We start from the raw sequence: 71,545 nt of genomic DNA, 5'->3' as shown, positions 1-71,545 counted from the left end.
AGAACTGACTCCAAGCAATGCTACAATCACTCCAGGCTAATCTCAGATTTTAATCCCTTTATTATTTTATATGATTTTTTTTTTTTTTTTTGGTTACTGTTCTGACTTTTTTAAAAAGTCCCAATTTTTCCTTTTAGCAACATGCAGAACTGGAGCACCACCTGCTATTTATCTAGCTCTGAGTATAAGCAAAACCTTCACTGTGTCTGAACTTCTCATTAAACATTTGCACCACAAATAACAATACAAAAAAACCCCAACATTGAGGCTCCCTTGTTTCATTTCTGAGCTGGAAGTTCTAAATTCTCTTTGAATCAGTCTTAAACTGGTATGAAAAGAAAAAAGAAAAAGAACATCACGAGATCACCAAGGCTGAGGAGCTGAAGAGTCAAGCAATGAAAAGTTCAAGTGCCAGAACTGAGCTGCCCAGCTGCAATTCCTCTGTCCCCCCTGTGCCTTTGCAGCGTGAGACAGATTTCAAATTACAGGATTACATGTGCTAGAGCAAGATTAACCTTCCTTCCCCATGAGGTTATTATGCACCACAGGAAAGGGAAAGGACAGTCCAAACCTTTCAGGAACTGGGAGCATCTTCTCACTCACGGAGAAGCTACGAGGCAGAAAATGGATGTTTATCCTTGGAAAGACATTTAACCTGTGCAGGATCTTCTGGATGTAATATTAATCTATATCCATTTATACCATGTCATAGGAAGGCTTGCCTCAATCCCTGTCTAGAAATGGTCTCCTCCTACTCCTCTGGAGTCTTTGCTTCCACAGAAGTTCTACAAACACACATTTACAGAACTGACCCACGTGCTTTTAACTCTTTTGTCACCAGTGGAAAACAACTGAAGCGCTACAAAAGAAACACGAAGAAATCTGAGTTCCCAGCAGTGCTGCCATCCAAGAACCAGCAGAGGAGTTGTGCCCCCTGGTCCTTGTGCCTTCTCCTTCAGCCACAGGTTCTCCTCCCCCTGCCCAGCTGAGAAAGTCTGGCCACGTCTGTGTTCTGTTCGGGACTTTCTGTATCACCTGATGCCTTCTTTTGTCCAGCAAATCCCGTGGAACTGGCTGAGCAAACACAATGAGCCCCCCTGCCAAGCCTCTGCTTTGTTCCAGCGGAAGGCTGGTGTTCCTGAGGATTTTCCTGTGAGCGGTTCCCCTGCCAGAACGCTCCAAGGCCGCACAGGATTTCTCCCAGGGGAAAACCAACAGCTTCCCAGCAGTGGTGCCACAGGCTGTGTCCTGGGGGCCTCCCAGCCTTCGTGGCCCAGGTAAGGAAAGCCTGGCCTTGCACAGACACCTGAGCCAAGCACACATCCCGCTGTTTGCAGCAGGGCTGGCAGGGCAGACATTTCCCTGGAATTGCTGCAGGCCCACAGCCAGAGGCTCCCTGCAGGGAAAGAGCAGATGGCTCTCCTGGCACTGAAACATCAGTGAAGGATCTTGCTCATGTCCAGCCCTAGGAATCGAGCTGATGCTTTACTTCATCCCTCACAAACCTTCCTTACAGTTTTTTCTCACAACAAGCTCTCAATACCTACTTTACTTCTTCTGATTTCATCTAATGTCTCCAGTACTTCCAACTTTGACTCTTTTCTCGTTTGCAGCTCTGGCACTTTACCCCTAAACCCCTGAGAGCTCCTGGCAGAGCTCCCTCATGCCCACCCAGAGCAGCAGGGTTTGGTCAGAGTTCCAGGAGCAGCACAGGAGGTAAGTGTGAGGAGCTGAAGAAACTTGCCCATCATTTTTAGCTGTTTCACACAAGTGTTTTCTGTTCAGAAGTCAGAGAGCTCCCTTGGACGTGTATTTTATTGTATTCTCTGTTATACAAGAGAAGCCAAAGAAGCAGAACCAGAAGGAACAAGTCTGTTTTATCAGTTTACACCCAGACCGGAGCTTGCCAAAGATCACCAAATAAACCAGGTTTATTCAGCAAGTTGCTTAATAACCCTTCTCTCAGAGAAGATGCACAGAGACCCTAAATGTTTTAATGACAGATATTCCCAGCACCAGGTTGTCTGTGGAGTTATGCCATTGTTTCCTCTGTAGGACATGCAGGGAAGAAATGCAGCTGACAAGAACCCACTTGCAGGCCCAACCTGGACGGCTGTGAATTGGCCTAATCTCAGCTGGCAACTGTGAGCACTCCAGAGCCCCTCACGGTTGGAGCTGGGATTGTGCTAAACACAGCACAGTCTTTGCTCTGAGGGAGGAGCAGGCCAGAACCAAGAGGCACAAAATCCAAACAGCACCACCCCCAAGATGGACTTGATGGCTCACTCAGCCTGAGCTCCAGGCCTTGCCCTGGCACCTCCTGCCTTTCCCGGCTTCCCTGCTGCAGCTGCACAACCAGCTCTTCCTTTCCTGCATTGACAATTCTTTGGACATCACATCTCATTTCCACCCCCCTGAAAATGTGACTTGTCAAATGTCCTCTGGAGCCACTGGTCTGGCACTAAGTACAGGGCTGACCGTGGTTTTCTGTGTTTAATCCTCTGCACCTGCTTTTTTTTTTTAAGATAAAGTTCTGGGCCCGGGTTTTTCACTTCCTCCCTGGCTTGTCACAAGTTCAAAGGCTGATGTTCCATCAGAACCACCATTTACACCGAATTTTCCATTACTCAAAACAATTGCAATCGTTTTTTTCCTCATTTATGACCTTGGTAATGTCCCAACTCAAAGCAGGATTCTTGTAACTTTTGTGAAGTTCCCATGCTGAAGAGGAACAACCCAAAGATGCAGAAATCAAGGCAAGATTAACATTAGGTGCCTTTAGTCATCCTACAAATAGGTAGTAGAAAAAAACATCATATATAGCCAGTACATAAAAAGTAGTTATATTTCTTACACCACAGTTTTGTGGCTGAAAGCTCCAGATGGCCAACCCTTGGAGATACATCCCTAAGTTTTATTCCAATGTGAGATTCCAGGGAGCATCTGTAGCCTGCCAGAAGGTATTCCTGTCCCACCAGGGACCAAAGGAAGCTCACAAGAGATGGCTCATTCTGATGGACAGAAGTTGGTGCTCGGCAAGACCAGGTATGACCTGAGTTCTTTGTAGTCCTGCAAAATTTTGGAAGGAAACTCTGAGATAAAAGTGCCCTGCCTGAGTTACCAGTTATAGATCATAATATGTATATAATATTATAATAATGTATTTGGAAGTATTAGAAAAAAATAAGAAAACATTTGCTGGCTAAACACAGGTTTTAGTCAAGTGTGTGAATCCTGTTCAGTCAGGCCTAACTTTCAGCCTGGAATCTCAGGAGACTGATTTTAATTTGAAAAGAAATTAAATGCACCTCAGAACTGATCTGTGGGGTGACTGAGCACGAGACCCACTCTCAGCTGCTGATGTGGTGTGTGCAGTTTGCTCTCAGTACCTCAAGATCTACAGCAAATGGGCAGCAGTGCTGCCTAGAGTCACTCTTAATATGAGTTATTCTTAGATAAAAGCTATAAATTTCCTTTTTTCCCCCTCCTAGTACAGTGACCTTGTTGAGCCCCAACATCTGAAGTTCCAAATTAAAACCCAGTGAGGTAAGCAAAGCCCTGCAGAGTTTTTGATGTCGCAGATACTGCATCAGGAACTGATTGGATAATACACAGTCACCATCAGTTCCTAATGCATTGCCTTCAGCATCTAAACAAGCATCCAGGACCTTCCAACAGGAATAGCTGCAACATTGGGAGGATGATGACACGTCATCCTACCAAAACCTTGATAGCTCCCTCACAAAAACAGAGGGAATTCCCTCGAGGGGGAAATCTGAAGGTACGAGGGCTGCGCTCCCTCCCAGGTTAGGGTGGTGCAATTAGAACAGGATTGGGAGGAAAAAATGGAAGGAAAAGAGGACTGTTCTTGCCTCAGGTGGTCACCTCAAGGTATTTCTGCTCATACAAGGCTTACAAGACATCCCTCAAATATAAAGACAGTGATAGTGGCAATAGTCACTTGTATTTTATCTTATTTCAAAGTATTAAAGTTACTCACAATCTGCTTTGCATTATTATATATAGGCACAAAAAATACCTATATGGATTTATGTGTATGCTTTTATGCGACCAAATGAAAAGCAGAGAGAGAGGAACCCTTTCTTTGCTGAAGGAGCAGGAGCCTTTCCATTCATCCTGTAATTTTCCAGCTCAGAGCAAAGCATCTGGACCCTCCAATACATGCAGGGATACACTGGAGGTCTCGTGTCTTCATTCTGAGCACCTCAGCCCAGGTGAATTTGTGATCCTGAAGCTGAAACAGCGAGAAGCACAGCAGGACATCAGCTCTGCCAGTGAACTCACTGCTATCAAATGCTCCAGAAGACAACCTGGCCGACCTCTGCACTCACAGACAGGGCATCCCCCAGTCCTCTGAGGGGGAAGGGGGGTCTAACAACTTCGTCATCATGGAACACAGTCAACTGATAGGGTTTGATTCCTTATTCTCATTCAGAGAATAAGTTCAGACAACTCCAAATGCAACCTCCTGGCTGTCTCCTCATGAGCTTCACCCATTTCTTCTACACAGAGATGAGTCTGGCCACAGACTTTGAATATGAAAGCTCATCTCCATCCCACAAATTGCCAGCATGTTTTTAGCCCAAGGCTAAAGCAAACACCTGTGTTCAGATGCTCAGTCCCCGCATTCAGGGATGAGAAGGGCTGGCCCAGCCCCACAGAACCCCCGTCCCCTGGCAGATACATTGGCACGGCCCCAAAAGCATCCAAAGGCACCGCTGAGCGTGCAGAGACACGGAGCACCTTCCCAAGGCTCCAAACAGGGCTTGTGGGCTTTCACATTTCTCTCTCCCCCCTCCATTGTCTATCTTTTTAAAAACAGTTGTATTAAAAGGGAAACACACCAAACATTGTTATTTATTACTTTACTTGCTCTGACCTCTTCTACTGCCAAAAATGTACCCAGCACCTCATGCCTGAGGGAATGGCTTAGTTCCACAGGCCAAGCACACACAAAATGTGAGGAATAACTGCTGCAGAGAGGAGGTAGAAACGAAAGGATGAAATAACTAATAGTCATGAAGGAGAGGGAGAGGGAATTGTAAAAAGTTATTACTCCTTTTATGTTTCATTTTAATTTACAAGACTTCAAGGTGACAGTTTCAGCTGACTGCAGCTCTGAAGTGCTCTGAACCCCAGTGGGTGTTGGGCTGTTGGACATACCCAGTTACCTGTGCAGTGCAAGGTGCCATTCTCTGGGCTCCAGACCTCTCCTCGCTGGGCAGGGGGACTGGCTGATGCTTTGGCCCAGGAAGGAACGACCCTGGTGTCCTGGGTATGGGCAGCTCCTGCTCAGCCTGAGCACAGATGCCGTGAGAAAGCCAATGGGTGGGAAGGCTGAAGGGAGCTGATGTCATTGGGCTCAGGCTGTAATCTAACTCTAGATTGTTTAGGCCTCCCATCTCTCATGCTCCTCTTCTCTTCCTGTTTCTAGGAAAGTCAGGGGCCTCCACCCTGCTAATGAGCCCCCCGGGGAGGCAGCACTTGCTGCTGCTGCTGAAGGCACAGCACACGAGGCCAAGAGCATCCCCAGCCCCAGGACATTCGCTCGGCAAAGTGGGTGAGGAAGGAGGCTCCTCCCGTGGGAATGCAGCTGATTCAGGCAGGGAGGGGAACGGCTTCGCAGGGAAAACAAACCCCGGCGCTTCTCAGAACCCCAATAAAGGCCGGGCGCTCTCCAGGGAGGATTTGCAGAGAGGCAGAACAAACACAAACACAAAGATGGGCGGTTGGAAGCCTCGCTTGGAAATGACATTTCCCAGTGAAATGTCAGGGCACAGGGCTCCACCAGTGATGGGCTTTTTCATGCCTCCTTTGCCCCCCTCCTCCCTGCTGAATGCTCAGGGAGCTCCCTCACCGAAGCCACTGCAAACAGGCTAAGGAGGCAAAAAGGGACCATTTACTCTTCCACTTTTTCCCCCCCATTTCACACTTCTCTCCCTGTTCAGCTACTGTCTAATCAGCCTGCAGTGACAGCCACAAAAACTGGCATTAACTGAGTTTCTCCTCACTTCCCTTTTTCTCACTGCCAACACAGTACCCAGTAATTCTTGCCCCCCAAACTCCCTCGTTATTCCAGAGGGAAAGCTACCTTTCCATTACTGCTCCCACTCCCTGATTAGCCTCTGCCAGGGGACAGTGTGCAGATGTGATGCTCCACTTCAACCACAGAGCACCACATTCACTTATGACAGGGAGTAAAACAAAGAGGGAAGCAGGAAGAAGCATTTGATAAGCCAATAATTACATATTAATGTGTCGAATCTCCCCCTCCGCTCTCACTTTTGAAGGCAATAAAATCCAGATTGGTATTTCCTTTAGGAGCCTTTATACATTCAAAAAAGTACCTGAGGCAGGCATTCCCTAAAAACAGAAATTATTTTAATGGTGTCAGACTAAAGATCCAACTAATTCACCTGGCAATATCTAAAAGCAGGTGCAAGTACAAGACAAACTCAGTGGTATTTTCCCAAATGCTCTCCAGCAATTTGTGGCTCATGAGCTCCCCAAGACATTGGTTCCCATGCACTCAGTGTCCCTAACAAAGTGATTTTTCATGAAACCTGTCCAGTGCCCCCTTGAATCTACATAGGCTGCAGCGTCCACATGTTTAACTACACATAGTAATGAAGATTCACTTCTTTTTGTACCTCTGCTCAGTAGAGGTTCCTTCAAGCTTTACCTCGTTTGGAAACCTGGCAGTTGAGGTGCACATGAAAAATAGCCATGCTTCCTAAAAAATCTGTGTAAATTCTACCACACTATTCCACAGTTCTTGCTGCAAATGGGAGAAATAACAAAAAAAACCCAAAACACAGCAGGGGGGGAAAAAAACCTTGGCAAAGAGGGAAGAAAAGAAGGTGACTGTGGTGAAACAGGTTACGGTATGAAAAAAGAGAGTCTGGAATTCCTGCTATAAGGACCCAGAGAAAAGTCCCAGAAAACTTTACACACGCTCTGAATTTCTGCCCAAGTTGTCCCAAGTGGCAGGATGTTTTCAGTGCCAGGCCCCTCTCTCCTGACTGCACACCTGGAAGGCTGGGCTGGCACGTTCCTTCCCTCAGGCTGCTCAGTGAGTTACACCCAGCGCTGCGCTCCCAGTGCCCGGCTCAGGCAGCAGGGCTGAGGAACGAGCACGGAGGTCCAGGGGCTCCCAGCTTGGCTTAATCCACCTCCCACTTGGCCCATCCCTCAGCACGGCCAGGGAAGAGCACAAAGCTGTCCACCCTTCTGGATGACTCCACAGTCCTGGTGGAGCAACAGCTCGGGGCACACGCTGCAGCAAAGCCACCCACCCACGTAGGTTAATGCACTTTTTGATGAGTCACAAACACAGATCTAACAGCAGAACTGAGCCTTTTGTTCAGGATTTTGGAACAAAACATCAACTAGCATTTTTTACAGATGACTGTCAAGGCTAAATCCTGGACTGAAGAGTCCCTGCTTATCTGAACCGGTTTCCAGCTACGCCCTTCGAGGCAGAGCCATGTCTATTAAAAGAAATGAAGACAATCCCAGAATCACAATCCTGGAACATTCAGCTGTGTCCTGTACTCTGTGCACTCCATTATGCCTACATTTTGCAGGGATCCTCTGTACAGCAAAGGCTATTCCTGTGGTCCATAATCCCTACTCACTGTGGACTAGTTAAGGATGGATTTGTATCGTCTTAACTGCAAATTCTCCTGGTTTTGGGTGTCCTTGCTGAGTCTTTAATAAGAAAGCTTTGAAGTTTAATTACTCTCTTAGCAGTTGCAACCATTATACTTGAGATATGAACAAGGCAAGTAATAAGATTGTAAAGTAGGAGTTAACTTGAATCAAAAAGGGAAAACTTTAATCAAAAAGGGTAAGTTCTATTCATCAATAGCTTTGACAAAATTGCCTTCAGTGTCATGCACACCAAGGCCAATTTACAAATCACCCCAATCTGCCCTCTTGCTCCTTCCAGCAAATTCTATTCAATCCCTAATTGGCAGTTGCCAATCAAGGGGGGGAAATCAAGAAGATTCCCAACTGCCAATTCACTTTATACATGTGAAAGAACATGTGCAGAGCAGCCACCCAGAAGACGACTGTCCACAGCATCCCAAAGGAAGAGCAACATCAGCAGAGAAGGTGCCACACTGGCACAGCTCATGAGACCATGGACACAGGAAAACTGCTCTGACAGAGATATATTGCCATGTTCCCTTTTTCAGAGAAAGGGCAATGATTAACAACCCATGTGCCAGCTAACAGAGGGCACATCAGCACAAGGGAAGCATTTCCAGAATATTTTATAGGATCGCTCAGTTTATTCGACCTCCCCAACACACTGAGACACCCTCGGAGCCAAACTGCTCGTGTCTGCAAAAAGAACATACAGGAAGGCACTGGAGATGCAGATCCAACTAGAAACCTCCTTTTCTACCTTTACAGTTGTTTGCCTGATGACACAGACACAGTTTTAGGTGATAAGGTACATAGATATAAATAATATCCCATTTGAATCAATTTTTCTTACTCTGTCTGCAAAGTTCCTTTTTTCTCCTGCCATTTCCCAGTCTATTCTGGCAGCCACGTTATTTCCATATACATCACATATTCTACTGGCTCACATCAATTTATATTACAGATTAACACCTATGTATTAAACTACACACATTAAAAACAAGGGAAGGGAAAAGGCAAGACTCTTTAGGAGCCTTTGATCCCAGATGTCAATGTAATACAATGCCTGATGTCCACAAGAAAAGCTCAGCATTTTTATATTTGTTTTACTGGTAGATTTTTCAAATGTCAGATATAATAAGGAAACTGGAGTGTTTCCTCAATCTCAAGTTGATAGGGCACTTCTAAATTCTGTGAGACAAGACATGAGGGTAAGACATGGTTTTACCCAATTTACCCTGACTTCATAAAATTAAAATCCCCTTCTTTGCCATCCAAATACAGCATGTCTGGTCTCTCAGCAGAGGAAGACACTGACAAAGTTAGAACTGTTGTCACCTAAATATTTCTATAGAAAAAAATCACAGCAATCATGTTCTCATTAATTGATAGCTTGACTTTTCTATTTCCAATCTTCCTTCACATCAAGACATTACAGAGAGGTTTCCAAACTTGCTGGTCTGAGAGGCAGAATTTATTATCTCCCTGAGTCATTAATTTTAGGTTCCAATAAAAGTAGGAGGTCATTTATGATGTGATAAATTACATCTCATCCCCGAAGTTGCTAAATCAACGGGAGGGACACTCTCAAAAACATCCTGCCCAGAGACCACCGGGTTTCCAGGCTGTGCTGAGGAACCATCAGCACTTGAAATGCTCCAAGAGCTGCTTGTGCACTGTGCTGGCTGAGGCTGCAACCACCAAACCCCAGTGTTTGTGCCAAAGCCCTTACGCAGATGCACGATTGGAACTTATAAATTACACGGAGAAACAGCTAAAGGCTCATGGAACTCCCAGCCATCTCTGCTTCCACCAGTGTGGTCAGCAGGGCTGTAATTTCTGTGAATCCAGCATCTGGGCTTCTTGGAATTTACCAGCCCTGCTGGCAAAGCAGTCACGTCTTGTAACTTCCATGCGGGCAGGAAGGAGGTTTCAGGAACTTACGAGCTCCCCGGGGCTGCGGGAGGAACTCGCAAATTGAGTCCGACAGATCCCCCGTGTGTGTGGAGCTGTGCCAAGGCCGCTCACGGAGCAACTCCCAGCCCTGCTCGGCCCAGCCCGGGGCCAGCTCCGCTCCCCGCTGGAGCCCGCACGGCCACGGCTGTGCTGGGAATGCAGCTCGTGCTCCCGGCTGTGTGCCCGGGGGGCAGCGGGAACGGCACAGATCCAACCGCCGCATCCTCTGCACGCGCCTCCGGGATGCTGGGAATGCCGCGCTCACCCAAAGGGGCTCTGCAGGTAGTCTGGGGGAGACACGATCTGCACCCAGTATCGCAGACACCAGAGCAGCCAGAAACCACTTCCCACCCCAGCCCCAGGGCAGCTCTGGAAGGCCTGATGGAAGGTGCAGACATCCCTAAGCACAGAGCAGTTGTTTGACAGAGCATTTGAGACACCCCAAACTACCTTCTCAACTAGAATCTGCGTTGAGGTGCAGCAACAGAGGGGCAACACTGAACCCTGGGGAGCCGGGGAAGGCTAAAGGGATGGGACAGATGGGAAAAGCAAGGAAAACATACTCATGGATATACTGCATGGTGTGATGTGAGACAAAATATCCCACATTAAGGAACAAAGGCAGCTAAACATTGAGGAGAACAACACCTACTCCTGGATACATTGTATTGTGTGATGAGGAACAAAATCTCCCACGGGAGAGGACAGATGTAACAAATAGTATCAAATTATTATTTCAGTGTTGTTTGATGTGTAGTAGCTTCACCTGCTTGAGTCTAGTCTTCTGAGCACAGCAGTCTGATGAGCTTTAAAGCCTTGGGCTGTCATTACAAGAATGTTACATGTACATCAGTGCAGGGGATGTGAATTAACATGATATTCTACTTCCTGACCCTAACTGGATCACTGGACTTGGTTATCCCTGGAAGTTTCCATCCAATCTCTGCCTCCAAGGGCCTACAAAATCACTAAGCACAGAGAAGCCCTGCAGGAGCCATGGAAACAGAGGCAGCAGGTGCTCCCAGAAAGGCCCTCACCCAGCTGCATGTGCTCTGTGTGTGTTCACATGTTTTTCAGAGCATGGACATGTGTCCATAGATCTGGCCATACTTCCAGGACTTCTGCACCCAGAGAAACTCATTCTTGCCTTCTAAGCAGCATTGCTTTCATGAAGAGGAGAACAGAGGCTGTAGGAAACACGAATAGGAGGGAGATGTACCCGATAAATGTGAATAAAGGGAAAGCTGAGTCACCAACACTCCTCAGACCGTGCCTATTGCACTGACTTACCTGAGCAGAAGTTCTTCCCTCTCGTTTGGGTCTTTGGAAAACTCTGCACAGCCAGTAAATGTAAAATGGTTGCATTTGGGATTCCCAGCCTTGCCAGGCTCAGATTTTTTTCCTGAATTCATCTTACCCAACTTAGACCAAAGAGAAACAGAAACCATACTTTGCACAGAAGATGAAGATGGAGGAGCAGCTTCAGAAAATTCCAGATCAGGACAGAAAAGCTTAACCCTCCCCAAGCAGTCCTGCTGCTCCTAAGGTCACACAGAAAGGCACCTTTGGAGGCATTTCAGAAACTCAGCTGCTTTCCCAAATACCATAGAGGGTTGGGTAACTGCTTTGACAAGGCAACAAATGCAGCCCCAGACAGGACACCACGTTTGTATGGAACAACTACCTCACTCAGATAACTTACACTTCTCTCCTTCATGCCATGTTAAAGAAGTGAACTGACTTTGAGGGAGTGGAGGGGAGTCATTACCACAGTTTAAACAAGAGGAAAATTAGTTTAATTGCATCTGTTAGTCTGTGCTGGCACTCTCCATAAAGCCATTATCTTCCCTTTTAAGGTGAGCCTGTTCAGAGGATTCACAGTTTTGGCTCATTTCATCCCTGAAGGTCCCTTTCCTCATGAACCAGAGCAGAGGACTGTGCAAACCAGAAGTGGATTACTGCAGCACATAGGAAAGAGCTCTTTCCTCTAGCTGAGAACGACCTTGGACAAAGCCACCAGCTTCAACAGGAGGGCAAGTTCAGCTGTGAAGCTCCACCCCAGTTTCACAGACGATCCCTTATCCCAAAATAAGCCGAAGCAAATGCCCAAATTCAAACTCCTCTAAAACACTGAGAATTTTTGGAAGAAGCTCTGGACATAAAGTCTGGGAGCTCTTCATTGTCTGGTGTGAGCACTGTGAAGGTCAGCCGCCCCGGAGGGCACTGTGGCTGTGTCCTGTGTCTGATATTCCTCCTGCTCCACTGCTGCCCTGCCCTGGGACCTGTCACCACCGGGTCCTTTGGGAAGCACCCGCACATTTTTGGTTTGCCTGCCCGCGAACGCCCCGCGAGCCCCGCACACAAACCCCTCGTGCCGCCACTTGGCCACCGGAGGGCAGCACTTCATCTCCAGAGCCTTTTCCTTATCTCCAACGGGAATTCACTTCATCGCATTCCTACGCTATGGATCCACAACACATCGCTTCATCCCAAGGCTCTCGTAAAAGCCTTCTCTGTGTTACAGCAAAGCACGGGGGTGCCATTTAGTTCCCCACTCTGCTGTGCATTTTTCTCTGGGAGGTGTGCAGTGTCCCTGCCTGCAGAGTGCAGGAGGAACTGTGCCGAGCTGACTTTTTCATGGAGATCCGTTGAGGAAACATCTCTTTATTTAGCCAGGGTGCTGTTTGTTTCCACGGAGCATTCCCAATCCCATAGGCTTATGGCATTTTGTGCTGCCTGTAAGTCCACATGCTTTACCCAGTAACAATAGCAATCCATCTAAACCCCTGTTTGTAAAGCTCAGCGTTCTTTAATGTGCACGTTCACGTAAAACCACAAATCTAAGCTGAGCAATTTTCACCCCAAAACAACCGGCTGCTTCAGCTTTCCTTGGTTTTTTTTTCTTCTTTTTTATTTTCCTGCTATCAGCTCCCCTATCATTTGGATAAATCCCCACCAGTCAGACCACACCCTCACATCCACATTTGAATTTCAGTTTACTGCTGTCAGCCATGGGGGGCACAGGCCCACTTACCACATCCTCAGCAGCATTCCCTGGACAAGGATTTGGGAATGGCAGGCTCCACAGTCCCTTCACACACAGCCTGAAGTGCAGCCCAACTTCCATGGGGTGGTAGCTACAGATCTGCATGGACAAAGCCAAAACATCCGTCAAATAAGCCCCACAGAGGTTTTGCCTTCCCACCTCTTCTTTTTAAAGGACTGACCAGACAATGCATCACGTTCCCACACCTCTCACCCACCTCATCTGAGAAGTTCCCCTCCCTTTGGTCCCTTCTTCCTCAGACACCCAGCCAGGAGCTGCAAGGATTACTAGGGCTCCAGAGGCAGCTGTTAGCAGTCTGCCACCAGAATTGAAGGACTGAATTTCCAGCCTCATCCAGGGACCTGGTCCCCGCTGTGACTCCCTCCACACCCACCTCACACCCCTGCATGGCACCTGGTGCAAGGCAAAAGGGAAATTTTTCTGGCACTGCCATATTCAATTGCTATGGGAACACCCCCCTAACAAAAACAATCTGTTGTACAAGTTCCTTTTCCTACTAGAAACCCTACAAGTCAAGCCCCACAACTAAATACTTGTACTGGAAATCTTCCAACCATGACTGGAAAAACACACTGACACGAACGTTTATTTTATAAGACACCAGAGGGGTCACTTCCAGATTAGGCCAGATTGAATTCTCCTCACATTTTGTGAAACTCCTCAGGACATTTGTTGTGGCATTCCACAGTTCTCCAGGCAAAAAAAAAAAAAAAAAAAAAAGGAAAACATACTGTATAGAGGTTGCAGATGCAAGAGTTGAACACTTCTTTTTAGAAAATACCAACCTACAATAACAAATAATTTTGCTATTCACAAGAGAATCGTTGAGTATTGCAAAACTTGATAATTACTGATTCATGACAGATTTAGGAAAAACATCAGCTTAAGTAATCAGGTCAGGGCACTGCTGTTGACCACAGTGCTGGCAAAAGAAACAGTTTCTGTCTTCATATCTTTCATCAAAGTTTAACATTTCACAGTATTTAGCTTTTAGCACTTCATTGGTCCAGAGCAGTAAACAACTGATAGCTTGAGAAGAAGTTAAATTGTGAGCAAACATCTCTGGTTAGTATTATCTTGTAATTCACTTACACCGGTCACATACTCGTAAATCCAACTCAGTAAAATCTGAGGAGCCCTGAGAGCTCTAATTTATGGCTGCTGCTAATAAATTCACCAGATGATTAATCCCTTACACAGCCTGGCACCAAGGGTACGCTCTGTCACATTTTGCCAACTGGGAATAAAGATTTCATTCAGACCTCAAGGTGGACAAAAAAAACAAACTCAGGTTTTTTTTGTGAAGGAAATGTGTGTGATCTTCATTTCCTTCTGGAAAAGCCAAGAGTTTTCCTCTACTAAAGATTACTGCAAACAAATCCATTCCACTTCCTTCCATGCCTCCATGATATTCTTTGCCTGACAGTGGGAACTCATTCTGGAAAGGCAGCAGTGCAGTGAAAGGAGGTCTCCTGACTCCAAATGAAGTATTGTAGTAGCTCCTCTTTCCCTTCCTAAGAGGCACACTAAACAAACCAAAACCCTAAAAGGGAGAAACTGTAAATCCACCCCCAGTAAAGATTTGTTTTGCTGTGGAGAAAATGTGTCCTTACCTCTTCTCCTAATGATGCTAAATCTGACTTACACAACACAGTGGGTTTTAGAGCTTTAAACCCACTTTAAACACCACAACTTGCTACTTCAGGCCTTTCCTCACAGACACATGTCCTGCACTACAGAAGGCTCTTCCTAAATAATGACAGCCCTGGTGCAGATGAAGGTTAATGGAATGAGGAATCTGGAGCCATTCAATCCAAAGAAATGCCACAGACATAAGCTGTGATTTTCTACATGGAAGTATTTTTTATCCACGTTATGTGAGTGTTAACTCTGAATCATTGTTAGCTCTAAAGGAGTGTTGTAAAACCCCTCAACCCTCTACCTTCAGAGAAACAAAACTATACTTCCTCTTTCCTCTTTTTGTTTTTGGCTGATCTCCTTTTGAATCCACATAACGAAGGGGGCTGAAGGAAAGCACAGGAAAAACATGGAAAGGTCCTTTTTAACAACGGCAGTGCCAGAGACTTGAGGCCAAACCCACCTCCGTTGTCTTTGTGCCCTCCCCTTTAAAGCAGCATTTACCAGCAACTACCAGAGCTGTCCCCAAAAGCCACATGCACAGTTACCCACAAAAATGGAACAGGCTCCCAACCCACTGCAGTTGGACCACACAGGTTTGGATGCATCTCCAGTGCAAGGCAGAGAAAGAATCTGACCCTTAGTCCTAAAGCAGCAAGTGCCAAAAAGGCTCTTTGACAATCACACAATCAAACAAGCCATTCCAACAGACTTCATCCATCCATCTTCAGCAGGACATGTTTCCATGTGCCCACAGCTTCCTCCCAGATACCACTCAGGAGCTCCAGGAACAGTCAGAGAGTTGTACATTAAAGGCCTTCCTGAAAGATTTACAAATTCCAAGTACCTAATAACTGAGACAGACAATTAATAACTCAGCCACAATTTGCTGACAAAATGTTGAATCAAGGGCTCTCCTTTGATTTAAACACAGACAAGCTCAATCAATCCTGCTTCTCCTGCTCCATGTTTTCTTGCAGAGGTTGAATTTTTACGGTAAAAGCTCTATTAAGAGATCTACACCTGAAAAATGAAGGATGAATGTGAGCAGAAAAGACCAAGCCCTAAAGCTCTGACACATTCTAATTATTGCTGCCAGAAGTGAAAACTTCTACAACCCCAGTTTAAAGTGCTGTCAAACATCACAGTGAGAAAGGAGAATAAAGGAGCTGGAAACCCAAAACGTTTTCTAGGTAAAACAGGATAAAAGGCCATAACTGAGGAGTCTGGAAGTAAGTGGTGGTAAGACACCGAGTAGGACCCAGGTAAACACACTCCCCTCCTTTGCACTGATGCAACTTTCCTGCCAGTCTCCTTCTCTTTGCTCTCCTTTATACAGCACGGGAAGACACGAGGGCAGCAGTGCTCCAGCTGGGTCTGCACCAAGTGTCCACTGCTCTTCCCAAAGCATGTCCCTCTCCTGTGCCTTGGCCTGTGCTCCAGCCAGTACCTGGCAGCCCCGGGAGCTGCAGGAGCCTTGGAGCAGGAGCAATCCCTCGGGGGGGGGTGGCTCTGGAGCCTCCAGAGAGGCACAGTTTAATATCTTAATCTCCACAACTGTATTTACGACCTGCAGCTGCGGTGCCAAAGAGGCCCACGGCCCCTCACACACTGGGACTATTGTTGGCAAAACAGAGCTCGGGGCTCTCTGCAGTGACACACTGAGCTGGGATGGAGACAGGAACTGGTTTTTCCTTCTATCCATCAGGTTATTTGGGGCCTTTATCACTTCTGAAGTACAACAGCCCTTAAAGCATGGTAGTGGGTGAACGAGCAGGATTGAATTTGTCAGAGCTTGGGGCTTCCAGGGAACAAGAACTTGAGCTGATTAATTAAAAAAAAAGAATCCCCACGTTACACATAACTTACAATGAATATATTTGGTAAGTGATGTGTTAGTCTATCGCACAAATGAAATGTTTGGTGCTGTTCTGCAGCCACTTCAAAGGGATAGGACACCTCAGTGACTGGGAGATGTGGGGTTCCTGCTGCCTCACTGCCAGAGCTGAGCTTTTCCCTCGTGTGGTTAAACTCCTACAGAGCACATTTTGGGAGCATACAGGGTTAGGGGCTTTTCTGTGCCAGCTTTCAGTGGTATCATCTTCCAGCTTTTTCCAGAATTCTGATGCCTTTCAACCACATGCATCTCCAGAGAGGGGTGAGAGGATAACCCCTTCAGAGAGGAAAATCCCCACTGGCATTTTTCTTGTGCTTTCTGTATGACAGCTTATAGACAAGCACTAAGTAAGTTTAATATTCCAGGGAATTGAAAGGCCCTGACACACATCCTGTACTGTTAACATGCAGAGATTGAGCAGAGAAGCTGTGTCCCTGGACAATAATTAACTGGTTAAGCGGGCAGGTTGTTTGCCAAGTTCACCCCCACACAATATAAATAAGAAATGCTCCTGCTTTTCTGGTATTAATAACTTTGTTCTCAGAAGGGGAAAGAAAAGAACAGCAAACTCCAAGAGTTCAGAAGATGCTTATGGAACCAAATTATTGTTTAATATACCCATGGATGCTGATGTTCATGAATTTTAAAAAGCAGAACACTCATTAGCAAGAGCTCTGTCCCACAAATGTGTTCCTCTAAGGTCCTTTCAGTGCAGCATTTCCAAGAGGTCTCAGCTTTGTGCTGAAGGATCACAACCCTGTCACACTCTGTGCTGGGCCCACGAGGCTCTGCAGAAAGCAGTGGCTTCAAGGTTTCAAACATCCTGCCTTGGAAGTGCTTAGCACTTCCCAAAAATCAGGAATCCTCTTAAGAAAGGTTAAATTATTCCAACTGATTCCAAAAATCTAAATACAAGGCTGGAAAACTGCAAAACGTCAAAACCAGGAGATATTAAGAGCTTGGGTTACAGTTCTGGGAAAAAGTTCTAAAGAGTCCTTATTTTAACCAGACTGGCTGAAACTTGGTACAGCATCAGACTTTGACTCCTGTACAGCACCAACACTGGTTTTCCTAAAAAAAAAAAGGAGCAGGAGTGACAATTCCAGTGTTACAAAAGCCACACACCTAAACTGATGTTTTCTGGTTGGTGTTTCTCTTATCTGGCATGAGAAAAAGAAAAAAAGAAAAGAAAGAAAATCACGGGTAGAGAATGGAAAAGAGCTGCTGCACAGTATAAAAAGGTGGGAAAAGGCAGAAATACAAGCAAAAGATAGGAAGAGTGTTCAAATTCCAGATATGATTGCTCAGCAAAATAAAATCTTCACAGCAGTAGCAGTGCAACTGAAGTCAAGGCCCAGATTTGCCCTATTTGAAATTCCTACCACATTAAGTGGTCTTTACCTGGATGGTTATTCCATAAAACCAAATATTCTGGGGGTTGTGAGTAGCCTTGTGTTCAGCTGGACCTCAAAATTATGCCCTTGAAAACACCGAGGAAGCACTTTCAAACCACACTCTCGATTTTTCAAAGGGAAGCCTGAAATCAACATCACACACAAGGATCAACAGGAGGGGTTTGCAGTCCTGAAAAATCCTTACTCCCGAGAGTAAAGTACTCCTGGAAAAGACTTAATCGCACAAGGGGTGATGAACCTCACGTGGAGAGTGAAACGGGCTCATCCTTCCCCCACACATCCTCATTTCATGGGTTGTTTTCAGCCACATCAGAGAACCCCTCCCACTTCCAAAGCCTTTCCATTCCCAATTTATTATGGCTGTACAACTGCACCAGTGAAAAACACGGACAAACTCCGGGAGACACCTTTCTCAGGGTCACCACCTCACGTGGGCATCGAGCTTTCTGCTGGAGCTCCCGGGAACGCACAAACCACGGGCTCACACGGCCACAGACTGCAGCAGAAAAGCAAACTGCACTGCCTGGCAGACTGTGTGCAAACCACAGGCCTGATCTTCAGCAACAGTCGAAATAAAAAATGGCAACTATGTTATACTTTAATATCCTCAGCCGTTTAAAAATGAAATCACGGGTTAGCCCAACAGCCAAAGGCCTCAGCACAACAGAACTCGTGCAAGATCTCCCATACAGGAGATACCTTCAGCAGAACAAAGGCTGAAATTCTACTACTAGATTTACTAATCTTACTCTCATGCTTTCTCCTCAACAGTTTTCTCTAATTCTGTGTTTGCACCATCTGTCACCTCTGAACTCTACTGCAATGCAAAGCAGTAAACAAGGAATAACAATAAATATATGATTAATTTGCTTAAGCAGAAGGGGAGAATTTGTTCTCTGTCGCTTGCTACCGACATTTTGGTCCTTAATAACATTTTGTAACTTCAACACCTGTGATAAGGAACTGATATGGTGAGATTTTACCTCTCACTGTCAGCTTTCTGTGAAAAGTGAGAGCAATTTGCTCCCACGGTTCTTCTCTCAAATTAAGTTTACAGTGAAGTAACACCTCATGCCACATTCAACATGCTCACAATGCCTCCCTTGAAGAGAAATAAACTTGTAAAATCTTACCTCAAGCAAAAGTTTAACATTTGTCATATTTAATCAGCAATAAAGTCAGACATCTAATTCTTCACAATTTATCCTTCACCGACACTATGTCATTTCCAAGCTGAAACGTGGAAAAAATTTTGACATTTGCAGGCAGCGTGGCAGAAAGGCAGCCTGCCATGCTATCACAATAATTTATGTTCTAAAATTCCTGCGAGTCCAACGCGAAAATAACATCTCCACCATTCCAGCCCTTAGTTTAGACAACTCCAGTGTTACTGGATGTGACATGCCCCGGACCAGAAATCATCTTAAATTGACACCAACAGTCCCCGGAGCTGACAAACACAAGTTGCTCAAACCCGCCGTGTGCTTCATTTTCTGTTCTGGTGAGCCATGTTTGAAACAGGAAAAGGGGGTCAGATCTGGGAGTAGAAGAGATTAAACTGCAATTTTGTTTTCCTCGTTTTCGGGCTTGCCTCTAGTATCAATCTCAGCCTGCTCTAAATTACGTCCAGCTGTCTGTTGCCCCCAGGGACAATTCTAGCAGCCAGAATTAGTTGGGAGTGCAGTGACATTTTAACCACACACAGTTTTCCTTCAGCCTACCTATCCCTGGGTTTTGGAGGACAATGGGGGGTGGCAACATATCCTGCCAGGAAGAAAAAATGGGAACATTCAGGTCATAAACACATTCGAGTTAAAGAATTTATGAAAACTGTGGGGTTTTAAGAAAGCAAAGACTGAGATGTGACAGAGAGTTCACCGGAGCAGTGGGGAATAGAGCACACCACTTCCAGAAGGAGCCAAACCCATGGAAAAAAAGGCAAAATTAGGGACCAGCCTTACAGGGCTGTTTCAAATGTCAGTGCCTGCTGTAAGGGTTGGCCTCGGCCACGCCACGACGGATGGCCATGGAAGGATGGATGGTCTGGCCACGCGTCATCCTCAGACATCTCAGAGATGTAAATAAGCTGTTCTCCCGCTGAGCAGCTCTTCACATACCTCACACTCCCAGCAGCACTTCCAAGGGTCTGCATTCCGCCACCCTACAGCAGGCAAACCTCCAGCTGCCTCAGTAGGACACATCTGAACTACCAAACCATGAACCCAGTCGGTCTCCCACCTCCATTTAAAGGGCTGAGAACCATCCTTTGGCAGGACAGGGCATTCCATCAAAGGTAAAACACTGTCTGAAGGCAAGTGAAGAGGATCCCTGCTCAGACACTGCTCATACATCCTCCAAAATGAGCTTTCTGCCGTTCTCTGCTTTGCTCTTTCCAGACCGAAAACAAACAACTGTCCTGTGACACAATGTTTCCCTAGCTGGTAGATTAACCTTAAACTGTTAAATATTTTTACTTAATTCAGAATCCAACAAGTTAAATTCTGTTCTCTTTGTGTGGCAGATATGACAGTGCATTCAAAACTCACTAAGCGGTGCTGCCAGTAGATAAAAGCATTATCATGCATTCTGTTTTCTATAAGCAAGAAACAGTAAAGTTCCAAAATATATATATCATCATCATATATATGCACATCACAAATATGAATCCAATTTACACAAACAGAAGTGAATAACTTAGAGCCAATCTAACACTTGGAAGCTGTATTTCTAAATAATGACATAGAGGCTTTAAGGGGATCATTTTGGAGCAGGAGGAGACATATCAAAAGAGAGTTTATTAAATATGTTGCCATATGAAAGCACATGTAAAATGACCTAAAACACAGTCAACCTAAATTTTCTCTACTACACCATGTTGTTGCTTCTGTACTTTAATTACCAGTGAGGTGTGTGGACTGTAAGTACATTTTTAGGAGTCCCACTTACCTGTAAAACTGCAGTGAGAGAGGGAAAATCCTGTCTTCTCTCATAACTGCCTAAAAAATAGAAAATAGGCAACATACAGCTAAAAGTATTCTGAAATACCAGCTTGGTTCATTCTAAAACAGGTAGGACAGTCAACTATTGGATTCAGAGACAAAATTAATGAGCACTGTATGGCCATCCATAATGGAACCAATGTTTTATGTAACATCAACAAAATTTAATGTTAAGAATTGAAGGGATTGGATAGGAAAGGTATTCTCTAGGCCAGCAGTGCCGGCGGTCTGCAGCCTAATGAGACATTTTTTCAGGAGATTTCAAGTTCTCCAGGCCCTTCAAGGTCAACATTAAGGAGGTAAAAACATTTTTTAAAACCAGAGACCTCACGTTCGACTAGGGGAACAGAATAGAGCTGCACTAACTGTATCACAGGGCTTCCAGGAGCAAAGTTGGGGAATTAAATAAAGATCCACCTTATCCCTCCGTAGAAAGAGTTCCCGGACACCTTCTCCTCACCAAAACCCACTAAAGCTTCTAAATCCCAGCAGTTCCCCCTTGTCCTCTATTCTTTCCAGGAACTTTCCCACCGGGTAGGGAAATAACAGCATTTAATACACAGAAGAGGTTTTCAGGAGAGCTGATTGCTGAACTTAGGGGATGTCTGTGGAACAGTCATTCCCACGTGAAGGACTCCTCGTGGCTTTTATTTACGGAACATAAAACGTGCATGAAAATACTTCAGTCTTGCTATTTTGAATCTCAAGGGGAGGTTTTGATTAAATATTAGGGAACTTTTATCCACATAAAGGGTTGTAAAGCATTAGGAACAAGCTGCCCAGGGCAGTAATGGAGTCACCATCCCTGGATCCATCCAAGAACGTGTGGCTGTGGCACCTGAGGACAGGAATACTGGAAATAGGTTCTCCTTGCAATCAAGTGTCCGGGTACGAGACTTAAAGGTCTTTCTTAAGGATTTTTTCTTTCAAATGTGCTCGTTTTCAGCCTTTGGTTTACGCAACGCACGTCATGGAAGGAGCGACAATTACATCGGCCTGGGCTGCGGAAAAACCCGCATTTTCACGCCTGATTACAGCGCCAATGGAGAACTTCACGACCTTAAAAGTTTTGGGGGTTTTTTTCCCCAAAACGGGTTTTGGGACTCACGACAGGGCCCAGAACGATGGATGTCCCACGGAGACACCCCCGAGGCCCGCCAGGGCTGGGCTGTCCCCTCACGGCTCCCCGCCCTCCGCCCCTCCGCGCGCTCCCCTCACGGCCCCAACATGGCGGCGGGGCCGCACCTGCCCCGCTCGCGGCCGCCCCGCCCCGCCGCGGCCCCGCGGGGCCGGCAGGGGGCGTGCGGGGCTCCGGCGGGACAGCGCCGCTTCTATTTAGCGCAGGGCCGGCGCCGGGGCACGCACCGACCCCGCACCGCGCCGGGGCACGCACCGACCCCGCACCGCGCCGGCACCGCACCGGCACAGCACCGCACGGCACCGCACCGCACCGCACGGCGAGCGCCCGCCGGCACCGGCACGAGGAGGAGGAGGACGAGCGGCTGCCGGCACCGCACCGGGGCAAGGACAGCGAGCGGCCGCCGGCATCGCGCCGGCGCCAGCACCGCGGGAAGGACAGCGAGCGGCCGCCGGCACCGCACCGGCACCGCACGGGCAGCGGCGAGAGGAGAGCGAGCGGCGCCGGCCCCGCAGCGGAGCCCGCGCACACAGCAGCGACCGCCGCCCGCCCGGCCCCGCCGCAGGTACGAGCGGGTCCGGCAGAGCCCGGCAGGTGTCCGGCGTGTTGTCCCCCCCCCGCATTGCTTTGACCGAAAAATCGCTTTTCCGCCCCAAAGCGTGCGCCGGCGGGGCAGTGCCGCTGCCCGCGCCTCGCCCGGCGCCGCTCCCGCTTCGGTGCGGCGTCAAGCGCCGGGATGTTTTAAAACTCCGTGGACTGGTTATTTCCGCCCCCCTCTCCCGGCTGGATAAAACCCCCGGGCTGGGAAGGGCGACCGAGCCTCCCCGTCTCCTCGCGGCAGCGCCCGGCCGCCTCTCCCAGGTAGGGGCTGGGTGGGCGCCCCGCTCCCAGCCCGCTCCCAGCCCGCTCCCAGCCCGCTCCCAGCCCGCTCCCAGCCCGCTCTCAGCCCGCTCCCGGGGGTGCCGCTGCTCCCCCGGCGATGGAGACCGCCGAGAGCACTCCCGTTTGATTTGTGTTTCCTCTCTTTCAAGGTTCACGATGTTGACAGCTATGTTCTTGGCTGCTCTCGTTCTCATTACAGTACATTCGCAGGAAACTGAGGAAACCATAACGTACACGGTAAGGTTTAATAGAGTCGGAACTGATTACTGCTTTTGCGGGGATTCTTTTCTAAATGACCCTTAGGAAAAACCGAATTTCTTGCCAGCGTATAGCGTGTGCTGCAGAGGTCGTGGAGTTCGGATGTTAACCATAAAATAAGCCGTTCCTGCCCTGAAACACCGTTTAAAAGTTGACAGGATTGAGCAAAATAGGCTTCGACTGCCTGCTCTGAAAAGTTTAGCTATGTACTCAGCTTGAGGGACTGAACAAAATTAGGAGGTTCTAATATTGTTTTAATCCATTTTCATAAAGACAGGGTCCCTAGGACCTTCACTTGAAATATATGGAATTTGACAGATGATTAGGTCGAACATTCTTTAGTGTTTTCTTAAGGTTATTTCAAGCTGCTTTTAACAAAATGTAAGTGCTTCCAAATTCGGGGCTCTTAATGAAGCATCTGAGTCCTGCAGTGATCACGGGACTGTTCATTTCTGAGCTGCTTCGGAGCACTGGTTTTGCATGGCTTGATAAAATCGTACAGGAGTGCTGGAAATAGGTCCTGCTTGCAACCAAGTGCCAGGGTAAGAGATTTAAAGGCGTTTTTTAAGGATTTTTTCTTTTAAACGTGCTCGTGTTCAGCCTTTGGCTTGCATAATGCATGTCATGGAAGGAGTGACAATTACATCGGCTTGGGCTGGGGAAAAACCCACATTTTCACATCTGATTACAGTTGTAATCCCTGCAACTTGCTTCATATGGGTGGACCTCTGGATGTGTGCACAGACATCAGCAATGCCACACAAGCAGAAAATTCTGCACACATGCAAAAAGTTAGAGAACCACAGCCAAAGCCTGAGATTGGGACTTACACAAGTAATCCCACTGAAGTCAGTGGGATGGCTCCAGCAAGTAAATATTGCAGAGCTGGACCTTCTGGTAGAAGTCAGGGCTTAGAGAAGCCTCAAGTGAGCATCAGGAAGTCAGTCATAAAATACTTTAACACCGGGCTTTAGGAGCATTAGGGATTTGAAGGCTGGGAGTACTTTTATTCAGAGGCTTCTGTGATTTACTTTTTTTTCCAAGTCCCTATGTGTAAGTGGAAACTGAAGATCTAAGTATCTTTTGAAAATCCAGACTAAACAGGGATCCCCCCCTCCTCCTTTTCTGCATTTATTACATGTTCCTTTTTAAAAATAAAGTAGCATTTTTTGATAAGCCTCCATAATTCTGATTATGCCAACTGAAAGTTTGTAGCAGGTCTATATAACTTGGGTACCTACGCTTCATTTCCAAAGAGTTCTTAACATTTAGGTGCTTCGATGATCATTAGACTTCCAGCCGTGCAAGATGAAACAAAAAGCTTAGCTTTGGGAGCTTTGACTCTTGGGATGCTACTGTTTCTCATGCAAACATTGTATTCACTTAGGGCCAAATCCTTTGCTATTGTACAAGTGCCTTGGGCTGCAGTAATAGATGGACTTGGCTCCTTGCAGTTAAACACACAGTACTTCTGTTGTGCATTAACAGGAATCGGGTGATTCAGTAAATGCATGAATTAGCTGTTTTCCCCCGGGTCTGCGTTTTCATAGCTACAGTAACTTTGGTGTTGTCAACTCAGCATGTAGTCATTCCTTTAGGGAATGTCCACTTACCCCTCTGGGAGAAAGAGCCTTCAAAGTTCCAGCTCGCTGCCAAGTCGCTGGTGTCACCTACAAGGCAAGAGAACATTTTCAGTCCCACTGCTGAGTCAGTAACGAGTTCCTCAAAATAACTTGAGGAGAGTACGTGGAACACGTGCATCTTGGCATCAGAAGGTCAAGTTTGTCACTTGCAAGTCCCTGAGCAGCAGAGGAGTAGCAACAAGATCGAGCTTGCTTGGCTGTGACTAATTCCATTAGCCGACTCAATTCTTTTGTTGTATGGGGCCATTAAACCAATATCCTGAGCAGCACAGGATGCACCCACACAGCACAGCCCCGTTGATTCACTGAGAGTTTCATATTCTAAATGTTTCTGCTGCAGTTGGTAGCACCGGGATACTTTGCTACTCAGTGTCTGCAACTGCAATCTGTGATTAAAATGACTTTGCTCTAGACAATGTAGTGGTTTGGGGCAGAGGGATAGTGAAGATGCAGGGCAGAATATTTAAAATTATTGCTGAACTTGCTAGTCTGCACTGATATGAGGAGTTGCCGAGCCTTGTCTTGTTTGAATTTTGCAAAGTCTTGTATAAATAAGTAGTCCTGCTGTTATAAACTCTAACGGTTTATTGTGTGTCTCACAATATAAATTGTCCTTCCTCGACGGCAGTCCCTGGATCATGTGATTAAAAAGCATGTGAATGAATTCCCAGCCGTCCTGGGAGCCCTCCCCATTGCCAGAGTGCTAACGGGAGAGAGGATGAAGGCCAGGGGCACAGAGCCCCCCCAGGCCCTGGGAACGAATCATGTTCACCTGGTGGAAGGCCCTGTGAACAAGACCAAAATTCAGAAAAACTTGCTGGTTTGTTCCTGAGAAGATTTTCGTACTGGTCAGCTGAGTCAAGCCAAAGGACAGATGCTTTAAGACAGTGCATGAGAACAGGGCAAGGAGAAAAGTGATGCTTTGCTCACTTTGTTCTCCAGCCCCGGTAAAACCATCTTACAACAAACAAAACCTTGGGAACTTCCCGAGACAGAGCCTCTCTCTGTACATTATAGAATATTCCAATTTGGAAGAGACCCAGACTTGTTGTTCATGCAAAACCCAGTGCTGTACCCATAGCTATTACCCACAGCCATTTTTCTAGCTTACCAAGGTGTGCAAACATTGCTTTTCCCTCAGTGCCAAGCTGTGAGCTCACTGAATACACTCGATTATTCTCCCAAAACGAAGAATCCCGAGCAGCCTAATTTCTTTGTCTCTTTTCTCTTTCTCTGCAGCAATGCACGGATGGCTACGAGTGGGATCCCGTTAGGCAACGGTGCAAAGGTACAGTGACTCATTCTCGCAGACAGACTCGCCACCGGTATTGTTTCAGCACTGTCGTTGCACCCCCTGTTTTGGGCAGGGAGGGCTGTGCGCACATCTGGTTGTTTTGTTTGTATTGTGGCTGTTGCAGGAGGTCCGCCTGTTAAAAGCATGCCTTGTGTTGTTGCTAACCACAGATATTGATGAATGTGAAATAGTCCCAGATGCATGTAAAGGTGGGATGAAATGTGTTAACCACTATGGAGGATACCTCTGTCTACCCAGAACGGCCCAAATTATTGTAAATGAGCGGGAAGAGGCAGCGGCCGAATCCACCAGCGGTCGGAACAACGTGATCCGCCGGACCCCGGCCGACCCCCAGCGAGCCCCCCCAAACCCAACCCACCAAATCCAGTGCGCGGCTGGGTACGAGCAGAGCGACCACAACGTGTGCCAAGGTAAGGCTGAATTTTGGAATGGTCAGAGTGTGGGGGACAACAATCCACTGCCTGGGCAGTGACAGCCTGGAATCTCCCGTTGACTGGAAGGGGTTGTTCTCCATTGAACTGGACATGTGCATGCTGGAAATAAGTGAAATAAATCACAGGCATGGCGTTGAGCAAGGAACAGACCGTGCAGCTCGTTGCAGTCTTACAGTCTGTTCCATCTATTCAGAATTAATTCTGTTGTCTGTAGCTCCTAAAAAAAAAAAACCCTCAGGGCAACTCTAGTCCAGCATTTTGTGTTGTACTAAGTATGTCAAGGAGAGGCAGTGCTGTGAAAAAAGCGGGCAAGACAGCAAGTCAGAAACAGTTCCTAAAGGTTTGCAGAACTCTGTGTTTTTCAATAACTAAATGCTGAATGGGACAAAAAATAACCACTGGGTGAACGTCTGCTTAGAGCAGACTGCAGTGCAGGAGGGTCCAGTGCTTTCATCCTGGGTCAGGAATATTTCTCCAGTGGTAGGAACCAAACATCTGAACAGCTTTGTGCTCTTGTCTTCCCTGTGGAAGTAGCTCTAGGCAGACCCTGCCAGGTTGCTTCTAGTCATAGCCTGGCCACTCTTTGAAACTATGGCAATGAAGAGCTTTCATCTGAGTGTACATACACCACACACAGTGCCAAAAATTCTCAGGGCATTAGCAATGTTAATTGTATGCATTCAGCAACCAGACTCACAAGCACTACTGTAAACTAAGACTCTTTCATTTATTATTTCATATAAATAGTTTACTCTTCTACTTGCTGAAGTAACAAATGTTTCGTCCACTGTTTTGTTTTCTTTCATAAAAATATATTCTACTCCTTGGTCCCAAACTTGCTTTTCAAGCACATTAGTGGGATACCCCTGAAAACAGAGGGCAAAACTTGACCTCATGGTTCATCTTTTCCACTTTGTGGCCTGTAACAGTATAATCACATAAAATAGTACTTGAGTGACTATAATCAGGGCAAGCTGTAATGTACAGTGGTAGTTTCCTTCTCCCTGGTATTCGTGTACACAGAACGTTATTTATCACTAGTAAGTAAATTCCCTGTCATTCTGGAGCACAGTAATCATCATGGAGAAGTTATTTTTGTAGGCAAAGCCTCAGAGTTGCATTTCTGGCTTATCTGCTCACGTTCAACGTTTTCTGTCACCCCAATTCAAGAATGTCAGGCACAGAACAAGCAGGAGGTCAGTGCTGTGATCCCCTCAACCCTGGGCATTCACTTGGGGTTATCAAGAGAAAATCAGAGCTAAGGATGGAAAATTACTTTTTTTTTTTTTTTCTTAGTTTAACTTGGCAAAGTAGGGGCAGAACCAGGAGCAGAACTCCTGGGTTGGGCTGGCACTCCCTCCTTCAGGTGATGCTCCTGGCACTCCTCCTCCCTGGTGAATCACAATAAACTGTTCCAGCTTTAGCACAAAACGCTTTGGTCTGATTAAAAAATGCGAGAAATGCTAGAAAACTCCCAGACATGACCATCCCTTTTGCTGCCCTGGCTTTAGGGGTATAAATTTGGGATAGAGTAGGGAAGACTAACAGCATGTTAAATACCTCGTATTCCAAATAAAGGTTGGGAGTTAGAGCCCAACAACTGGTTGAGGTTTCTGTTTTGGTGAGGAGAAGATTGGTGGTGATGCATTACTATTACTTTAGTGAGACTTGCAACTAAATATTTCTACTCAATTCACAATCTCTGGTTAATTTATAACAAGTAACTGTTGTTACAGCACCAGAACATTGTAACCCAAGCACACAAACTGTGCTGAAATCTTGGGCTTGACTGAATCAAGAGTTTTGCTACTCATTTCCTCATGCCAGGATTTCAATCTAAATGCAGAAAGCATGGAAATATTAGTGCTTAAAAGCTGAAATGTATTGTACTGAATGAATTCCAGCTGGAAAAGGGGCAGTGGACAGTGTGCTTGAAAGAAAGGATAAAAGACTTTTGGAGCACTTAAAGCCTGCATTCAACTTCATGATCTTCGTGCTTTTTCACTGCTGAAAATATCTTATAAAAGATAATCTTGATCAGCAATGGTCCCAGTGCGGATTTATTTAATTATGGTTAAAAGACTTTGCTATGATAACTGCCCCAGGCTCCCAGGGAGTGTAACTTACAGATACAGTCACACTTCAGCTTGTTTTATTGTTTAGTAAATCAAATATGAAGTCCAGCTCCTTCTAATTGTTTGCAGATGTATGACATTCTCCTTCCAGTCCAGCAGCACTAAGTATTTTATAACCCATGTGAAAGTGTGGAGACCTCTGGTTAAAACAATAACACGCTCTGAGGAGCTGAATTACTGACATCATGCTGGAGTGTGAGGGGCCTTCTGTTTGAACACCAGTGTCCACTCCCTTTAAACACAGAATATGGGGGTAGCACAGGCCAAACACACTCCTGGGCTTGGAGTAAATAGATATAAATGTACTGGTCCTGGTTCTGAAGTGCTGAGATAGAGCATTTTTATAACTACTAGTGTTTGGAAACATGTGGATGTTAAAGGTGTAGGTAGTAAAAACTTCCTGGGAAATTCTGAAGTGAGTGCCAGGAGCCCCCAAAACGATGCAAAGCTGAGGGGAGGTTATTCTGGAGGGAGATCTCTTATGCAGGAACTGTACAGAGCCCCAAGTGCTGTGCTTCAACTTCAACAACTTGGGCCTTAAATTCTGAGTTTATGACCTTAACTAATCCCCCCCGTCCCCATCCTGGGATAACCAGTTCCCACTTCACTGTCACTCCTAGATTTGGTCACCAAGGCAGATTCCCAGCTGTGGCACAGGAAGGCATTGGGATGCCCAGACCTCTTTACAAGGACATGTAGGACAAGGGGGAATGGGTTTCAATTGAAAGAGAGTAGGTTTAAATGGGATATTCGGAAGGAATCCTTCCCTGTGAGGGTGGGGAGGCTCTGCCACAGGTTGCCCAGAGAAGCTGTGGCTGCCCCATCCCTGGAAGTGTCCACTGTGAGAGTATCACTGTAAGGAGCAAAAAACAGAGTAAGAAACAATTTTAAGCAAATAACTGAGTTGACTCACGCTCACAGACACTTTTTGCCTGATAAAAACCATAAATAGCTGCACTCAGTGCCTCATACAAGACTGAGTTGTTTTTTACTGTGATTTGAGTCTGCTCCTATTGCAGTCAAAGGTAAATCAGCCAATTAATTCAATTTTGTCAAGCCTAGTCTGCAAGAACATACTGGCTTTTCCTAGAATGTTAATGACACTGGAATGAAAAAAAAGGGACCAAACAAAGGTGCCAAATAACCTGTAAACTTGAGAGGGGGGAAGAACTTATTTTTCTTGCCTTGCTCCCATGCTGGCAATACAAGCAATAAAGTAAGCGGGTTTTCTGCTCCTCAGCTAAATGAGCTTCTGATATTTCTCCAGTCTGTTTATCACCCTTTGTGCTACTGCAAATGTGAAGGACAGGAGGGAGGCAGATTGTAATACAAGAGATCAATACTGTCTCATATGGCAGAGACATTTTTTTCCAAGGAGTTCTGCCTAGACTTGGTGGATGTTGGTTGCTTTTTTCCTTCTCTGTGGTGGGAGGAAAGAAATGAATTTGTTTTCTGTGCTCTGGTTACTTTTCCCCTGCAAAATCATTTCAGGGCTCTCTTCATCGTAGGGCTCAGGGATTTTTTTTGTTAAGTTTTCTGGTTCTTTTCAAAGTAACTTACCATACTCAAGCTATGCTTTTAATTCAAGAAGTTAATTAAGTGTGAATAAATCAAATAAGCCTACATTTTGCATCTCTAGAGACCTTTGTTCTGTTAAGGAGGGAGGGACAAGGAGGAGCAGTTCACAATGTCCTTTTTCATACAGAAATCACTTTATATTAAATATATATATATGTGAGGGATGTGCAAGTGGCACAGGACACAAGAGGTGGGTGAGTGCAGGTGCCTTTGCCTGGCCCTGGCTGTGCCTCTGGCAGCTCTTCCCTGGCATCTTGGCCGGGGCACAGAAGGCTGCTCTGCAATGCAGCTCCTAATGAGCTCCACTTACCCTGCTTTGATTGCCCTCCCCGAGGGCTCCTGGAATTTGGAAGTTTGCAGGTCCAGCTCAGAGGGAACCAAACCTGGAATGCACGGCAGGAGGGCCACTAATGTGCCACAAGCACTAACGAGCATTCCAGTGTTCAGGGCTGAACTCCAGGGAGCCCAGAGCCCCTCAGAAGGGCATGGACTGGGAGTCTGGAGCCTCTGCACCAAGTTCTGATCTGCTCCTATGAGTTAGAGCTATTTGCTAACACAGAACCTAAAATACAGCTATAATAACTCCTTAGGCTGAGCCCAGGAACGTGTTGGAGAGCTTTTTGTAACATATTGCATCACCCCACGTTTTCCCCATTCCTGTATGTAAGGAGTACTTACAAAATGCCTCCGGACTAGTTTGGAAAGAGCCTGAGGTATGACAAGTTCAGTTCCAGGGTTGTTCCTCTCTGGGCAAGACTATTTACAAGGACATGTAGGACAAGGGGGAATGGGTTTCAATTGAAAGAGAGTAGGTGTAGATTGGATATTAGGAAGGAATCCTTCTCTGTGAGGGTGGGGAGGCCCTGGCACAGGTTGCCCAGAGAAGCTGTGGCTGCCCCATCCCTGGAAGTGTCCAAGGCCAGGTTGGATGGGGCTTGGAGCAACCTGGGATAGGGGAAGGTGTCCCTGCCCATGGCAGGGGGTGGGATTGGATCACCTTTAAGGTCCTTCCAACCCAAACCACTCTGTGATTCTCTGAACAGCACTAGACCTGTTTGGTTGGAGGACGGGGTGAGGAGAGAGGCTGTGACAGGAAAAATAAGGCCTTGTTATGTGGTTCAGGATGCCATCAGTTCATCCAAGTGCCAGCTCAGTTCATATGTCCATGTTTGCTGCAGAATTTCAGCAAGTGGGGAGCACTTGTTGCCAGCAGGAGCCACCTGAAATTCTGCAGCAAACACGGACAAGTGAACCCTGGTTACATGTGGCATTTGAATATTAAGCACTTGGACAAGCCATAGGAATGTTGCAGGTCCAAGGGAATCCACAGAAGGACACAAGCTGACACTCTGACAGCTCTTTGTCCCGACTGTTCACAGATGCCAATTAATTTCTTGTACATTTGGATGCATCATGCAGAGATCGTCTTTCCTCAGCCCATCCCGAACCGATTGTTCAAGCTGTTAATCTGTGAAACTGCTGCATTCTGCTGCAAAGAGCCCTTTCTGGAGCATCTCTCGAGGGCCCAGAGGGAAGCTCACAAAAAAAACATCTCGCTTTGAGGGCCTGGTTTGGGGCATTTTGGAAATCTGGTCACTGTGAATCATCTCCCCGTGTGCGCTATTTGCACAGCTGTGAGTGTCATGTCAAGACCTTGGATGGATATTCCCTGTTCTGTCTGACCATTTTGCTGGGAGCATCCATCACAAGCATAAATACAAGCAGCTGCTTTCTTTCTTTTAGTGAGTTGCTGTTTTCCCATTGTCCTGACCCTGCAGGAATATGCTCCATGTGCTGCAGCTAAAGATTCCTCCCCCTTTGCTAATGGTGCTAAGTGTCCTAGAGGCAAGCGAGCCTCCCAAAGCTGTATTATTTACCTTAGCTGCTGAACTGGGATTGTGCAGGCAAGCCCCAGACTCCCAGTTTAAGTAAACTCATTAGCAGTTCTCATGGCTCCTTGTTCCAGGAAAATGGGATTGTACAGTAGTCACATCCACTGTCATCCTCGTGGGCTGGATTTGTTGATTTTAAAGCCTGTTTCCTTAGTAGCTCGGAGGAGGCTCATGTTTTGACAGACAAAACATTGCAAATGGACTCAGAAGGCACATGGCCTGAAGAAGTCCAAGCCTCCAGCCATCTGTCCTCCTTCAGAATTCCACTCTCTAAGCTGGAGGTCTTTTCCACGGTGCAATCAGGAATAACACCAGATAGCAAAGGGGAAGAATGTGCTTATGCCTGATCCTGACTTGGCTTCCCCCTGTACTTGGCACCCCATTAAAAGGCTTAGAGTATTTATCTCTCCCTTTGAGGAATTCCCTGTACCTGCTGCAAACTCAGACACAGGCATCCTGTGAGTCAGGGAACCACCCAAGGACTGGGAGCTGTCAGTGGGGAGCATCAGAAAGCACAGAACGGGGCTGGTGGAGCACAGGATGGGTTTGTTCCCTGTGCCAACACCTGCTCCCAAGGAAACACATCCTCCAGCACTGCAGTGGTGCACTGAGAGCACCCTGGCAGCAGTTATTGGCACCCTTCCTGGAGAGTTTTAGTGATACTACTGCCACTTGGGGGATAGATTTCTGGAAGCCTACTGCCACGAAAGGATCACAGGGATGTTCCCAGTGTGCTTGCTCTGGGCAGGTCTGCAGTTGTGTCCTCCCGGTCTCCTGCACTCTCATTCCTCAGCCTGCTGAGAAAGGCTCCTCCTCCCTCCAATTGTTTGCTCAGGGTAATTTTCTCTCAACCAATTTCTTCTCCCTTTTAAAACCCCATTCCTACTTCAGATTAATTAGTGGACACTGGAAATGCTCTTTCATTTTGGAAGTACCAAGCCACCTTTCCTAGGACATTTCTAAAGGATCTCAGCACTGCAGACACATAGTTTTCAAGGTTCCAAGACATTGCTTGAATTTAGCAAGTTGGAAAACTTGTTCAAGTTTGACACTGTTATTGCCCTTATTTTATTCCCTTTCCAAGTGATTTTCTCCCTTTCCATGCTGGCAGAGGAAGATGATAGCTGCTGTTTGTCTCTGCCTTTCTGTGAGTGCCAGAACAGTCCTGCAGGGAGAACAAAGCCTCCCACAAAGGCAGCAGTGGTGTGTTTGATTCTCCCCTGCACCACCCAGGGATGCCTGTGCTCCTCTGCATGTCCTTTCCCAGGGTATTCCATCTGCTGCTCCACAGCCCAGCCTCCAGCACTCCAAGAATCCATCCCGTGGGATGTTCAGACTTGCTGTGCTGCCCTTTTCCTCCGGCCAGAGACAATGGGAGTGTCACAGGACTCGGGAGGTATTTTGGGGCTGGTGGAAACCACAATGGGAGTGTAATTTTTGAGCTCACCTTCCCGGGCTGCATCTCAAACATTCCACAGATTTTGTGGTGTGCTCAGCTACTCTTGTGCAGCACTTTGTGCTCTGTCTGTGTTCACTGAGCAAGGATCTGTACTTTTTGATCGTGGCTTTAATGTAAGCTGAGCTTGGCCACCTCCCTTCATTACACTTAAAGAATATTTATTCCCTCTTCCCCTCTGTGATGCTTTTTGTTCTGCTTTTTCTGGACTATCACCATTTATGCATGTTTTAGGATAAGTCACACCAGATTTAAGCATCCTTTGGGCTGAAGGGTTTTTATCAAAAGGAATTTTGTCACATACCTGTGGAAGTTTAGTTGCTTCTGTCCACGAGATTGGGGGATCAGAACTTGGCTTGTAAGATCTCTTCCTTCTGATGTGTCAAGAAAATATGGAATAGGTCATCAGCCATATAAAATTCATGGGTAGAAAGCATGAAATTCCCCAAAACCCTTAAGTTTTCATCTTTAGTTTGCTAAGTTTTGTTTTCATGGCAGCCAGAAAGCAACGGTTTGGAGAGAAAGTTATTTGCCATAATTAAACATGCAGCACAATTTAACTTGCAAAAAACATACTGAACACACAAGAATCCTGCTTGTTTCTTCTTTCATCTACATTTGAACTCTACCAAAAAGACAAGAGGGATTTGCAAATTACAGAGCTCTGAAGTATTTTAGCACACATGCAGTTATTACAAAATACCTTTTATGCTCATTCCCATTTGTGTTTTAGTTGTTAATGTGAAATCCCTTTGGAAGTTGGTTCTGTTGCAAGTAGCGTGGAGAAATGTTTCATCTTTGTTAGGTAGAATTATATGGTAAAACCTGTAGCATTGAAGCTGGAAAAAAAATGAGTAAGAAAACATGTGTTATACAGACTTTTAGAAGTTGCAGTGCTAAGAAAAAGTTCCTCAGGCCCAAAAATTAACTAGACATTTTTTGGCACAAGGTATCCCAAGCTCTTAATTAAGCATTTTTAAAATGAGATATAATTAGACCCTTTATCTAATAATAAAGGTATATCTAATTTTTTAAAATTAGATATAAGTAGACCCTTATCTGTTGCTGTTACTGAATACCTTAAATAAGGAACTTCACCTCACTGAAATATCTTCACCTTCACCCCATATCTGTTCTGCAGTTAGAACTGGGAAAGGTAACAATTTCCTGGGTGGTTTTCAAGAGCTTGCCCATAAGGTAACATTTAACAACAGGCTTGCACACAGGAAAGGAATAAATTTCTGCTCACTTTGCCACGTTTTCAGTATGATTTTAGGACTTGGCCTATCTTATAAAACTACCCCGATCAGAAAGGTGGGAAAAACAATCTCTTTCTTGTCTAAATTTACTCTGTGGAGTATTTTGAGTACCTGGGCTCCATTAAAAACTAGGTGGGATTAAATACACGTTTAGAAGCAACAAATACAGTCAGTGTTTGGAGAAAGTTCATCTAAGTTGATCAACATAGCATCACTTGAAGAAATAAATATCCCGGTCAAGTGCCTTAAAAATAGCAACAGAGTTCTAAATCGGTCTCAGGGTTCTGGGGTTTGCAGGAGGAGAACATTGTGGCTCAAAGAACCTGAGGGGGAAGAGAGTTATAACCATATTCATAACCCTGTTCCTGTTACAGTGTGTGCAGGAAAAAAACCCACCCTTTTTCCCCATGGCAAACAATGACCATTATTTAAACCATCCAGAAAACCTATTATTTAATCTATTAGTCAGCATGTGGGAAAGGATGATTTTGGGGAGGGGGCTGCTGTCTGTGTGTGTCTTCCAAGACAAAGCATTCCTCTCTCAGAAACTGTGGCTCTTTAAGGCTATAAGAGAAAATTCCCCGTGTTTAGAAGATTATTTTTATGAAAGGGTTGCTTCATTCCGTATTTAAATCAAAACATTCTCTCCATTCCGATGACACTGAGATTTCAGTGTCCCCTGTCAGGAGAATCTCTCCTCGCTCTGGATGCAGATTTATAAGGCTCCAGGCACCTTTGAAATCAGCTGAAAGCACAGCCATGGCCTGGAGCCAAAAGCCCAAACCAGCCAAGGAGATCCACCCAGCAACACCCTCGAGCACCCCCCGCTCTTCCCCTAAGCACAGCTTTAGAGCGCTAGGCTTGAGCTTGTCTCTGCTTTCCCCACCCTCCCAAACGCTTCCTGGGGGATTCCCCGAGCCGCGCGAGGGCTGTTGGGGATGCAGGAACTGATTTTCTCACCTAGCAAACAGCTCTGTGCAGGGCTGCTCCTCCCGGGGCAAGGGCAACGCTGCAAAACAGAGAAGGCAACGGTTTGGGGATGAGGACAGGTTTTAAACGCAGGGAAAAGGGATAAATATGGCAAACCCACCCAGAAGCAAGGAGGGGTTGGGGAAGGCAGGTTTGCAAGTGCTGTTTCCCACTTGGAGACACACAGTTCCAGTCTTGATTTGTGATGCTGAAAGGTGGTATGGCTGGAGGAACCCAGAGAAGGAAATGCTTCCTGAACTCCCTGCCATGGGATAGGAGTGAGGCCAACAGGATTAAACAAAAGTCTGGGTATTTTACACTGAAGTTAAAACCCAGCACCTTCTGAAAGGGTGATAAACCTAACTGATGCTTAAGGCAATCTGTAATTATTAAAGAATGTCAGGATGAGGTTAATTGTTGAAGAGCAGATTGGTGATATCTGTGATTTTCTGAGGTATCTCATTCTGAGAATGCACAGCCTGTCACGTTTTCCATCTTCCTGGATGTGGTGCCTGCTACCTGTGGATTGAGCACCAGGCAATTCCCAGAGCTCTGACTAACCACTCAAGTAGACATTAGATGCTCAGTACCATAATAGAACCACTACAACCTGCAGAAGGCTGAGACTTTTTCTGGGCAGAGAACAAACCAGTGTAGTTTTGCTGAGAACTAAAACCACTGGGAAATTCAGACGAGAGCTTCTGTAATTGTGCCAAAGTGTAAATAATTTGATTATTAGCTGTCAAGTGCAACTCAATACACTTCTATAGCAAAAAGGAACCAGGTTTTAGCATCAGAAGATTTTCATGATAGGAATCATGGTTTGTTATCATGGAATACTGACATTCAGTGACATTTTGTACTGGCAAAGCTTCCAGGGGCCTTGAAATGCTCCCTTCTCCTGGACAACACGAGCGTGGAGAAGGAACTGTCCTGCTCTGAACATACCTTAGGAAGCACATTCTTCCCACCCCGCTCTTGCTGTGCTCAGTGGTGCATTTGGGACAAAAGCAGCAGCAGTCAGTGTGACTGTACATCTGCCTCCTCGTTGGAGTGCCTGTCACACCCAGCACAGCCAAGAAGTGGCCTCAGCACGTTCTGGCTCGTGGTGCAGCGGGAGCCCCGGGGGCTCATGTGTGACCATGGCCCAGCCAGAAAGAACCACCCCCAGTGCCTCAGGACACAACAGAGAGCCAAAAGGCACCATGATAAGCAGGGTTTTTTTCCTTTGGCTGTAAGAGCCCAAGCGGGACAGCCCTGGGATGTGCCTGGATCAAGTGGGGAGCATCTTTGCTGAAGACGTCCCAGGCACTGCAGTTTTATGGCTCCGAGCTCCAGAGCTGGGTCTGTCACACAAATCCAGCTTCAAGACAGCATTACTGTCCCTCTGGGAGGCACTTGGGATGGGCTGCAGAGACAACAGCCCTTAAAAGCTGCTCTGAGAATATGCAGGTTTTTCCATTCCTATCATTTGGGCCTCAACTGAAAAATTAAATGCTTATGTCCCACTGTTAACTATTCTTAGCACTAATTTCACAGCTTAAGCCCAGGGATGACCAAATGGCTTCCTTGCAGATCTTTTTCTCTTGGTTCACAGCTGGGCTGAGTTTATTTAGTTTGGTGCTTCAGTTGTATTAAAAAAAAAGCCGAACTTTTGTGACAGCCTCCATAAATGTTTTAATCAGAAACCTCAATTTCACTTATCAAACTATTTAGGATGATTTATGGTGCCACTCACCAGTGACAGTTCCCTTGTAGAAGGCACCAAATGCACATCTGCAGTGAAAAACCTCACCTGAGAAACCCTTCCATGTTCATCCTTCTAAACTTTGGGGCTTGCATTCCTTCTTGATTTTCTTCAACAAGACTGAAAAATAGACTTTCTTGGGTTTCACCCACTATTTCTCACTGTACCTTTCAGAACTGAAATTTTTATAGAACCCTGCTGTATTTATATGAAAATGTGGTTTGTTTTCTTACAAAAGGTGAAGGTTAGGAGGTGTTTTCCATAAGGGAGAGTAACACAATTTTGGGCAGCCTGGATTTGAATGAAAACATCTTCCTGGGGAGCAGACTAACTAGTGAGAAGCCAAATGTCATCCCCGACCTCTCAGGACACAACTCTTGCTACAAGTGAAACAAAACTAAAAATAAATTAAAAATAATTACAAAATTCATAATTCCACTGACACCTTTGCCTCAGTTTCCACTGTCCCGAACCAGCCCTTCCCCTTGTTGCTGGCAACTTTTATTTCAAAGCCCCTCACTGAAAGCCTGCCAGAGCAGGCCTGCAATGCCAGGCCCAGGCTGATCCACTCCAGGGTGGGTGGGAAATGCTGGAGAGGATGGGAGGGAGCAGCCTGGCTGTGAAGGAATTGGCTGTTTCCTCAGGGTTTCTCAGTGTCAGATCATCCTGCTGAACATCCCAGCTCATCTCCCATCCAGAAATGCTGCTCCTTTCAGATGCTCTTCCCACAATTCTCATTTCTATTTCATTCCTTATTCTCCGTTTTCTTTACTTGGACCAGCACCAAGTGCCAAAACCTGCCTGCAAACAGCAGTGATCCTGGATAAATCACTGTACAATTAGCACCAGCAGTGTCAGAATGGTAACGAAACAAAGCTGCTCCTTCAGAAACCAGATCCTTTGCATTTCTGATTCCTGGTGGCTCTGAACAGGGCTGGGAACAGTTGCCAGTGCCAGATGAGACCACACTGTCACTTTTACTCACTAGATGCTTCATGCCACTTTTTTAGGGAGTGAAGCCTGGCTTGGCTAAGATAATCATCTCCTCAGTATCCTCTCTGTAAAATCTTATCCCTTCTAGAAGTGGAATTTCAAAATTAGTGATGCTCTGCAAACCAAATGCATTCTCTTCCTTATGAGGAGCAGACAAGGCTGGTTTGGGACAGAACAACACAGAGATCTTGCCCTGACCTTCCCAGATTCCTGTGCTGGCTCCAGGGGCTTTGCTCTCCACTGCTGGGCACTTCAGGCAAACACATGTACATGGAATAAGTGTGAAGCCTTATGGGGCAAATAAAAATTCCTGCACAAACAAGAGGAATAATAAATCAAGCCCAAGAGCTTTAGGTCAATATGAAGAATTAACCTATTTACTAAACCTTCTGGAGATAAGAGATCATTGTTCTTTGCTTTGAAAAGATTTTTGTTTTTAATATGTGCCTAGCCTCACTTATCTATTATGCTTTGCTTCCTTTTTATTTTCCTTTCATTGAAAGTGAGACCTAACTCCTTAAAAATCATTTGGACTTGATCCTAAAGCACACTGAACACCTCCCAGTCCTTTGGAAAATAATGGGATACAAGAACTTTCACGACTTAGTTTTCATTTCTGGGAGGTGTTTCCGAGCCTCTGAAATCAGTTCAGAAGGTCCTGGGGGGGTTATTTGCTGAGAAACTGCATTTCTTTGCCTCCATATTGATCTTTTTGCCTGTCCACGAAATCTCCAAGGCAAACTAATGGTCTGTTAGATCCTAAACAAGTTTAGATACAGATCTGGCTACAGAGGATGCTCAATTAACTGCTAAAACCCAATCTTGTCCTTGGTCTCCCAGTGTTTTGCATATTTATTGGTACCATTCATTAAACTCGAGGGAGTTGGTTAGATACTGTACACAAGTTTTTAAGCTACTTAAGCCCACATGTTTACAGTCTGCTAAAAACTTCCCCTCCTCTTCAGCAGCCCCTGTCTGGAAATCTTGTATTTTGAAAAAGCTCTTAAAAAAGAAATCTTTCCAGGCCACAAATTCCATGACCTGGTTCCTGCTGTCCCCCGAAACCCCTCACTCTCTCCTCTGGCTGCTGGAACATGGCCCTGGCTTTGGGTTCAGAGTTCAGAGCAGGAGAACAGGGGAATCCTTCTCCACAGCAGGGCTTCTGAAAGCCAAGGGCACAGAGAAACCCAAGCTCTGGGTTAGACCTCCCCAACTTACACAGGGAATTTGAGGTGGATTAGGTTGGGAAGAGGCTTAACGTTGCAAACAGCAGTCCGGGTTATTTTATTTAAGCTAACAAATATCAGAGTCACCTAAATAACAGTAGGGTTGGGAAATTATATTAAAATACTTTAAAACACTTTATCTTCAGAATTTTAAGCAATTTTTCCCCTTTATGTGCTTGTAGATATTTACTTTCCCTCTGCTATAAACAGACCATCCTGCTCAAACTCAGGTACATCTCTCCTTGCTTTCCCTTTTAATTCTATCCCTTGCTCTTGGCATTAATTACTCTGATATAATTAGCCTCCCCTCGATTTATCTTCTGCCAGTTCATCTCTTGCCTCCTCAGTCCTTGGAATGCAGCACTTCCATGAGGGAAGAGCCACCAGTCCATTTCTTTGCCATCCAGCAGCTGAAGGAGCATGGCACAAATTTCCCCCCAAACTGCTCCACAGTCTGAGTGGACAATCCATCCTCCTGGAATTCCATCCATCTGGAAGGCATTTGAGGCAGCAAGGCACCTCTGAAAGCCTCCAGTGGGATCGAAATGCCGGGATGCAGACAGGGAATGTGTCCTGGGCACTGAGCTCATACCCTTCATTTGCAAGAGAACAAAAATCTGGGACTTCGTGCCTTTGAAAGAGGGGAATGGAACAGAGCAAGAACCAAGCAACACACCTCTGGGGAAAAAAGAGGGGGGGGAAGGCCCTCAGTGCTTCTTTTTTTATGAAGGATGGCTACAAGAAAGATGGAGAGGGACTTTTTACAAGAGCATGGAGTGACAGGAGAAGGGGGAAGGGCTTCTGACAGAAAGTAGGGTTAGACTGGATATCAGGAAAAATTCTTCCCTGTGAGGGTGGGGAGGCCCTGGCACAGGTTGCCCAGAGAAGCTATGGCTGCCCCATCCCTGGAAGCGTCCAAGGCCAGGTTGGACGGGGCTTGGAGCAACCTGGGCTAGTGGAAGGTGTCCCTGCCCATGGCAGGGGGTGGCACTGGATGGGCTTTAAGGTCCCTTCCCACCCAGGCCATTCTCTGATTCTGAAACCTCCCACTCCTCTTTTTTCCTGGGGCCAGAAGCAGGAAAACCTCCCATGCCACAAAGTATTAAAAAACTTGTCCAGTGAATCTGTCAGGGCCTGTTCCTTCCCTTCCCAACATCAGCTACAAAGCCGATTCCTCTTCATTCCTGCAGCTCTCTGGAGGCAGGAATCCTGGTTTGGATGGGCATCAGTCCCACTGACTGTCCCACAGCAGATCCTCCACATGTGTCCTCCTAGTGCTTTCCACTGCCTGCCAGTGACCCAGAGCCACAGGACTTGCTCCTACCAGTGTTCTCCTTGCTTGGAGCACGGGAATGGTTCATTTTTCCACGTCCTTGGCTCCGCCGCCCCGCTCGACATCAACACACGTTCCGGGGAGTGCCCACGCTTCGTCACAACCACAAACAGTTTCAAAAGCAACAATTTTCTTTCATTCGGTTGTAAACTGCCCTTTCAGGAATTTCATGCACTTGCAGGGAGTAGAAGGGATTGTCAGAGGAGCTTCTTGTCCTTTCAGAGCCATCTTGCAGGAGCTGCTTTTCTCTGTTTTGACAAAGACTGCTCCTCTCTCTCTCTTACCTGTGTTCTGCACACTTTCAGATCATCTCGAGACTTGCACAGGGCTGGAGCTATTTTGGCTTGTTTTCATTGGCAGCTGCTGTGTACTACCAGGCACCCACGTGAGCAAAACTACAGAGCCCAGACAACTTTTGTACAGAGTCACTCTGGCCACGCTCTCTCCGTGGGTTTTGCTTGGCACGAGTGATATCAAGCACCAGCCTTTCCCTCGGCTCCTGGGGTAAACTGAAATGCACCTTATAGACAGAAGATGCAGGCACCAAGGGCACTGCCCGTGGGCAATCAGCCACCTCGGGGCTATGGGAAAAAATTCAGTGAGATATGATTCAGAAACAGCTGAATAGGGTGCCACAAACTCGCCCGGCGCTTCACAAACAAAGGCACTTTCTCTGCCCGCAGAAATTGGAAAGGCAGAACCCAGAGGACCAGGGAAAGAAACTGCAGGAGAGGAAGAGTGGGAGATTTAAGGGAGAGAGGGAGAAAAACGGGGGTTGTCAGAGTGGAAAGTGTAATTTTGAAGGCCATTAAATGATGTGTGGAGTAAAAGGAGGGGCTTTGTTGGGCCCAGCTCTGGTGAGCTCCAGCTCGAGCTTTGCAAAAACGGCCCGTGTAAGACACTTCAAAAAGCAGGTGGTTTGTTCCTCAAGCTCTGGTTGAGCTGAAGGCTCCTACTGATCCCAGCTGGAGCTGCTGGCTGTGCTCTCCTGGCAGACTGGGAGCTGGGAATACCTTCCATCCCACCCAGCAGTGACGATGATGTGCTCGGATGATGTGGCAGCAATTATTTATCTGCTGCCTTGGGGTTTCTCCTCCACGCTCGCCAAGCACCCAAAAATCAGCCTGTACAGAGGGATGCTGACATTTCTACATTTCCATTGCACCTTCCTGCTCCTTCTGCAGGAATTCTAACAGCTCTATGGTAATTTAGGCACTCTTTTTTTTCCTTGCTCTCACTAACAAATTTGGAAGCAAATTCCACCATATTTATCGAGTTCAAACATGTCCCGAATAACCTCATTATCTGAGAGCACACCCCAAAGGAAAACCCCCTCAAAACATCCCTTTTCCCAGGTTTCTGAGCATCCTGGGACTACTTGGTGCACCCAGCAAAGATGAAGCAGGAAAGAGCAGGCAGGGCAGACCTCGGTTATTCCCTGAATGGATTTACACACTCGCTTAATACCATGTAAATACTGCAAAATAAAGCATGGATCTTGTCAAACTTCAGAACTTAGCAAATAAGGAGCATTAGAAACAGCAAACAGAGCTGCCAAGTCAGTGAGAGATCCCACGTCCTGCCTGGCAATCCCTCTAAATACATCCTTTCTCCCACTTCATGTGACCTTTTCAGGTCAGCAATGCTGTGTGTTAGTTTAATATTTTCAAACTGGAACTTTACTGGTATTTGGCCTACTTTTTTCTATTTATTTTCTAAACAAATGGTAGCCACTCCCTTCTCCAAGTAACCTTTTAAGCCTCGCCAGGAGTCTGCGAAGATCACAAGGTACGAAAAAGAAAAAAAAGAATTCAAAAAAACTCCCATGCTCAGGCAAACAAAGCAGGTTGCTGCACTTCCCACTCCGCCAGCCCCGCAGCTGGGAAGGCCAGGATGCTCCAGGAGTACTCACTTACTCTAGGAAACGCTGCTGAAATCTCATTTTCAGTGCAAAGTGCCAGGAGTTTGGTAGCACTGAGGCAAACCCGTGGAACTTCCCAGCCAAACACCAGGGGAAAAAAAATAAAAGAAGGGAAAAGCTGTCCCAGTTGCTACTTCTCCTTGATTGCTTCAAGGCACATCCTCAGCCCGAGAGCAGAGCCCAGCACAATTTGAAGGCAAAGTCATTTTGGAAGAAAAAATAGCTCTCTCTTCCCAAGGAAACTTCTGGGGTTTAAAATGTTCGGGTTTATTTATTACTAACTCATTGAAAGAACAAAGTATTTTTTGGTGTCTTTTTTTTTTTTTTCCCTTTTTTTGTTCCCAAACACAGAAAAAAAAAAAAAAAGGTGGCTAAACCCCAGAAAAATCTTAGAGCGGGGCCAAAAATAATAATAATTTTCAGTTTTCAGAATTTTTTTGTCAGGTTTTTGAAAGAGCAACAAATACTTCCCAAGCACTGCTCCAACTTCCAATCTCCAGTCGACTGCACACCCTCAGCTCGTTTCAGTTCCCCTTCATCCAGCCCTTTTTGCCCACCAGAACCTCCTGGCCTGCTTCTTGCACCTTCATTTGCCTTCCTTTATAAGTGTAATAAGTATAAACTGCCTCTTTTTTTGTCTTTCACCTTCAAACAATTGATTTCCTTTTCTCTGGTGCCTCTGCCTCACTTTTGATCCTGCCCGGCTTTGCCTCCTGTATCTATCCTCTTTCAAACAAAGAATTTTTAAGGCTTCAAGCTTCATTTTCAACCCCTCTTCATGTTGAGAATCACATGGAAAACCGAATTTTCCACTTCTGTTCTAATGGGGAGCCAACTAATGTGAGTTCTTCAGGCAAGACAGGCAAAACAAAAACGTATAAGACACAATTCCTGATGGGTTTGTACTGGGTAGCACTGCTTGTTTTTATCTATTGCCCCAGAAATCTCCACTTCTGCTCATCCATTTCCCTCCACTTGAACTGTGCAACCTGAACATTGTGTTTTTCTATCCCAGCTCTTCCAGTCCCCTCCCATCCCTGGAGTATATTTTGGACCAGACCGACCAACGTGTCTTTTTCAAGTGCTATTTCCACAATTTGCTTTTGTTCTTCTATCATTCACAAGTCGTTGAAGGCGTGAAAGTGAATTTCTTTTAACCATCTCTACTTCACGGGGTCAAAGTAATGCTTTAAATGAGTTTTAGATGCATTTCTTCAAAACAAGCCATCTGTGGGGACGTACAGCAACACCCTCCAAGTATCCCAGAACCACGGAGGGAAAATTCCTGACTAAATAATGCCTTCAAAGGCATTTCTGGAGTTGGACCAGCCTCAGGAATCTGCTTATTTACGTAGGGAGCTGTGGAGATTGCAGCGTGTTGGTACCGCCAACAGATAGGATGATTAGTGCTAAAAACAATATCATTTGAGATAAGCCTTCTCCTTTGGAAAGTTGCTATTGAACTCGGCTTGAACCTCAGGGTTCTCAGCCTGGAAACCACGGCTCAAATCCTAAAAAGGCTCCTTCAGCTGGAGGGGGATAGGACTGGATTGATCAACAAATATGTGAAGTCCCTTGTCCTTGTATCTTAAGGTCTCTTGGATTTGTATAAATCCAAGCAAAGCTGCACTGATGAGCTGCAGTCACTCCCCAAAAACACCAGATCAGGCTCCCGTGCTGCTGAGCAGGACTAGAGCAGCTCAAGGTGTGCCGACACATAAGAACAGCAACATTTCTTTCTGCAGGACCTGTTTTTGAGCTGTCCCAGAAGGCAAGCTGGTTTTTGGGGAGCTGCTTGTGTTTCCCTGTGCAGGGCTCAGCAGCTGCCCCTGGAGGTGCTGGGGAAGGGCCTGCAAAGCTTTAATGAGCCCTTCTGCAACTCCCTAATTAAAAAGCAAGGCCTGGCTCTCCCTGCCATCACAGGTTGTAGCAGCAATGTTCTGTCCAGTCAAGCCTTGCTAAAGGAAAATGCTTATGAGGTTTCCAAGGAGAGAAATAAACAGAATGGGAACGAACAGGGAACTTGGAACTTTTAAGTGTATGTAATTAAGCAAAAAATACATCCTTCAGATAATTCTGGAAAGTATTAGGAGATATTCATAATTCATAACCAGTTGTTTGGTTTTCTTTCAAGCAAGGGGGCAGCTTTACATCAAACACTGACTAGCTTTTCCATTAACTTAAATAAACAAACCAGTATGCTTCAAGTTAAGGGAACATCTTTTTTTTTTTTTTTCTTCTTTTTTCCCTCCTTTTTAATAACTGGGTGAATTAGAAATAAGAACAAGACATTTACTTTCAAATAGGAAATTAGTTTGCATGCTATTCCTTCATGTTAAAAATACTTTGGAACACTCACAAAAACAATGTTAAGCTGAATTTATGGAAGTGTTCCATATCAGTTCTGAAGATGATATGCCAGATGTCGGGGAGAGCTCTTTCATCTGCAATAATGGAATAGTTTAATCCACCCTTGTTGTTTTTGAGCCCGCTCCAAGTGGATTGGTCATCATGGGTGGGTGATCCTCACTTAGGCAGGCATGAACCAAAAAAGCACAAGTTGTTAGACCTCTAGCAGAAAAATCACAAGAAAGCAACAGCAGGAAATACTCCACTGAAAGGAAAAATAAGCCATTGCAATGTAAATCAAAAAGTTTGCCATTGTGACAACTCACATTTTGAGGCACTCAGAGACTTGCAGATACATTGCACTGAATTAGGGGATTGTAAACGGTTCCTTTCATGGCCCCAGCAAAAATGAAAGCCCAAAACACACATTTTAAATTAATATAGGTCAAACACATGGAATCTCTTTCTTTTTGATGAGCAGGAAGACTGGTCCTGTGCAGGGCTAAGGGTTGGACTCAATGATCCTTAGGGGTCCCTTCCAACTCGGCGTATTCTGGGATTCACTGACAGTGAACATTGTGGTCTTCTAATGGGGGGATTGAAGAGCTTTTCCCTTTGAGAAACCTGAAACACAGACATATATAATGTTCTTATTTTAAGAACATCACTATAATGTTCTTATTTTAATGTCCATGTTCTTATTTTAAGAAGACACAGTGAAGTAACACAGAACAGAAAATCCTTTTGGGAATGGTTTGTGGCCTTGTATCAGAGTTGCTGTTATAGCAGCCACACCACTGTCATTTGTACTGGTAATTTCAATTACTGGATTCGTGTGTCCCATCCAGTTACTTGGATGAGGAGGTAACTCCAGGGGATCTTGGCACTGGAAGGCATTCACCTTGTGCAATGTGTGAGGGAAAGGAGCATCCCAGCTGGAGGGAAGTGCAGCAGAAGGGAAGCGATGCATCAGCTCAAAGCTTCATTCATTTTTTTTCCCCTCTTCAGCTGCTGCCCCTCCCAGACACGTGGGAGATGTTGTAGTGCTGAAAGCCATGGCTCCCTCCTCTCTGGAGCTGTTGTGTGTGATCAGTCAGTTCGGTGTGGACATACCAGAGACAATACATAATTGGGACAGAAGGCTGCAGCCCAGGCTCCAGCAGTGCAGCTCCTTAGCTCTGCTCACTTCAGAGCAGGATGCTGCTCCTGCACCCTCACATTCCTCAAGCCAAGGTTGGGTAACTTGCCCAAATTCGCCGTATTTCCTCTCACTTTTGCAGTCCAAAGACAGGGAACTATGAGTTGCACTGCATTCACTTGTTTTTTGTACATTTACTACATTAATACTTGGCCTTATTTCTATTCTGTTGTGCCATGGTGTCCAGGAATACTAAAAGATGAACCTGCAGGGGCCTTGCTTTGCTGTGCTCTCAGGTGTGAGAGGGGAAACATCTCAGCACGCCGAGGGAGCCGGGCCATTTTTCAGGAAAATCTTATTAATTTCAACATTCTACCTCACATACTTGCTTAACTGTGGCTCTTGGCTCTTCCAGCTGCTTTTCCTGTGCAAACAAGTATTTGTGCAGGTTACCTCTGTGCTCAACTGTGAAAACTTGTTACCAGGGCAATCAGTCCAACAGACTGAGCAGGAGAGGGCCAGAGGAAAACTGGGAAGGGAGGGAGAAAAGGCAGCACTAAAGAGGGGGTTTAAGGGCTGTGCAGAGCTGGGCACAGCTAGAGATGCTGCTTCCCAACACCACTAAACCTGGATTAGCAGGTTCTGCTGCTCCAGGGATGAGGAATTCCTCCAAATATTCCATCTCCTGGTACCTGCTGACCTCGGGTTATGTAACAGGTTTTGTGCCGGGGTTTGCCACGGCCTCCCAACACCAACGAGTTAAAAGCTGTCCGGGCACCCAGCCCAGCTGAACGACATCCCAAACGCTGGAGGAAGTAGCAAGGGAAATAGAAAAGCCTCTGACAGAAATTGTTGATAGCTTGCTAAGGGCTGGGGAGGGAACCAGGGAAATTTGGAGGTTGCTGATGTTGTTCCTATGGGTAAGAAAGGATCAGGGAGGATCCAGGAAACGACAGCGCAGTGAGCTTGGCTGCAGTTGCAAGAACAATATAAGGAACATAAATAGGGGACAGAATATTTCATTTGGTGAAATAAAGCCCATGCTCATGGAGGAGCTACAGTGGCCTAGTTCCTTCAGGTATTTTATTTTCAGGTGAAAAATGCCAGTATAAAGCACCTTACAGAGAGAAGAAAAGCCCGTGAAGTGGCCAGAAAGCGCAAGGTTTCCCAGGCTCCTGGGGTTAAGTCAATTGTCCGTGATGCTGCAGATCCCTGTGTGTCTGACATCAGACTCTCTGGTGCCATTGCTGACGTGGGAGGTGATGTTTGCACTGCAGATGAATCCACTGGAAAAACAGACCAAGCCAATCTCTGGTCTCACTCACACTGAGAACTCACAAAATTTAAACCCATGAACTAAAATATTTATGGTTTACATTCAAAACAAGCGGAGAGCAGGTTCTCCAGAGTCAGTGACAAGTGCAACACTGACAGAGGTGGGATCATCCTGCATTTACATTTCTGTAAACCAGTCAGCAGCCGGTCCTTTGGTGCTGCTCAGTGGGGACAGAGATAAGAATTTTAATCCTACAAAATCATTTTAAGAACCCTCTTTTTTACCTGGTGGAATATCCTGCTACAGGCCAGAACAGAGAAAAGCAGCCTACCATTCTTTGGCGAGTTCTTTTGACAGATGGGTACGTGCCCAGCCAAGGAGAGCAAGAAGATGCTGTGGCACGTGGCAATATTGTGAGAGGCAGCGAGCAGCTGAGCACTTCAGTCACAGGAGTAAAACACACTCGAGTTAGTTAAGAAAACACTTCCCCAGCCCTGAGCACAACTTACAGGGATGTGCTGCAGGAGGAAAGGCTTAAGTGGCTCGAATAAGAGGAAGGCAGATGTGGATTGCTGTTTTTTCTCTCTGTTTCTGGAGCCCTGGGGAAATGCATCCCCCGAGTTTGTGCTTCTCCTCCTGACAGGAGGCAAATCGCCGAGATTAGGCTGTTGCATAAGTGAGTGAGCAGCATGAGTCAGGGGGTTTGGGAAAAGTGAGTCACGGCGTGGAGGGAACCCAGCCAGGGCCGGAGCTCAGAGAGAGACCAGGGGGAAAATATTAAGGATGTAGATAAGAGCCTGACAGAGGGGAGGGCACAGGGAAGGGAAACGCTGTCCTGAGAAGAGGGAACCATCCACGAGGTTTAGGGAAAGCTAAAAAGCAGGTCAGGCAGAATTTTTGTACACAACTGGTGGTTGAAATGCAGAGGAGCTGCCAAAGTCAGCAAGGGAAGGACAGAAGTGTGTAAATCACTTCAGGAGGGAGCACGGGCACATTTTTGGAAAATGAGGGAATCACTGGGTATAGCCATTAGTGAGCCTTATGGAATTAGAGCTATGAAATGCCAGTGCATTTGTATTTTGAAGGAATCCAGGAGCAAGTCCTGCTGCCCTCTGTGGTCTCACACTAGCGCTGGAGCACCCTGCAACCCCAAACAGCTGCCTGTGCAGACCTTAACCTGCACGGGGGCATGGACACCTAAACCTTCCCAAAGGAACTTCCCAGGGCAGCCCTGGAAAGTGCTGCAGAAGGCAGCATTTCTATTAGGATGAGTCACTGGGGGCTGGTGGCCCTATTTACCACACACAGTTGAGGATCTGATAAACATTTCTGAAAGAGCAGTGGGGCTTTACATGGAATTTGAGACACCGTGTCCTTAATTGTAATATTCCTCCTCCTTTCTCCATTGACTCCTCACTCAATTTAAGGTTTTTATACAGCAGCAAAGTCATTGCAACTTGACAGAGGCCACCCCACCCCACCCACTCTGGGCACTGCAAGGTTTGACCCAGCACAAACCTGTGGGAAAAACAGAATGAGGGTCATCTAATTGAAGACTCTCGTGACACTTTAATGGACCTGAATCCAGAGAGTTCTGAGAATTCTGTGCTTTGCAATCCCCCAGGTCCTTGACTCTGGAACTGTCAGTGCAGAATTCTGGATGTAACACTTACAAACAACACACTGAAAGTAAAGTGCTCAATCCTAACACATTTTACAACTGTTTTTATAACCAGAGTACAAATAGACCCCATAATAAGTTGGCTTTTGAGTGGCCTAGTGAATTATCTGAGTACAATTACTACAAAGATCAAGGCACTGAAGGGAACCCAGCTCCATTTCCATGAGATGTGGATCAGCAAAAGGATTGTTAGGCTATTCCAGAGGAATTTTTCACCTGCACAGGCTCTAACTGTCCAGAGAAAAACTGGTTGGGAATTAAAATCTGAGCAACATCTTCCACCAGACTCAGAGATTCAGGGAGTGTAAGGATTAATCTACATTTCACAGGTTGCATGCATCAATAATCAACAACCACTCAGGCTTTTTAACAATTTAACACAAACTTGCAGCTCTCATTTATCTGTGGTGAACAGCACAACCTTACAAATGCTAGCTGAGATCAGAAAATACAAAGAAAAAAAGAAAGGGTAACACTAAAAGAGAAGACCACTTTATTACTGGTTACTGATGGAATTTATGTGGCTTACCTGGGTGAACAAAGGTATGTGTAACATCTAGAAATTAAATTTAAACCGAGTTGATGAGCAATGAGTTGAGAGTGATTTCAGGTGTTTTCTTATCAGGCTTAAGGCAGAAGCTTCAGCTGTGGAATAAGTTGCTGCAACACTTATGGAAATGAACTTTATCACGATGACACCAAATTTGGAAAAGAGGATGTGGAGGAAAGATGCTCAAGAATGAGCTTGTAAAAGCCCAATATTTTCTTTCTAGATCTGTTTCTTATAGTGCACTCATCACTGTGGTATCTTGAGTGCTTTCCAGTAGTGCATTAAGCAACATGACAAACATCTGTCACATGTTTGTTCTCTCACCCTCTCCCCGGAGGGACAAGTGTGTGCAGCGGAGAGTCTTGTTTTAATTTTTTTAATTATCATAAACACACATGCACGTAACACATTATTAAACATTCATGCAGGAGAGGAAAGGTCACAGTCATCTTGCTCTCAGGATTCAAGCTGGGCAGCTCTGTGGTGTCCCTGGAAGAGTTTCTATCACACCCTTGCTCCACACTGCAGAGTCTTCTCAGGGACCAAATCAGTGTGCACCAGGCAGGAACCAAATCCACGGATTCCCAACGCCCTCATTCACTGCTCACACTTCAGCCCAGGGATTTTGCCAAGAGAGATCAAATGGAATGAGGTGGTAGAACATAAGGAAAAATATCTGCTTTGTCTAACCACCATCTCATTCCCAGATTGTGGCATTGGATACAGGAATGTTGCCTTAGAAGCAGGAATTGATGCAGCTTCCAGATCACTGTCACAGACTCAGAGGGCACTGTGCAAGTCATGATAAACCTGAGGATCTCATGGACTGGAAAAGTCTGATTACTGGAAAAATAAGCTCTTACAACAATGAAGACCTGGGAGTTACTGATTTCCCTACGGAGGGGATGTGACTGGGAAAACAAGCTGGAACCATCAGCTCAGAGTTCAGTCAGCCCCTGCCCAACTGCAGATACACAGAACACCCACGGACACAGCAGGGATCCCAGATCAACACTGCCCAGGGAATCACAGCCCAACAAAAGCCAGCCAGCAGCCAGTCACAAATGGAAGCACTGCTGTGATGATGTGGAGTAGCCACAGTGAAGCTCTTCTGAAGCCCACCAAGAATATTCCACCTCCTGACAGACATTTCCCTGGCATGGGGAAGACGGGCAGGACACACAGACACAGAGAACACACCACCCAGGCCAGGATCCTCACGGAATAAGAGGCTTCAGAGAGCTCTAAAGGACTCCTTGGAACAAGTCTCAAGACAAGGTTGTTCTCATAAACCCAGATCTTTCTGGCCATAACTTCAAACCCTCCAAGAGTTTTCCAAAAGAGGAGGCAGCCAGCAGGCTAAAACTAATTTGGGATAATTGTTCCTCTTGGAAACTGAACTTCCCATCAGGAGCAACCAAAGAGCCTGAGTGCACAAGTCAATCTAGTCTGAATCATTTTAGCTGGAGCAGCTTATTATTCCATGCATTTTAACTAATCCACCTTAAAAGGGAACTCACGTTGCATTTACTCATACATGAAGCTCCCAAAGATCAAATAAACTCTCTTTGTTCCAGCACACTCTGCAACAAAAAGGACTGGAGCTGTATAAGTGTTGAGCCGTTTTATTCCCAGCTTTTATAGGAATTAGGAGCACATGCAAAGCCCAGTGAGGTCCCTGCAAAGACTTGCCTCGAGCTGCCCTGTGCTTTGGCTCCAGCGTTAATGATGTGCCAGGGGGGTAGGAGGCAGCCAGTTGTATTCCCTGAAAATCTTTACACCTGGGAATGTGCTTTTCAGGTGTCAGGACACAACAGTGAGCTCAGCAAGTCCTGCACCGACCCAGCAGCTTTAGGACTGACACTGGGCACAAATGCAAAGCCCAGCCTAACAGAAAAGGGCTTTATTTCCCCCGTCAGATAAGGAGAAAATGTATGTAAAATATTTGGACATTTGGGGAAAGGGCAAACGTTGAGAATTAATTCAAACTGTTGATGGTTTATTTTTTGTTGAATCTTGTGGTCAAAATTGTTTTCATTTGTTATGAGAAAGAATCCATCATTTTTTCCAAAGCACCACCCAGAATCTGCCACTGGTGATGTTCTAACATCCCCAGTGCCTATACAAATAGAGAGGTCAGCTGAGATTTGTAAACTAGAGATCATAAGTTTTAAGGAATTTGTTTATTCAGCCTGGAGTCTCCAAATTGTGTAGGATGCCAAAATTAAAAAGTCATTTCACTGTACTGTGTCATGTTACAATAAAAAGCTCTCCAACATTTCTGGATGTTCAGATGAGAAAGCAAGTTGTAATTCATTTGTCAGCACATGCAGTTTAATTATAATTAAGTACCTCCAGCAGTTATAATGAATAGGCAAAATGAAAATGCTGGTTTATGCTTGTATAAACCTGCATTCAGTGTGAACTAAAAGCTGCCTGAATTACTCTGAGAAGCCCTCGCGTTTTTAGCTGTGCTGTTCAAACACACGGAAACCGTTTCCAAAGGCTGGAACAGATTGACTGAATTAGGGGAATTTTCATGGGAATGACAAGAGGCAGATCTCTTCCTGATGGGAAGGCCACCACATCCCAAGTTCCAAGTCCCTGTCCAAAGCGTGGAGCACGAGAACCACGCAAGAGAGATCACCAGAGCCTTCTTAGTATCAGCAAAACAACATGTTTCTAACTCATCTCCTTGAGAAAGGGCTGAACTACATCTGCTGAAATTTTCCAGAGTAATTCAACATGAAACATCCAACCACCATGGGGGGGAAAAAAAACAAACCAACAAAGTCAAATTATTAAAATATGATAAAGCTGCAAGAAGTTCACAGAAAGTTTTAGGCCAATAAGTACAAAATATTAATGGTATTTGACAAATAAAAGGATTTGACTGTTTTAAATAACCACATCTGAAAATATCTACAAATGCAGCCTATCGGAATTCAAAGCTGTCAGAAATTTGGTAACATTTTAAATCCTGCAAATGGAGTAAGTGTTGAGATGACATCCTGGGATACATTTGAACTTTGCTGCCTTCGCTTATGGGAAACTTGAAGGCAAAGCATTTCGAAGGCTAAACATTGTAATTCATTTAAATACTAATATTGCATTTGCCTTTTTTTTTTTTTCAATAAAGATATAGATGAATGTGCAACTGGAACCCATACCTGTCGAGCTGACCAAGTGTGTGTCAATCTGAGAGGGTCCTTCAGCTGCCAGTGCCCTCCCGGTTACCAGAAGCGAGGGGACCAGTGTGTTGGTAAGTGCTGCTCTGGATCCCTCTCAGTAGGTTTCTCTCATCACCTATGGTAGAAACTTTATGTTGATCATGAAGTGGGTGGGGGTGTGGTGTAAAATAGCTATTCCACTGGGGAATGCCACGGGATAGTGACCTTAGCACAGTCCTTAACCACTGAAACAGAGCGAGGAACTGTTTGAAGCACAATCAACACTTGAACTCCACAAGATGGATTTTCCAGTGTTTCCCACTGTGTTTATTGTTGGTGGTGGGGTGTTGCCTGATGTCCCAGGTAGTGCCATAGGTCTATGATGGCAGCAAACCAAAGCCCATCCTTGCCCTGAGCTCAGCAGCAGAGCTGTAAGAGCAGCACTGCCTCCACCCAAACCTCATCCCTGTGCAGCCTGGCCAGGGCTTGATTTTATGAGTAAATGAAAGAGATGGAAACTCTGAATGCAGGTATATGAGATTTGCAACCTGTAAACCCCCAGGCTTTATTCCCTGTGCCAAAATAAGCCCTTGGCACACCCTTGGGACCTGTGCAAGTACAGCATGAAATTAAACCCGAGTGCAGGGTAAACACGGCATCTTCCCTGTTCCAGCCTCATCTGGGATCCCTGTGCCAAAGTGCCAGTGCTCTGCTCCTTCAGCCTTGACTTAACACCTCCTGAATCACAATTCCAGGGCATTAATGGCTCCTCTAGGCACTGCAGCCTCGGGTCTGCCACATCCTAAAAACAACCATGAACCAAGAGAGTCAAACATGTACATCACGAGGTGATATTCGAGGCAGCCTCTTGTAAGACACAGGACACTGGTTTGGGGTTGGGTTTTTTTGTCCTTAGCAGAATTTGAGGTTTTCCTCTTTTTGTCTCGGGGATCCTACACTTGAAATGCATAAGAAGTTGTTGATTTTTGGTTTTAATCTCTTCCCAAAAGGCCATACAGGTAAGAAACTGGAGAGGTTTTAGTACATACCTATTCTAACCTAAATTCCTGGGCATGGCTCTTTCTTCAAGGTTCCAAGCCAAGGGCTGTAGAAATAAACCCAAAAATTCTTATCTCTTTCTTAAGAAATGTAGATCAGGCCCTGAACTGTCAGACTGGTGTAAACACAGGTGTATCTGATTTTTCCCAGTTCCCTGTGCAGGAGTAGGATGAGGAATTTGGAATGAAGGTAGAGGAATTGCTTTGCTTATTTTTTTTTTTTTTTTTAATATCTGGGGTTTATTTAGGTTTTTTAGAGCAGGTAAATTATATTACTGCCACGCAACAGCACTTCTAATAATAAGCCCCATGGTCCTGACTGAAAGTCTCACTGGACTCACTTTTATGCATCTAAATCTATACATGAAGATGTCTGGAAAGGGAAATTTCCCTTCTCCTATTTAGGTCAAGCCCAAGGATAACACCTGTGTTACATATTACACAGTGACCTAAATTAGAAGTACATCCCAACAGTTAGTCCTGTCAGCATTTCAGAATAAAGCCTGTCTTGGGGGATTTTTCTAACAGCTCAGCCAGAAAATGTTCTCGGGGCCAGATCTTGATAGAGGTTCTCCATATGGGAGGAAATGTTTCTCAAATTTGAAAGAAATTTTTCCAGACTATTTTGGCTTCGAGGCAAAAGGAGGGGAAAAAAAAAAAAAAAAAGACATTTTTAACAATTGGTTGATTTTAATCTAAATTCACTAATAATTCCTGTCTTTTTTTTTAGATTTTTATTTTATTTTATTTTATTGTTCACACACTGCCAAATTAGCCTTTTCTGAAATGCATGATTGCAGAGACAATGAATTGTTTTCCAGCATCACTTCAAACAGAAGATTTGGCCCAATGGATTAGATGATGCTCAGCCCTTAGATCTGCACAGAGCTGAGGTGCCCAATCCCACCAGGAAAATTCCCTCTGAACCAGAGCCAGATCCTGGAAGTATTTCTGTGTATAAATGCAGTGCCTAAGCAGCAAAGCATTGCTCGTACACCTATATTGTATAATGCTTTTATTTTTAAGCAGTAATTTGTAAGAGCTTAGTCCTGTAAAAGTCCAGGATGGAAATCTACTGTGTCTCCTGATTTATTCCATTTCCACTTCCAAATTTCTCCCTCCACCACAAAGGAGTCACAGTGACAATTGCTACTGTATGGACAGCCAGGAATTTTCCAGCCTAAGCCTTTTCATTCAGAACCATCCAAACCACTCCACTAAAGCTCAGCCCCAAACGGCAACTGCAGATTTGACAAGGAAAGGGTTAATTTCCAAAGATGATTTTTTTTCACTTGATATTAAAACAAACACTTTCCTCATTATTAAAAAAAAAAAAAAGTCTTGGCCTCTTTTTAAACACATCCATGGTGGAAACAGCTGGAGGTAGGAAACTCAAGATCTGGCATGGATATGGGAAGTGCCTTTCTTTGTTCCAGGGAGTGCTGGGATTATTTGTGTGAGTGTTGATCCTTTGAAATCTCCCATTGTGTACATGTTGGGAGCACGGCGTGGATCGCTCCACCAAGCTCCAGCAGGCCCAGCTAAGGCACCAGAATGGGATAATAAAAGTGTATTCCAGGCAAAACCAGAGGCAGCATCTCCTCCAGAACGCAGGGAAACCTTTGAAAACACGGAGAGGGAGAGGAATGGGCTGGTCCAGGTTGGTGTGGTTGGCAGGTGAAAGCCCTGCTCTGATGCACACCAGGAATGCTGACGCTTGGAAAGGCAGCTGCTCCACCTCAAATCAGGGAGAATGTGGGGAAGGTTCTTACTGCCCGAGATGCACAGCCAGGTGCTGGTACCTGGAGAGGTGTCCAGGACAGGCAGCAATGGCAGCTCCTTGGGGAGTGAGGCAGGTTCTGGGGATCCCTGCAAAAGCACCACCTGTTTCCTTTCCAAGCCCATTAATTTTCTCTCCTCACCGTTCCCCTGGACTTGCACAGAAAATCTGGACTGTTCCTAATGGAGCTGCAAAGATTTAGTGTGTGCTAGGAGCACTGCACATGAGTTTTTGGGAATACGAGCTCCAAGCCACTCTCCCTGTGCTGTCGGCATCGTGTCTGATCCTGAGGGAGCCCGGGGGAAAAGCTGAACCAAACGTGGACTTTTACCTACACTAAATAAACCAGATCAAGCAGTACTGGGGGAGTGAACACAAAAATCAAGTTGAGATGTGCATTGAGCATAAAAAATTGTTATAAAAAAACCATACTTAAAGGGAAAAAAAAAAGAGTATCCCTGTTAATATCCGTAGAAGCAATACCTAGGCTCACGTGAGGTTTTTTCAAGCGCAGTTAAGTTTCCTGGGACACAGAGAGCAGCAGGGAAGGGCTGTGGCTGCACTGGAACTAACCCCTGTTTTTTGGTGGCGCAGACATCGACGAGTGCACGCTGCCCCCCTACTGCCACCACCGCTGCGTCAACACCCCCGGCTCCTACTACTGCCAGTGCAACGCCGGCTTCCAGCTGGCATCCAACAACCACACCTGCGTGGGTAAGGAATGCCCTGCATGGAGTCACACCCCGCCTCGCTCAGGGACACAGATCCCCTCTGCCACGGCTGGCATGGCAGTGTTTCCAGCCCCACTCGAGGGAAATAAAGAGCAACCGGTGACACAGAGCGTGGCTGCTCTGAAAGGCTCCTCTGCAAGGGATCCAAGGACGGGAGGGGGAGAGGGAAAACTAGAGCCTTATTGAGCTGTTTGGTTGGCAGGGAGGTTTATAATCACTGTTTAATATTAATTAATTTCATATTTAATAGTCATTATTCCTTCAGTTTGCATTATCATTGGCTTCCCCAATATCACTGCCAGTTCACACACTGAAGGCTGGAACTGGCAAATCAAGGGAACCAGGACTAAACCTCTGCAGTTAAGTGTAATTATCCTCAGCACCTGGGCAGTGTAGTGAGGAAAGAAAGCAGCTGGGTCACATCTGAATATCTAGAAAAAACAATGCTAAAAATTAAAACAAAGGTCGCCAAAAATGGCCTTTCAGCAGTGATCTTCCCCTCAGAAATAAAACACTAAGGGATGCTTGATAGTAAAACTTTAGGACTTTATGTCAAATTGGAAATCACAGGCTCTGTTCTAGAAGGATTAGAGTAATGATAAAAGGGTAACTGTGTCTGGAGTGCAGAAAGAATGGCCAAAAAAAAAAAGAAAATCAAGAGATTGGTGATGGAGATGGTCAGAAGTTCTTTCTGGCTGTAATCTATATTTTTCCCTTCTGGTACCATCTGCACGATGTGCATTCTTTGCACTGTTGCCAGAAAAGAACAAAAAAAAAAAGGAAGGAAAAAAAATCTGTGATGAGTTTTCCCCTATTATGACTCCTTTTCAGGACTAGGATGTTCATCATACAGAGGATTAATATCCTCTTCATTGGTCTCATTTTTCTGGGTGCCCAACGTTTGTCATTTTTCAGTTGTATCTCTAAATTACACTGTTGCTGACATTTATAAGTGTTTGCAAAAGCCACGAACTCAGAGGGTTTTTTTTTCCAAATGAAGCTTCTCCTCATTATCTGATAAACAAAAATGAATGGAAAACATGCAGGGGAGGAATACAAGGGAAAACACAGGGAAATCTATGGAGTGAATGGCAGAGGAGCAGCAGTTAATCAACAGCCTGTGGAAAAACAAGGCTTATAGATGCCAGAGGTGATTAGACTTCTATAAACTTCCCACTAAAAATTGCTTCCCTTCCCACAGCAGTGTCCTCACAAGTGCTCTGGGGATGGGCAGCACCACGGAAAACAGGCAGCACACAAACATACCTTCCCCCAACATGGGCCAGGCCTCAGAGCACTGCAAAACCCCACTGGCCTCCAAGGCCCGTGTTATAATTGCAATGGAATCTCAAAGAACCGATTTTAAGGGTAATAAATAGCTCAAATAAATCTTAACCACTGCATGCTGAGAGGTCTTATCAGTATGTGTTCCTTATATCAATTATTTATAGAGACTTGGCATTTCATACCTGAAAAAAAAAAAAAAAGGAGGCTGGAATGTGGAGTTTAATAGCCACACTAAACATTTTTGGGAGAATTCATCACGCATTAGAATAACTCCCATTCCTGGAAAAACGCTCTTTTTTACATGGAATGTAAAGCACAGCTCTAACATTGCTGCAGTGATGGCAGATCTCCATTGGGAGAGTCAGCTGAGCTGCTGAGCAGTAGGCCCGGCCTGAGGACTGATGCATTGAGCCTAATTACCACCCACCCAGGGTAAGTATCTGTTGTTTTCCCTTTCAGACATAAACGAATGTGATGCCAATAACCCATGTGCACAACAGTGTTACAATATCCTGGGTTCTTTCATCTGTCAGTGCAACCCAGGCTTTGAGTTAAGCAGTGACAGAATCAACTGTGAAGGTGAGTGATTGCTTTTTGTGCCTTGGAAGAGCAACTTTTTGTCCTGTTTTTGTTTTCCCAGACGCTTTTCTGTGAACTGAGGGACATAATTCAAGTGGAGCCACCCTTGAGTGGGTGCAGTTTGGAGCCAAAACCTTTAAGACATTTATTTTTAGGGTGCAAATGTGGCTAATTCACACCTGAGTGGCTGCATTGAGGTACAGAGAGGGGTGGGTATCTCTACAATAAGTGCCAAACAAGACCTGGGAAACAGCTGGGAAGAATAAGGCTCCGGAGCCCTTATTTCCCAAACTCCCTGGAATTGTGTGTGGTCTGATGCTGATGACCACTAAATGAATTGGAAAGGAATGCAAACCAAAAACAAGGGCAATTCTCTGTGCTGCTGGGCTCCTCTGGAAACCAACCCTCCGGATTTCTGACGTGAAGGAAGCGACAATTGTGCTTTTGAGGTGCTTTCAGGCCTGTGTACACAAACAGCGTGTCTCCTGATGATTATACAATCCACACTCCCTTTCCTCTGCCAGAGCCTCCACGGGGGTGCTCTAATCCCCTTCTGGACCCCGGTGATCTCACCCTGAAAGCCCCACGTCCTTTCTGCCAGCCTTGGAGCCAGAGAGGTCTCTGGTTGGGCGCTGCCTCCCGAACGAGCTGGAAGAGCTCTCCCAGATGCTCCCTGGCCAAGCTGCTTAAGCTAATCCTATTTGAACAGAACAGGGAGCAGCAAGAATGCAGCCTCCAAGGACATCCCTGACCTCGAACCCAGAGCTGGGCTCAAGCCTCAGAGGTGGTAGGAGGGAGCTCCTGCTGTTTCCCAAGCCAATCCCCAGTTTTGGGAGGTTTAAATGAATTTCCTGTTAATGGCACTCACTGTGGAAATTTTGTTCCGCACCAGAATTCTCTCACTGGGAAATGATGGTTACACAGGGATAAAAAAGCAGGAGAATGGGATACACTGAATATTATTAGAAGGCAAAAAAACCCTTTTCCTCTTTCCCAAAGAGCTACTCCATTAGCACAGGGCACAAGTACAAAGGCAACATTTTTGCCTTACTAACTAATCTCACATCTGTGTTTCTTTCCCCCTCAAAGTAATCCCACTTTGGAATACTACAAGTATACAAGGCTTTCAGGAGTTATTTTCCCAAACCTATCCTGAAGCCTAATTTAGCTTCTGCTTCCTCAAACCCCAAACTCTCCTTCTGGAAGGTTATTGATAAAACCCCAGCAGAACTGGCCTTTCCATCTGTCTTGGAGGCACTGAGCAGCACATCTGAGGTTTTTTACAACATTCTTTGTAGACTGATTTTTTTTTTTTATTTTGAAGCATTTAGCTGTTCCATTTAGTTGTGTAACAAGGCAGAAGTTAAGAGGCAATAACTGAGCTCTTTGCTCTCTGCAGACACTGATGAATGCAGAACCTCAAGTTATATCTGTCAGTACCAGTGTGTCAACGAGCCAGGAAAATTCTCCTGCGTGTGCCCTGAAGGATACCAGGTAGTGGGAGGCAGAACATGTCAAGGTAAGTGCCCTCACCTCAAAACCCTGCCTTTATTAGCACCATTTCAGCCAGGACTAAGAATATCCACTCTCTAAATGGTTACATTTCATGCCAGGATTATTATTTTGTCAGCAGAAGATATGCTGATAAAGCATTTGGTGATTATAAGATATTCAATTAATCTCATTTGAATCTTGCAGCTCAAACTCCAAGTCCTTCAGATTCCTAGGACAAAATTCCAGGGTTTGCAACCCCCAGGTAAAACTTAAGATGTTGAGGTAGTGGGTCCAAGTTTCAGAGTCAAACATCCCTCAATAAAATCAGGCTGTTTTTTACAAACATGAAACATGGCTTTATATCATGTTTCTTTTTAGAGAGATTCCTAAATCCAGTCACAGTAGAAATTGAAGATATGTTTGTTCTGATAACAGAAGACCAAAAAAAAAAAAAAAGCAAGCCTTCAGCAGCTTAGATAACTTGTGTTTAGAAAAATAAATGTTCTGGCCAGGTGCCACCGAATGCCAGGGTTTTCAAGTTCGTGGTTTTTCCTCACTGGTGTTAAATGTCTGTCATCTTGTTACAGAATATTGCAGAACAATGTATTAAGCTCAAGACCCATTGCTTCTGCAACTCAGAACCTGTTTTAAAAGCCCTTATTTTTAGAAATGAACAGGTGTAGAATTATTGGCAGAAGAGATGAGGAAATAGCTCTTCTTTATCAATATAATTTCTTACAAAATTCAGATTAATTTCTTTTCTACCTTAACAGCAATTGGTACTGAATGTTGTGGGACACTTGGAGAATCTAAAAGATCTAATTACATTTGAATAAATCCTTCCTGTGCCTCTGAAATTCAGGAGTCTGTGTAGGCAGACAGTGGGGTTTTGGCAGTGACAGGAAAAGGAGCATTAATACAGTGCAGGGATGACAGTCCCCACCTCCCTCCAGGCTTCTTCTCCCAGGCAAAAAAGGAAGCTCTGCTTTGCCCAATAAACAAGTTTTCATTACTCCTTTCGAAGCTATTTAAGTTAAAATGCACCATTAATTAAGCATTTTAGATCATGAAACCCAGCTTATTAGAAATGAGAACTGACAAAAGGCAGGAAATCAATTCTTCTTTGAGACCTTTCCCCTCTGTCTTCAGGACACCTCCTGCTGTAAAGTTCTTCTTTGCTAATGAGAAACTTTACAGTGGTTCCACAGCTGGATTACACGGGATTAATGTCTATCTCCACTCAACTAAGATGTCCAGTCTTACTTCATGGCTAGGCTTCGCGAACGAAGATTTGGGGCAGTCTTACTTAACACTCAACAAAAAAAAGGTTATTCCACTTTTGCCTGGAGAAATCCTTTATAGCCAGAACACTGAAACCTGAGGGGTTTCTGACAAGCAGGTGGCTGGGCTGGGTTTTGGTTGTTCTGAAGGCACAGAGAGTATGTTTATCAACGATGGAAACGAGTTTGCTACCCAGTCCCTCTTCCTGTCTCCCAGATATCAACGAGTGCGAGACAACCAACGAATGCCGAGAGGACGAGATCTGCTGGAACTACCACGGAGGGTTCCGCTGCTACCCCAGAAATCCCTGCCAGGAGCCCTACGTGCTCACATCCGAGAAGTAAGAGGGGAATTCCCTCCCTTTCGGCTCCCCCGGAGCAGGGAGCGCTGTGCTAACGTGTTGTGCCCCTGTGTGTGCCCCTGTGTGTGCCGCAGCCGCTGCGTGTGCCCCGTGTCCAACGCCATTTGCCGGGAGCTGCCCTACTCGGTGGTGTACAAGTACATGAGCATCCGCTCCGACAGGACGGTGCCCTCCGACATCTTCCAGATCCAGGCCACCACCATCTACCCCAATACCATCAACACCTTCCGGATCAAGTCCGGCAACGAGAACGGGGAGTTCTACCTGAGGGTGAGTATGGCTGCAGCTGCACCTACAACCCGGGTAGAAACATTTATGAGGGGATTACACACAGAGTCCCTGGACAACCACCTTAATTACATTTCTCATCTGGCACAAAAAAAAAAAAAATCGTCCCAAGCTAAGCTCAGCCCAATTTACGACAGCTTTATATTAGATTCATTTAGTGCTGCAACTATTTCAGAAAACCACTTGGAACAACACTGTTTCCTGTTGGTGGGACGCATTCAAGTAGATACATATGACTCAAAGTGTCCAGAACATCTGCTTTTCGAGGGTTTTTGGAGGAAATCTGATTTTCTTGGACCCTTGTAATATTTATGAATTGCTGGGAAATCCTTTTCCTTCGTGTGTAGCTTTATACTCAGTAAAACAGAATCAGCACAAAAGCTTCTGTCAGAAATATATTAATTGGAAGGTTTGTCATTTTTAGTTATTTTCCTTCAAATCTGGGGGTTAAGGGGTTTTGATCCAACAGGTGTAGCAAGGGTATGGCATTGCCATTTGCACCATGTTTCCCCAAGATGGGAACAAGGGACTGCTCATCTAAATCTCACTTGTTCTGACATAAGCCTATAATCCAGTCCTTTTCCCTGGATTTATTACACACCAAAACCCCATCACCACCCCCAAAATGCAAACAGTTCTTTGCGTAGAATAAGAACAAGATCATTCCAGGTCTCACTTGGGTTAGACCCCAGTCTAACCTTCAGACTGACTCTTAGAGTAACAATTCCAACCTCCTCTTGTTGCACCCAAAAAGAAATCACAGGCCTTAAATAAGGAAGCACAGGCCTTAAATAAGGAAGCACAGGCCTTAAATAAGGAAGCACGTGTTTATTCCTGCCAGGGGACTGTGGTAAACAAAGGCTTACTGGGAAGTTATTCCTACTGGTTTAGTCAAGCTCTGAGCTGGGTCTTGGATACAGCAGATGCACTGGGTTCATCTGCACACCCCATTCTTGTGATATGGTGAGAAAATGTTTGCAGTAGGCAAAGGGAGAGAGGGAGTTTTCCCTTTTATCATCACCTGGGAATGACAATGCCATTTACCAAAGCAGCAGCATGCCATGGCCAAGACCTTCCCCAGGAGCACCAGCCCAGCCTGGGAAGCAAGTTTTGGAGCAGTGCAGGGTGGGGATGGCAGTAGGTACAGCCCAGTGGCAAAGACTCCCAGAGTTTACCAGGAGAGCACGACTTCTGGAGAACGAGCCGTGAAATGACAGTTCCCCTCAGCAACACCCCTGTTAAAGACATTAAGCCTCTTCTTTTACTGATTCTCTCCATTTTAAAAGCTGATAGATGGGGATAAAAACAAAGCCTGCCCTGGGAGAGTCAGCAGCACAGTTTCCCCCTCTGGGTCAGGCGAAGCTTTCCCTGCAGCCAGGCCGGGTGTGGGACGAGTCAGGGCTGCCCCAAAACGCTCCAAGCAGCCCTGCCCTGTGTTTGTGAGCACGGGTGAGGCCCGGGGGGCGCGTGACTGAGCCCAGCTCTGTTGTCCCCGCAGCAAACGAGCGCGGTGAGCGCCATGCTGGTGCTGGTGAAGTCGCTGGCGGGGCCCCGCGAGCACATCGTGGACCTGGAGATGCTGACGGTGAACAGCCTGAACTACCGCACGAGCTCGGTGCTGCGGCTAACCATCATCGTGGGGCCCTACGCCTTCTAGGGCACCCCGCGCCCCCGGCACCACGGCAGCCAAAGATATTACCTGAGAGAAAGCACTTACTATTTTATTTATAGATTTTTGCTCTCTTTTTTTTTTTTTTTTTAAGAAAAAAAAGAACAAAAAAAATTCGTTTAGTAAGTCGGTATCTTTTTATTCACGCATTACGCCTGTAATTCCCAGTTAGTAGATGTGTTCCATAGTATAACATGGGCATTGTCACTTTGTGTATAAAGATTTAAATCTTGGGTTTTTTTATTACCTTCCTTGGACTAGATCCATACTACGCTTTTGTATGAGAACTGTATGTTCATAGTATCCTGTACAACCTCACGCCCCCTCCCCAGCCAAATAGGTCATGCCATTTTAAAGTGATATTCTGTGTTGGTTTTTTTTTTGTTTTAAATTCTAATGCAGCTACACTGAATCTCAAAAAAAAAGAAAAAAAATTATGTAGTCTGAATGATACACAAAGTAACGGTTATCCCATAAGCTGAAATATATTTCTTCTTTTTAACTATTTTGTAACAAAAGGTAACAGGCAATAAAAATCTATTTCTGTAGGCATTTATGTGCTATCACAGTGGGTTTTTCTAATCTGGGTTGGAGGTGAAGTTACACTGTGAGAAATGCTTTGCATCAGGTTTTTTATGCAGACTGTGTTAACCATGCCACGGAATAACATCCTGCTCTCTCCAAGAAAAATGGACCATAGGAAGAACATTCCTCCAACAAAGAAAGAAACTCCAAATGGAAAAAACCCCGGGCAGGGCACAAATGTCCATGAGAACACTCCTGAGAACACTGTTGGTAGTTACTGGGATACAGCATTTTCAGACAGAACTTAACATACTATTTTTCCAGAAGTATTATGTTGTATACTAAGAATGGAGTGCATTTCCTTATTAAGTTATATCACTGCCAGGCACTCGGTCCTGTTCCTGCTCTTACAACTCAGATGTATCATGTACAGTGTTCATAAAATTTATTTCTAATTTTCAAGAACTAATAACATCTTTTGTAATATGTAAAATCTTATTTCTTGTTTAAAAAAAAAAATGTAGCAGTTAATCCTTTGATGTACAAAATTTTTAAATAAAGATCTCTTACCATATTGTACCGAGTCTATTTTGAGGTGGTTTGTTACTACCACTGTTACTGTCAGGAAAGGGGGAGTCTGCAAAGCCAGAATGATCCAGATCTGAGTCTGTGCAGTTCTTGGGAGACTAAAGAAGTAATTCCTTTGCAGAAGGACAAACCTGTTGCCCACTGAGCTTTGGTTTTACTGACAGCAAAACTCCACTCCAGAGGGAGGGATTTAACTGGCGTTTTCCGTGGTGAAAAGTCTCTGATCCAGGGTTTGGCTTGTGGGAAGCTCCCTCCTCTCCCCACAGAGATTCCTCCCCATTCATCACCACAAATCCACTTGGTTGGAAAGGCAGCTCCTCATTCCACACGTCCTGAGCAAAATGTCTGCTCCTTCTCCCTCTCCATGCAATTCCTCACCTCCACACTTAGTTTGTTAACTAACATTTTCCTCTCCCCACAAAGGAGCTGTGCCTCCCCCCTCACCCCCAGCATGTTTTACTCAAACTTTTAACTTCCAAATTGTGGAATTCACCACTGCCCACTCCAAGAAACAAAAGGTTTTGTTGCTTCTGGGTTTAAAATGGGCAGTTTTCTCTCAGCAGGTGCCCAGAGGAGGCTCAAGTGGCTTTTCCCCCTTCAGTCCCACGACTTCCAGGGCACCTGGAGCAAATCAAGCAACCACAAATCGGCCCTGGAGTCCCCAAGCTGCCCCAAGGATTTACTCTAGCTTCAAGACCTGCCAATATTTACATCATTTTCACCACTGTACACCAAAAAAACCCTGTGTGTTGGTAGGAGGGAAAGCCACAGGTCCCTCCAATCCTCCAGGCAAGCAGAGCTCCATCTGCTCCCCCCCAAAACACACAGAGCTGCAGCAAACGTGCAGCAAGAGTTTCAAGAGCTACTTGGATTATAGAGAACACTGAAATCCCGAGGAATTATAGGAGAGCAAAGTGTTTGCTCAGCCCTCTCTATATCCTACCAGCATGACCATTACCAATAACACACCCCAGGAAAGATTCTCCTATAAATCTGTCAGTGTTGGAGAAGAACCTAAATCAGGATCACATGCAAAGTTTGGTATCTTCTTCGAAACAGAAAACAGGGAGAAAAGAGTAAAAACAACAGGACTCTGAGAAAACAGAACTTAAGGAAATCAAAATGCAAGTTCATTCACTTCCCTGAGACCACCTGAAGGCAGTGCAGTGGGATTATTTTGTTTGGAAGGCTCACAAATGCGAGTTTATTGTTGAATCCCGTTTCCATGGCTGCGAAGAGTTGCTTGTGTTTTGAATGCTCATCCATGTTTCTAACTTTATAACTCTCCCATTAAAATATAGAACAGCTGCTGCCCCAGTCAGCTGTGGAGCACATGGAGCCCACCAGGGACAAAGCCCACTGTTAACAGGGAGAATTATTTTTAACGCCCTCACATATCTAAACCTCCCCATCATCTCAGCGAAATGGCACGTTTCCACACTTCCCAGCTGGGGGAACACCTGCAGGATTCCAAACTGAGCTGGGCTGCATCTGCTGCAAAACCCAGTTTTTATTTCATCTGGCCAGCAGAAAAAAGTGAGCGGCCTCAGTGAGCGGGGCAAAAAGTTAACTGCGTTTTATATCTGGGGAAAAGCAGATGTGCAGTTAAGATGTTTACACAGCAAACAGTTCTGTATATATTAGGAGGAAAGAGAGCTGTTTAATAAAATGAGGGTGGTTTACAGTTGCCAAAGCAGATTTGGAGGACGGCACAACAGCTTTTGTCATTCCTGCATGGGAAAAAACACAGACCCATTTTATATCGGTATCGATTATGTGCGTTGAACAAGTAATTTCTTTTTAAATAAGTGATCTCAGAGTTAACTCTTTCTAAAGCCTCGCATTTGTTGTGTCTATTTGCTCAGCAGAAAAAGCTGAAAAATGTTGTGTCACGTGATTTATTCTCTGGTATCTCAGCCAGCACCTTGGTACTGGATGAAGGGCTGTGTGGCCAAGACACCCAGACCAAAATACTGGAACTGGGTGAGCTTAAAAGTGCTGGGGATGAAAGTGCTGTAAATACTGGAACTAGGTGAGCTCCAGGTTTTGCTTGCCAACAGCCACTCTGTCAATCATGTGCTGTTTCTGCTCTCAGCTGAGAAGTTATTTCACTTTCTGATCCAGAATCCCAACAGTCCCAGAAGGAACATCAGCGCTCTGCATCTCTTCTCCCTCCCAGAAATGCATCTGGGCAATTAATATTTTTTAATTTTAATAATATTTCTGTAAAACCACACAGTGCATATCTATTCAAAGAGGATAAACACTCAGAGGTGCTGCTCTCAGCTAAGCACTGCAGCGGCTCCTGCCCTGCACACACACACTTCATTGCACTGCTTTAATGAAACATTCATTTTTTTCTCTCCCCCCAGGCCCTAAGATACCCCTCTGCAGGTCTACAAAAGCTCCCAGTGCTCCAGCCTCACCTGAACAAGCACACAGAAAAAGCTCTGAAAGCGAGCAGCCTGCCAGCTGGGCTGACAAAACCCAACATAGTTATGCTGTTAAACTCTGAAACCAGAGTCATGAATGTTACAGACACCTCGAGGTCTAAATCCTGCCGGTGCCACTCCAGAAACATCTGAACCTGTGACCACCTCCTCTGGAGGGTCACATTTTCTCCCTGCACTCTGGGTGTTTCTGGAGTATCTCTGTGCAATATAGAGGAATGTTTCCTATACAGAACATATACAACAAACACCCAAGTGGGAAGTCAAGAGAGCAGAATTCCTGCAGGCGGCATGGAAACTAGGAAAACAAACAGATTTTGGAAGCTGGGAGGAAGGGCTGCAGAGGGGAAGCCAACATACCAAAGCAGCAGGGTAAAAGGCATTATTAAAATCAATAAGTCATTCTCTGAGAGGCTGAGGTTGTATAGGAACATGGAAAATGGAAATGTTCCTGAGATGTGGAAGGTCACACGTGCAAACAAACAAGGCAGGCCAAAGGAGCAACTTGCAAATGCCTGCGCTGGCAAATCCAGCCTCTTCCAGTCACAGCAGAAACAAATTCCCAGGAGCCTGATGGGGCCAAGGAGGGACCCACACATTAGGGGAATGAGCAAAAGAGACAATGCCACAGCAAAAGAAATGAAGTGAAACTTTCTATCCTGTGTCTGGAGGAGGAATTTGGCACAATAGCAACGCATTGAAGGACCTGCCTCAAAGTAAGAGGTGCCTAAAAGAAGGGGAACAGAACATTTTGCTGATGATATCCAGTTGTTCAGGTAAAGATGAGCATTCTCTGGAAAACAGAGCCTTTACAGTCCTCTGAATATCGAGCAAAAAAATGCCAGAATAAAACCAAAGGGGGTAAATGTAAAGTGATGCACGTGGGGGGGGAAGTTATCCCAGCTTTGTTTGAACAGCAAAGGGAACTGAACTGAGCAGCACCTCCCAGGAGAGTGTCAAGGTTATGACAGACCATTCCTAAAGGAAATCACAGCTCCAGAAAGGTGATCCAGCATCAGGAGTAACTGGGAACAGAGCAGGGAATGAAGCTGAACCTTTACACTGTTGTATAAATGCACTACAGCCTGAACACAGCGTGGAGTTTGGGTCCTGTCCCCCTCTTACAGCAGGATGCTGGGAATGTCAAAGTGCAGCTCAGGCTGAGAAGTAACTGCACACATCCACAGGAAAGCCTCCCAGGATCCATTAAACGTGTGGCTGTCCTGGACTGGAGCTCTTCCCTGGCACCCCCAGGCACAGGGGAAGCATTTCCAGTTTGCCAGGATCAGCTCTGAAGCTGTTCCACGCCCTTGCCAGGCGCTCTGCCCTCAGCACTGTCTGTTGCGATGCCACATTCCCGAAACCTGGAAATGCCACCCAAAGGAACAAGGCAGCAGCCTGCACAGAGCACATGGATGCTGCATTAGTGAGGTTCTGGGGTGGCTGCTGCCCGTGCTGGGGTCAGTGCCCAGATCTCACCCCCTGCCCAGCAGCGGCCACAAAAGCATCAAAGCAAACTCAGTCAGCAGCAAATGTTTGCAAAAAGAGTCACCTTCAAGGGCCAGGTAGCAGGAACCAGATCACTCCAGGCAATGGTGTTCCCAGGAAAGCCATTTCTGGACACACTTAGACATGAATTGACCCTTGGAGTGATTAAAACTGAGCTTTGCATTTGCTGCTTTCTCTTCCCCGAACAATTTTGCAACCCAGGGCTGGTCTAGATACTACCCCCCAATATTTCATAGGGCTGTTTTGTTTCAGGAGAGCTCTAAAAGCTGGCCAAGGTAGGTAGGTAGGCAGTGGAGAACGTGAACGAACACGCCAAGCACTCCCTGCAAGGCTGGTGATTCTGTACTGCAAACCAAATCAACAGGGATCAAAATAGTAACACGAAACCTTAATGGGGTCAGAAGATTCCTGCCTCTGCCCTGGAATGCTGGAGAGGGAAGATCTAAATTATGCAGCGAATATCTCCAATAAAGCACTGAGATTTCATGGACAAACAAGGAGTACTTTCTTCTCATGTATCACAACGAGCATCTCCAACAACCCTTCTCCCTCCCTGCTCTACAGCCAAGCCTGTTCCTGTTGTTCCAACTCCCATCTCCCAGGCTGAAAGCTGCCCAGCTCTATCACAAGGAGACATTTTGCAGGAACGTTTCCTTAGTTTGAAAATTATCGCCCCCGTTTTTCTGGAGTGACAGAGGTCGAGAGGCCACAGTGACATTCCTGTGAAGCCTCAATCTGTGCTTTGCACAAAGGCTGTTGGCACAGAAGTGTGAAGAAAAGCTGGAAAGGCACCACATTCCCATCGTGGCAATCACAGATGCAAATGAGGCTCTGCTGAAGGGTTATTCACACATTCCTGGTACAGGTGGATGATACAGCAGTGCTGACGTATAAAGAAATGAGGATCCAGGCAGTACCAACATCCCACTCAAATCCACCTGCCTGAAGGTACCCAGGTGATTAAAACACATCTCTGAGCTGGCAGCTTGTTGGCACAGCCTCCTCCTATCACAAAGGAAGCACTTAAGTCGCTATTCACCCTGTCATAATTTGATGCTTGTACCCGGGCCAGAATCCCTAAACCAGCCTGCTTTCAAATGTTAAGCCCAGCAGCTTGGTAAGTCTCTGTTCCCCAGGCTGAGGGAGAGGGGATGAGCTCTAACCAGCTTGGAAAAAACAAAACATACTGGTGAAACCTCTCTAATCACCTATGACTGAGTTTCCAAGGTTCAGTTTTCCATCTGAGCACTGAGTACTCAAGCACATTTCAGAGGGAGGAGCGAAGCACCCCCAGCCCATCTTTAACCTGCCTCTTCAGTGGGCTTTGGGCAGCACCTTCCACTGCTGTGACTCTGCTGCAGGAATATTTTCCATCTCTGGACAGCAGATTATTTCTCTGCCTCTGGCCTCACCTAAACTTGCACACCCTCAGACACTTGGGATCCAGGCTTTTGGTCTGATTGCTCTGGACCACCATCACCCAAAACAAAAACACTGCTTTGGAGGGGAAAAAATACTATCTAGAAATTTAGAAAGAGCAGCCTGGGCCCAAAAATTAGACAGTGTAGGATATTTGGTGATGGGGGGAGTGTTTTCTCACACCACAGGCCCCAAAATCCCCCGACCAGCCACACAACCTGGGCTATTTCAACAGCTGTCCTCGGCAGATGCTGCCTGAGGTTGCCTGGAGTCTCTGAAAGGACGTAAAATATTTGCAGTAATTCCCTGAACAAACCCAAGAGGCTTCCTCGAAGCAGAGCCCTCAGCTCTGTTGACTCGCCTTTTTAAAAGGTAATATAAATTCCACTTACGCTGGTTTGTTTTGATGTTGAAATTGGTCTCCATAGACGTGGTTGAAATCGTGCCCTGCGGCGCCGAGGCTGCAGCCAACAACCACACAGCCCTCTGCCAGCTCAGGGCTGAGCAGGCTCTCGAGGTGCAAGTGCCACCCCACCTGGCACGGCGGCACCGGGACAGCCCACGCAGGGACAGGGCGACCCATCCCACGGGGAAAAGCCACCGCTGAGGCCACCCAGGCACCGGGAGAGGCCTGTGGGGTTCCCCCCGTGTCACCCCACACCCCATCCACTGCTCGCACGTCCTTCACCAGGCACAGACAATGGGGTGAAAAGCCCAAGAGAGCCAAAAACAAGCCTAAAAGAATCCTTTTTTTTTTTTAATTTTTCGAGCCTGATTGCCCCACAGAAGCTCCTGCAAAGGCTGACACGCAGCTATGACCAGGGTGGTGTTTGCCAAGCAGAAGCAGCCATAAAAAGAAATAAGGGTGAGACAAATGGGGGGAATATATGGAGAAAGGACAAGGAGAGGGTTTTATATGGAAATTTCTACCGAGGGTAACATTCCTGTCTAACACAAGCATTTTAATCCTTCCGGATGGGAGCCCCAAGCCAAACCCCAGTGAGGTCTGATGTTACAATAGCATTGCAGCTCAGGGATGCTGAACGCTTTGCAAGAGCTGCAGGTTCCCTCAGTGCCAAAAACCATCCAGAAGAACAACAAAAAAGCTTTTAAGCTCTTCCCCAAGAACCCACTGTGACATCTCAGCATGAGCAACCGGGGCAGAAATGAGTCCTGAGGCACCAAACTGCCCCAGTGGATTGGAACACGGGGATGCTGTGGAACCTGCCCACCCCATCCTGGAAAAAAAAAAGCCAGGGAATGAGCTGTATTTGAGGAGGCATTATTTCCATTACACTCTTTTCCTCCCCTTTCCAGCCCCACAACTGCGTCTGCCACCACCTCAAAGGGTGGGTTTCCAGCCCCCCCTCCCACAGCAAACCCCCTGCAGGAGGCAGCCGTGGAGGATTTCCCTGGAAGGCTGGGATAAAGCCTGGCTGAGGGGGCTATCGGGCTGGGACCAGAGCAGGAGGCACATTCCCCAGGTCAGCAGTGCAGCGAGCGTGAGCTCACACGAGCGATAAACCGTTGGGAACAG

The 71,545-nt window shown here is 45.8% G+C and overlaps 1 protein-coding gene across 2 annotated transcripts; it reads left to right on the top strand.

Annotated features, from left to right (window-relative positions):
- Positions 1 to 22,068: 22,068 nt before the first annotated feature.
- On the top strand, positions 22,069 to 64,549 carry EFEMP1 (EGF containing fibulin extracellular matrix protein 1). 2 transcript variants are annotated; one of them, XM_027728176.2, is made up of 11 exons: positions 22,069 to 22,349; positions 22,816 to 22,903; positions 25,807 to 25,855; positions 26,032 to 26,292; positions 52,959 to 53,081; positions 56,422 to 56,541; positions 58,305 to 58,424; positions 59,824 to 59,943; positions 61,416 to 61,539; positions 61,635 to 61,830; positions 63,347 to 64,549. In XM_027728176.2, exons 2-11 carry the CDS (start codon positions 22,823 to 22,825, stop codon positions 63,503 to 63,505), a joined length of 1,353 nt encoding a protein of 450 aa, XP_027583977.1. In that variant the 5' UTR covers positions 22,069 to 22,349; positions 22,816 to 22,822; the 3' UTR covers positions 63,506 to 64,549. The 2 variants fall into 2 exon arrangements, with proteins under 2 accessions (XP_027583977.1, XP_027583978.1); XM_027728177.2 differs by lacking the exon at positions 22,069 to 22,349 and adding an exon at positions 22,558 to 22,645.
- Positions 64,550 to 71,545: the final 6,996 nt, after the last annotated feature.

The sequence above is a fragment of the Pipra filicauda genome, unplaced genomic scaffold (assembly GCF_003945595.2).
Source record: "Pipra filicauda isolate LSUMZ 115617 unplaced genomic scaffold, ASM394559v2 scaffold118_size2161507_pilon, whole genome shotgun sequence".
Lineage (NCBI taxonomy): Eukaryota > Metazoa > Chordata > Aves > Passeriformes > Pipridae > Pipra > Pipra filicauda.
This window is presented reverse-complemented; position numbering and strand designations above follow the sequence as displayed.

Excerpts from the sequence above, each read along its gene's own strand:
- EFEMP1 (XM_027728176.2), top strand. The coding sequence starts at position 22,823 with ATGTTGACAGCTATGTTCTTGGCTGCTCTCGTTCTCATTACAGTACAT. Across the intron at positions 26,293-52,958 it reads CGACCACAACGTGTGCCAAG|ATATAGATGAATGTGCAACT; the intron begins GTAAGGCTGAAT and ends TTTTCAATAAAG. Across the intron at positions 53,082-56,421 it reads GCGAGGGGACCAGTGTGTTG|ACATCGACGAGTGCACGCTG; the intron begins GTAAGTGCTGCT and ends TTGGTGGCGCAG.